This window comes from Notolabrus celidotus, chromosome 16 (genome assembly GCF_009762535.1).
Source record: "Notolabrus celidotus isolate fNotCel1 chromosome 16, fNotCel1.pri, whole genome shotgun sequence".
Lineage (NCBI taxonomy): Eukaryota > Metazoa > Chordata > Actinopteri > Labriformes > Labridae > Notolabrus > Notolabrus celidotus.
In genome coordinates, this window is record NC_048287.1 from 8,269,300 (window position 1) to 8,331,861 (window position 62,562).

The window sequence follows — 62,562 nt, forward strand, 5'->3', positions numbered from 1 at the left end:
AAAGATTGTTCTTGCTGTTACAGATCGATGAGCCTTGTCGGCCAAAGTGCAGTTCCTCTTAAGATTCAGATATTCTGAGGAACTGGCCTTGACTAAACTAAAGCTAGAGAGTAAATATTGGACTAACATCCATCAGGTTGACTCAAACAGCACTCCGTATGAATGATATTGTTCCTCTGTGTCAGCTGGACATGTCAACTCTCTCTGTTTGTTGAGGAGTTAGCCACGACTGTATGACCTGGGATTATTTTTAGAGTACTGTCAATGCTGCGCCCCGACATTGCCTGAAAGAGTTTATTGATGCTTTTTTAATCAATGCATGCAGGTCTGATTCTCTTCTGAACAGATGTGTCTGCAGATTTCATGAAAGATAAAACATGCATCCAATAATTTAAGAGTCATTCAGTAGCCTAAATGTGTTTTAAAATATAGTTTTTAAATTTAATGTCAGTTTTTTATTTCATCTTGCACAAAAATCAAGGTGTGTGTATGTGTGTGTTTCATGTGTGCTGAAAGGCTTCATTCATGCATATGTGTTTCAGGATGCTGCTGAGTGGGTGTGTGTGGGCAGCATGTGACCACGCCCACTTTGTGTTTGTGTGTGTAAGTGCTGTAGGAAAGCAGAAGTGGAAAGTCAGCTGCACACAGACTCAGTCAGTCAGTCAGTGAGGAACAGAGCTTCAGTGTGTCCTTGCTCTCAGCCGTCACACCTTCCTCTCCTCATCCTCATCACTCTGATCCTCTCGGCAGCAGCAGCAGCATAAAAAATGGTCCTTCATCACAAAGAGTTCACCACCGCTGGAAAGACAGCCGGCCTGCAGATCTGGAGGATCGAAAACCTGGAGCTGGTTCCTGTTCCAGAGAGTTTACACGGGAACTTTTACAGCGGAGATGCTTACGTGATCCTGAGCACCGTGACACAGAGAGACAGCTTCTTCTACCACCTGCACTATTGGCTCGGTAAGAGAGGACCGTCTGGATCCTCCTCTTTTCTTACAGCCCTATCCACAACAGTTGAGTCGGGAAAGTTGTAAAGATAAATCCTCCAGTCCAGTGACGTGGACATCAGAGGGATTATTGTATTTGGAAAAGAGATTACTGTCAAGCTTTCACATTAAAAACAAACTGTGGGATGATATTAAGGCCAAGCACAAAGAAAAGCAGAATGATGCAAAATAGTTGTAAATGAGCTGGACTGTCTGGTTTGGTGCGGCTGTTACAGGAGAACTAAGAGAGGACAGATTTTCTGAAAGCAAATTTCAAAACAGAACAAAAATTCTTCTGATTTTATTTATTTGTTGCCTTTGAGAAAAATGTAACTCTTTTTTAACACCATAACTTCAACTTAACTGTGCTCCAACACTCTGTCTTTTACAAGATGCTTCTGATACTGCACAGCACACTTTTCCTGAGTGAAAGTGGATCTTAAATCCTGATTCAACATATACAAGCCTACATACTCAAAGACAAAGACTCTGAACCTGCCGTCTTTTACGGCATCAGAACATCACAAGCTCAATTTCAGTCATGTTTTTTTTTTTCTGCACACAGAGTTGTCACTGCTGCTTTTATGCCTCAGATGAACCACTGGGATGTTTTGTATATGCATCACCTCAAAGCCTTCACTCTCTGGATACACGGTACACCATGGAGCTTTGAGGTTCATTACATATCTTCAGGCACTAAGTCATCACTGCTCCGTATACACTCCAGTTAGCTGGTCTGAATTGTTCACCTGTTGATCAAATCCCTTACGTCTTCCTGAGACGTTCTTTGAGATATTTGTAGCGTTTGGAGATTTCAATATTTTGACTTGTTCTCAACGTGCAAAAAAAAACATCCTCTGCCTGTTTTTCTGCAGCATGGTCTTGGTAATCTGAACTACATGAACTTCATACACATTTGAATAAACAGGAAGTGTTAAAGATAAAGTCCTGCAGTCAGAGATTTCGGTCACGTCCAACTCTGAAGAAACACACGGAGCTTCCTCAGCTGCGTGACCGACTCAGAAAGATAACGTGGCTTAAAAAAGATTATCATTGTGCATTCTTGCTCGGGTCAAACGGTGAAAGAGTATTAGGGCTAGATGATGAATGAATAAATAAATAGATAAATAAATAAATAAATAAATACATAAAAGTGGGTGATGTTTTCAAACTTTGTAAACCAGGCGTTTAGTCTTTTCAAAAAATGAATCCTCCTGAGTTAAACTTACCTTTGCATGCCACTGACACTTGAAGTTTGACTTTGGTCACTACACCTCTACTTTAGTGTCCAAACGCAGCATGAGAAGAATATTAATCCTTCCGCTATAGAGAGTATGAATGCCAATAGATATGACTGGAGCCAATCATTTCAGTCACATTCATAAATGATTGAACGCAAAAGTTCTCTGAAGTTAGCATGAAGCTACGTGTTAATCTGTAACATATGCTAGTCAACGACTTATCATACACTGATTTGAGCAACGGTTGAAGTCGTAAACAATGATACAAATCTAGACCTTTGAATCTCATTGCAGCTATATCTAATGTGTTCACAGTGAGGTGTAAATGATCACAGATCAGTGTGTAACCAGCTCCTCTCCCTCTGCTGAGGTGTACGCGCAGGTACAGTTGGCAAACAGAGGAGGAGCTGCTGCTCAGTCTGCTGCTCAGTTTACAAAAATGTGTTGAATTTTAGGGTCAGTTGAAAACAAACCCAAAAAGGCAAATTTTGTCTAACTCTTTTGGGACAGTTGTGTTTAGCCCATGTAGCATTAGCCGAGCTAGCATCTTGTGCTAGTTGAAACCTGAACAGTGTCAGTGTGATGCTCATCATGTGTTTTGATGACATGCTGACTTTTTATTCAAAGTAAATCGACACAGAGCACGGAGAGTTATGTTTATTAATGAGTGAAGAAGCATTTTATCTGGTAGTGTGACATAACTGCTTAGTAACAATCGCCTTTATTCCTGAAATTAAATTCAGACGTTTTACTTAACATTTCGTCTTTAATCGCAAAATTATTATCCGATTTTATTCTCGACATTTTGATTTTTTTCCTCAAAGTGCATAATGAAAAAAAAAAAAACGTCCTCCTATTAGTATCATTGTTTTATTTCTCTTCACTAGCCCTAAAAACTCTTCTTTATTGCACTTAAATTTCAAAATTAACTTGACATTTCCTCAATATGCTTACTTTCTACTAACATTACCACTTTATCATCAGTATTTGGACATTTCTAATGTAGAAAAACGACCTGCTCTCATTTTCTAAACTTCATATTTGTATTTAGTTTGGATGATGTTCATTCATCAGAACTTCCTGTTAATATTAAACAGCAACCTCTTGTTTAAAATATGAAGCCAGTGTGGAAGTGCTAAAAAGTGCAGTTCCTCAAGTTCCTCAACACATCCATTCAGAAAACTGATCTTTACAGCAGCAACATGTTTACAGCCTGGCTTCGGTCTGAACACCTAATTTCTCTATCATCACACACTAATTATTTTACGATTCATTGAAGGTATTAAGATTACGAGTTTTGCCTTATTTAGGGCACAGCTGACTTGACCAACAGTCGGGCACACTGTAGCTGTTAGCAAGGAGGCTAACGGCCTACCTCAACTCCACCTCTTTGCTTCTGGTTAGATCGACCGGAGTTAGACTGAGTCAACATTTCCAACATGGGGACCGCCAATGATAGGCTTCAAAACTCTGCTTCAGAAACAGCAGGCTAGCATCATTGAGACTACGTCCACGTTTTATACAGTCTATGGTTCAAATTCTATCCCAGCAGTAAAACTTAAAGTGTGAACAGAAAAAACATCTTCCCTCTAATTTTTTTAAAAATGATTTGCTGAAATGTTTTTCATATGAAATGACTGATAATATTATGCAATCGCATCGAGCACTGTCAGGAAATGATGGGAGGAAAGTGTTGAAGATAAGTCTTCTAGTTTCAGAGATATTTATCACATCAGTTCAAAAGAAACACGCAGAAAGAAAATAAAGAAACTCTCTTGCTGCATGTAGATTGTCTTCATGCAGCTGGGCCTGAGTAAAAAGCAGTATTACTAAATTATATGATTCCTGTGTGATGTTAAGCAGCTCTGTCTCAGTCCAGTCAGCTTCCTCTGTTGCTGTTGACTTTCCCAGTTTGAAGACTCATCGCTGAGTGATTCTTGGCATGCTTTCAGACTAAGAAATGATCCTGCAAGCTGTTTTCACTGTGTCCACATAGAAATATGTGTTATACGTCACTACACCTAAGATGAAAAGGTTACTGGAGTTTATTCTCTTACATTATTGGGTACAAATGTTGATAATATAAAATAAATAACTCACTCAATAAATGAAATATGGGAGCTCACATCCAAAGTTTATATTCAGATTTATAAGAAGAAATAAAGAACAACAAAATTAATGAATAAATAAAACAACCAAAAAGCTTCACATATAATGATTCTGCATGAAGCCAGACAAATTTAGGAATGTAAAACAAATACATGTTCTTTAATGTATCCTTTAATTTAAAGATAAAGACAAAATATTGATCTGAATATGAGTTTTTAAGATATCAGCAAAGGTTGCAGGTATTTTTTGTCCCAGTTCACGCAAACAACTTAATATACTCAATCACCTTCTATAGCTGTCAATAATACATTTGTTTTAAAGTTATAAATATGAAAAAAAATGAATAAATCAAGACATCACAGAGATCTCCAGTCCTGCTCCAGATGAAAATAAACACTGAGTGTGTTTAAAACAGAGACGTGACATAACTGTCGGTCAGTTCACGACTCTGCTGCAGAGAGAAGCTGCTTCTTCAAACTAGTTCTTTCAGAGCTGCAGGCAAAAGATTCAACAGGAGACACCAGAGGATAACCTCTCATTACCTTTGACGCCTGCACAGATTATTACATAAGGAAACAGTATCAAGAATAAAACAGCATGGAGTAGAAGATTTTGTTAGAACTGGTGGTAATATAGAAGACAGAGCTCTAGGGTGGAGGGTTTGAGTAAATCTTTCTGTGTTGATCAATAATATTTGAATATGGTTCATGTAATACTTTGATTATTAAAATATTGACTTAAAAACAGACAGCCGGGCGCCGGTTGAAGTGGCGGTTTAATTTCTTAAAGAGAAGCTTTTGTTTTTGTTGCAGTGATCACTTGTTTGACTTCCAGCCTCGACCCGATGCTACATAAAAAGATACAATGTGATACAATACTTTATGAGAGGACACAGTATGACATGGTGCAATTCAACAAGACATGATAAGACAGGATAAGACCAGCGACAACCTTCGGCCACAAGAATTGAAGCCAATACAGAAGTGTTAAAAACTGCCGTTTCTCAAGTGTCAGCTTGAGGCTGGCTCTGGAAGTATCGGAAACCACACACACACCAATTCAAAAAAGCTGATCTTTACATCAGAAATAACACTAGCTCAATAGCAGTTAGGTTGAGTTCAGCATTTCCAATTTGGCGACTGCTGACGATTGGCTTTGAAACAGCACTTCAGAAACACATGGGTGACGTCACAGATACTAATCCATTAATTATACAGTCTATGGATAAGACAGAACATTACATGACATGATACAATACAATACAATACAATACAATACAATACAATACAATACAATACAATACAATACAATACAATACGCCCTGTGATAGATAGGTGACCTGTCCTGGGTGCAAATCCTGCCTCTCACCCAATGACAGCTGGGACAGGCTGCTCTGATTGAGTTTGGCTTGGGGGGGGTCATGTCATCACATGACTCATGAGGAATGATGATTGGCTAATGCAGGTCATGAGGCCTGCATTGTTGACTTTCTTGCTTGCTGAACTGGAAGCTGTTCACTCCTCTTAGATGTGCATCGACAAGAGGCTCAGGTAATCGTTGATCCAGACCTCCAGCGAAGAGAGGCTGACATGCTGCTGAGGGCTACCCAGTGAGAGTGCCTGTGCTGTGGGCACCCTTCCTGAGAAGTGCCGGCCTGTCTTTTTTCTTTTCACTCTACACTTAGCCAGGACCACATCCGGTCTCAAGTAAAGAAAAAATAGGCAATTTTTTTTTTCCTGTCTCTTAATAATACGATACATTAAGAGAGGAAAGGCTGGAACTCTGTAATTTGTAAACCAAGGAAATAATCAATATTACACGGTACGATATGCTAGGAAAGGACAAGACTCGACTCAACAAGATACGACACATTACAACACGACACACAATACATTTTTTTGTCCCCTCTGGTGAATTTGTCGGGGACTATTCATGTTTTTTTAATCTAAATCTAAACTGACTCATCCTGAAATGATTGTACAGATGCTGGATGTAGAATCAGTGACAGGACTGCGAAGATGAAGATTCCTGTTCCTAAAATTCAAGTGTTTCTTCTTTTTAAAGTTATAAAAGAGTATAGGTTCCATTAACCTATTAATGTCAGGGTCATTAAATATGTCTTGCTGTCTTTGAGCTGACTGAAATCGTTATTGTTTGTGAAAATGTTTGTTAATTTGACAAGAGTGTGACAGTTGGCTGGTGTTAGCAGGAAACTCTGTGTTTACACAAACTGCCTGTTAAGTGTTTTAACATGTTGTGGTCCAGAGTGACAGGAAGGAGCTGCGGAGACATCCATTTGCATGTCTTATTCTAAATGATTCATGCTGATGGGTTCAGAGTAAACATCTAAGTGGTATTGACTTTCCACTCAGAGAAAAGCAGAGAGTGTGTTAGTTCTGCAGGAAGGAAGTACGCTCAATGATTCAGCTGTTCAAACCTAGATGCATCACATTTAACAGTTAATGTGTATTCAAATGGGTGATAAAAAAGGTGTTATTTCTGGTTAGACAGTAGTTGTGGTATCTTGAAAGCAGCTCATGAAGCGTTCTCAGCTAAATCTGTTCCTTGTGTAACAGCAACAATTATTTCCCTGTTATTTCCCCAGCGAGCCTTTTGTTATATTATTTTTCTTTAATAGGTTTCGTGTGATCACAGCTCATTTCCAGAACAGAACAAGTCTCATAATACTAATTCGTTCTATTGTTCTCACACAAATTACAGCATGATCCCACCTCATTTAAAACCAATAAGTTCTTCCTGATTGTGAATCCAACACAGACAGCAGAAAGAGAACAGTCTGCATCCCTCCTGTCATTACTCCACCGTACATCCTCAGTCCTTTTGCTCTCAGGTCAAGATGTTGGGTTCTTATGCTGCCTGGGTCTGCTTCTGCTCTCTGTCAAAGTGCTTTGGAAACCCTTATTTTTAAAGGTGATATAAATACTGTTCAATCAGGGGAGGTAAAGTTTGCAGCATTAAATGTTTATTACAACTTAATGAATAATGAAACTTGACAGAAATCTTTGGTGTAAGGACTCTATGGGGATATTTTGTGAGCACAGGATGTCTGAATTTTGCTGCAGAAAAAAAAACTCATGGAGTCCAGACACTGGTGGTGGTGGCTGATGATTTCTAGGAAATTGAAGACTTTGTGGAGACCAGGTGGAGGGGGAGGGGCGCACACCATCAACAGTGAGATGGAGCAAGCTGGAGAGAGAGAGTCAGGTTTAAAAAGACAGCAGAAAATTGATAGGCTGACAATAAGGGCGTGCCATTAACCAGCCCCGGAGCATGCAGCTGGGAGAGGGTGAGCTATTGAGCGAGGGAGATGAGAGTTAAACCACTGCTGTGATTACACTTATAGTCTACTTTTCAGTCAGGACCGCTCTCATCAAAGACAATTATTTGCATGCAATAAGTTACATTTCTTGGTAAGGCTGTGCGTTCCTGCAGCTCTCTGCCATTTCACGGGCCTATGTGGAATGCCAAAGTTGAGGCGGGGAGAGCACATCTCTCCTCTCTCAGACACAGCAGAAAAGAAGGTGTTTGGGTGAAGGTGGGTTACAAAGCAGTTTGTTGGGGAAGCAGCAAGAGAAGGCAGGCTAATCCGTTTAAACAGAACTCACATTTTGCTGCTTGCCAATTGGACGCTGAGATGTAATCAGCTGGGCTGTCAGCTGATGGAGGCTGGTGTTAAGAGCAGCTGATGTTCTGCCGGCCAAGCTTGACTTCTTCGCTGCCACAACTTACGCTACGCTCTTTGTTTATATTACAACTTCAATTCCAGAAGAGTTGTGTAAAATTTGGGATGGTTTGTTAATAACTGAAAGTCTATAATTAATAGTGCAAAGACAACATATTAAAAGTATAAAATGAAGATGTTATTGTTCAATAAAAATATATGCTCATTTTAAATTTGATCCCAGCAAAACGTTTCAAAACAGTTGAAAAGGTGTGTAATGGTAAAAAAAAAAAACAGCTGGAGGAGCATCTCTAACTAATGAGGTTAATGATCAACAGGTTAGTCACATGACTGGGTATAAAAGGGACACTCCAGAGAGGCTGAGTCTCTCAGAGGGAGAGATGGGAAGAGGTTCACCACTCTGTGAGAGACTGCATAAGCACATAGTTGAACAGTTTGAGAATAATGTTCCTCAGAGTGAAATGACAAAGTGGATTTCTTCATCTACTGTACATAAAAAGGAACAAGGACCAAAACCAAGACTGCTACAAGTGTCTTTGTGATATCTAAAGGAAAGCAGTGCATGTCTTAAACACTCCAGGGCGTTATGTTTGGAGCATTTAGACTGACACTGGAAAGAGAACATGCAGTTTTTCCTCAGTGTCCTCGCGTCTGACAGCAAGCTAGTGTTCAGCTGCGGAAAACAACTTAATAAGGTGTATTTATTTCTGTTTAACTTTCCTTTTTGGTCACACTTTAGCTCTGTTAACTTATTTAGGATGAAACCATGACTAATGTTTCTTTCCTTTTATCCTCACCCCATTACATTTCTGTTCCTCTGCCTCAACCTGCCAAAAACACAACAAGAGTCCCAGTAATAATCTCAGTCAGGAAGCAAAAATAAGAAATATATTTGTCATCCAAATATGTATGCTCTACCGGTAAGTTATGTGACGTACCACATGGTCCCTAATGTCACTTTTGATCCAGACACAAAGATAGATGGGAGTAAATGGGCAGCAAAAGCCAGCATATCTGTGGGGTTATCAAGTGGGCAATTCCCTTCATCAGTGTTTTGCTAAGTACAGGCCACGACTCGAAGGAAGGATCAACAGTGAGCTCCTGCACCCTTAAATGAGGCCCCTCCCTGCTTGCCCTCACCCTCATCATAGCCAAATTATAAAAGAAAAGTGAAAAGCAGAGAGAAGAGTCTGTTTATTAGAAAAAGGACAGGGAAGGCAGAGTCAGGGAGAAGCTTTTTATTGGCTACACGGGTCAGGCTGTACGCTCAACCTCTCCATACTTCCTCAGTTCAATTTAGGAAAGAGCAGAGGAAAGGAAAGCAAGAATAGAGAAAGTGTCTGTGGAGAGATGTTAAAAAGAGGACATGGAAGGCAGATCATGGCCGAGAAGCATGTTTAGGCTAGAGCTCACCCCACATGGTTAGGCTGTACATTCTGCCTCTCACTACTCCCCAATTTAGTGAAGGAACAGACAGAAAGGAAATAAATGGTTACATTTCACCTTTATCCTGGCCCCTAACTTGGATTATTTCTCCTTTTCCAGATCCGCTGACTCGTTTTAAGTGCTTTGTCTGACATTTCCTTCACCACTTTTTGCAGACTTTGTCTTCGAATGCCCAGTTCTTCCAGTAACGAGATAGCTAATGAGAGTTTAAATAACTTTATTATTTAACTACACAATATCAAACTGTATCTTCTGCCTGTTCTTGTTCTTTAAAGGAAAGGAATGCAGCCAGGATGAGAGCACTGCGGCGGCCATCTTTACCGTTCAGCTGGATGACTACCTGGGTGGAAAACCGGTCCAGTACAGAGAACTGCAGGGTGTCGAGTCCACAGCCTTCACCAGCTACTTCAAGGGAGGAATCACATACAAAGTATGAGTCAAACCTGGAGTCATGGGACATGAAAACTTTTCACATTTTGACACCCTATGGTCGAACTGTTTATTTACGTGTACCAGCCCTTTAATACCAAACATTTAGAAACACCTCAAAGCTGTGATGTTCATTTGATTCCACATTTCCACATGCCGGTAAAGAGATATGCAATAATGAAAACAAACCATCAACAGAAGGTTGTTATGGACGAAGCTAACTGTTGCACCACTACTTGTCCCCTGTTCCTGGGCCAAAGACTTCCACGACAACACGGAACAAAGAATACAGACAATGGGCAACTAGCACTGACAAGCTAATTATAGATGTAATGCATCAGTGTCTGAAGATGTGTTTTGAAGCCCTTAGAGGGCAGTCGCAATGTTTGAAAAGCTGACCCAACCTTACTTTTAGTAAATTTAGACACAGCTGAGGATTTGGAGCTGAGGCAGGCCTTTAGCCTCCAGCTAAGCAGGTACAGTGCACCCACAGGGGAATGACTCACTTTTGGAGCCAGCCTCTAGTGGACACTTGAACTGCAGAGTCTGTTGGTTGTTTCTAAACTTTTTTAAAAAGCACATGGCGAGGTCTGCAAATTCTGGATTCACATAGGAACATGTTTTAAATGCAGAAACATAAAAACAATATTTGACGACAGTAGCTACACATTTTTATGAATAGAGAACAACACGAGGAAAAACAACAGAATGTTATAAACCAATGAATAAAAACAGGGTATAAGTTAGATAAAAAGTATTCACAAGAAATAAAGCTTTTGGAAGAAATAATGATAAAAACTAAAACATAAAAGCATCTCTAAAAATTAAAACCAGATAAACCAAAAATTCAGGTCTCAATTTCCCATACATCCTGAAGTAGTGTTCAACTCGACCACAGGGAGCCTGAATAGTGATTCCTGGGACAGAAGAAGTCAGAGTCTGGAGTCAACAAACAGATGAATGAGAATGATTTACGGTGTTATCTCTCCTCAGACAGGGGGCGTGGCCTCAGGTTTCCATCATGTGATCACCAATGACCTTTCAGCACGGAGACTCCTCCACATCAAGGGTCGGCGGGTCGTCAGGGCAACCCAGGTCCCCCTTACCTGGTCCAGCTTCAACAGCGGGGACTGCTTCATCGTGGACCTCGGAGACGTAAGACCTTGATGTTTACAGAGGGAGGGTGATGACACTGGATCAAACATGATTATCTATAAACCTGATTCCCTGTGTGCACACTGTAGAAGATATATCAGTGGTGTGGATCCAAGTGCAACAAGTTTGAGCGCCTGAAGGCAACGCAGGTGGGCAGAGCTATCCGTGACAACGAGAGAAACGCCCGTGCAGAGCTGGTGGTTGTAGAAGAAGGAAGTGAGCCCTCTGCATTAAATGATGTGAGTTCATTTATAAACAAAGCTCTCTTTCAAACATGTTTTTAATCCATGATGTGATTCCTCACTGTTTCCATCTCTGGTCTTCTCTTCTCTGATGGTAACTACTCAGACATTAAGACATTAACCCCTGAAGGTATGTTGTTAAGTCATGCTATCATGAACCAAAGCCTGGTTTATACTTCTGCGTCGACTCTATGCCCTAGGTCTGTGTAGCCCTGTACCTACACAGAAGCCTACGCAGGTACCTTGTCAAGCACCTCCTCTGAAATGTAACTACTCCTCAAAACGACTCAGACTGCAAGCCCTGTAATTGGTCCGCTGGGTAGCATCGTATTACCTCTGCACATAATCCGTGTATTCAATCTTTTCTGAAGTCTCCTCTCCTTTCTTGTTCACAATATTTGCGGTATGATCAACTGTTGCTCAACATTCATCAGCTCCAACCCTAAATAATATGTTTGGATGATGCGCTCAGAGTCTCCATACTGTTCTGTGCACAAACAAGCAGAGAACCGTAAACTTGTGATATAACTAGCAGGAAATAGCATTGATGACTTGCATTTAGACAGAGTATTGCAGAGTGACATGGACACTCCAATGCACAAATATGTAGTGCTTACAACAGTGTTGCTACCGCATGAACCAGACTTAACCTTTTTACCATAGTGTCAACAGGAAGAGATTAAATTATAAACCTTATAAATGTGCTGGACTTCTGACGACGGATTGATTGGATATGACATGTTTGATATTTGGTATGACATGTGTGATTAGGTTCTCCGTGGTGTAGCTTTTGCTATTCACAACCATTGTAATGGGGTTATGGCCAATCAGAATCAAGTATTTAACACAGTCAGGTGACTGGAGCACTTCTAACATCTCGAGACAATGACAACTCATCCGTGCCTCTTTGCACATCCCCCCTGTCTTTTCCTAATCCAGTTTTTCATTTAAAAAAAGGTTTTTAAAACTTAACCAACTGAAGCTTGGCTAACTACATCCTGACCTCAGTTTTTACACACCTTATAGATATTAAGGTGCTGTATATCTTCCTTTACATGCTGTTATTCCTTCATCTGAGCCCAGCAGACTTTATCCAGTCTTAAAACAGGTCATCTCTCAGTCTTTACTGTTTTTGAAAATCCTTGTGATGGTCTGAAGATTTCCATCACCACATTTGTGGTATGGCTTTGGTTAGCCGCGGTATGTTATGATGTCCTGTTGATGGAAACAGATGCTGTTATGTTTTTTTTTTTTTTTTCTTCTGTGGTTTAACTTTTCAGCCTGACTCATACATGGATGCATTAAGGAGATGTCATTTATTTTTTTATGCTAACAGGTTCTTGGAGTGAAGCCGGAGCTGTCAGAGGGAGATGATGATGATGATACAAAGGCAGACGTGTCCAACAGGAAAATGGCCAAACTTTATATGGTACAGTAATCGCACACAAACACAAAATACCAGTGATTTAAATGAGCTGATGTCCAAACAAGAGGCCACATTCATCACTCATAAACTACAGACTGATGACAGTGAGCTAAACTCTCTTTGAGACAGCTGCAGACTCATCCCTGTGTTGGTATGCTCCAGGTTTCTGATGCGTCAGGATCGATGAAAGTGAGCATCGTGAAGGAGGAGAACCCTTTCCTCCAGACTGACCTGATCTCAGAGGAGTGCTTCATCCTGGATCATGGCCAAAACAACATAATCTTTGTTTGGAAAGGTAACCAGAAAGCTGCACCTGACGGTTCCAGGATCTGCTTTCATTGCTGTATTGTGCCTGTCCCTGTGCAGCAGGTTGCGTGGGTTTGTCGTGTCAACATCAGTCTTGTTTATGACCATCAGGGCACAAAGCCAACCCCGGCGAGAGAAAGGAGGCGATGAAAACAGCCGAGGGCTTCATCAAACAGATGGGCTACCCAGCAAACACACAGGTTTACTTTCACTTCAACACCTGTAAACTGCCCTCAACATGTTATGTAGGGATTTACTTCAGTCTCTCAGTGAGCGGATGGTGATAGTTTCATTTATGTTGGCCCTGCAGATCCAGGTATTGCCAGAAGGGGGAGAGACCCCCATGTTCAAGCAGTTCTTCCTGGGTTGGAGGGACCGGGACCAGAGCGAGGGTTTCGGGAGGGTGTTTGTCACAGAGAGGATCGCAAGGATCCAGCAGGTGGAGTTTGATGCTTCGAAGCTCCACGAGTCCCAACAGATGGCAGCTCAGTACAACATGGTGGACGACGGGAGCGGAGACACGCAGGTGACTAAGTAGTCTCCAAGCAGAACCATGCTAATGCTGAATTGGTTGCATCTTTACAAGGTTTACAGTATTAAGGTGACTTTCAGGTAAAGATAAATCCCTGTACACCTGCTAAATATTTCTCACATATATAATAACATTGAATAAAATTAGGTTTTTACCAGTGTGAAAACTGAGTGTCAGGCTTCTTGGATGGGTCTTAACACCACAAACATGGCCCAGAGGTCAAATTCAGGGACTCTTTTAGCTGTGTGGACACCTAGCAGACAGCTAACAGCTGCTATCAGATTGTTGTTGTTTTTTTAACAGTGGATGATTATGTTTTATTGTTACCTTGTTATAAATGAAAGAATGTCTAGGTAGCAGGTGCTTTTTCAAGAAGTGAATCGTTTTGACACAATCCCCCATGCTTCTTGTTTTGTCAGATCTGGAGGGTAGAGAGCAGCGGCAGAGTTCGTGTCGAACCAAAAAGCTATGGTCAGTTCTACGGTGGCGACTGTTACATCATCTTGTACACGTACGGGAAGAGACAGATCATCTACACCTGGTGAGACTTCGCTCAGTTACTGTGACTCTGTTTTATCTGTGTGTTTTTATACTGAGGGCAGTCATCATGTTTAAATTACTCATTCTATAAATCGTTTTATTTCAAATTTCATTTTAGAAAATAAATCATTCGGCTAGTTTGTATATGTATTACAGTTTTTAACTGATTCATCTGATGACCATGTTTACTGTGATAGGTGTTCAACCTCCTGAAAATGATCGCAAACTCTGCTTTTAGCCACATTGATCTTTTTTTAACATCACATTAATTCACTAAGTCAGCCTCGCAGCAGTATTAACTGACTTTTTTGGGCCAATTGGGGGCAGCCACGCAGGTACTTAACACAACAGTGACATATTATTACCTAAAAAAGAACTGCATCCTGCTAATATGTTAGCAAATAGTAGCATTGTAACACATTCAGTAGACAAAAAGCAGCACTTGAATCAGTTAGGAGTTGTGTGTTTTATACGCAACAGTCACTTTTGTTTTTGCTCCGTTTTGGTCCCCCCCAGTTCTAACTTTGCTGTGGATAGCAGCTAAATACTCCTCCAAGTTAGCATGTGGATAACTTTATTTGGTGTTTGGTGCTGTGCAGGCAGTGTTGTTAAACAAGAGAGCTGAGGGTTTGTTGATAATTGAGTGTAAAAAAATGTGAAGTTTTAGGTTTACAGCTAATCACTGTTACGTCTTCGTCTGACTTGCAGGCAGGGGTCCAGCTGCACTCTGGACGAGCTCACAGCCTCAGCCTTCCTCACGGTTCAGCTGGATCGATCACTGGGAGGAAACGCAGTTCAGGTAAAACCAGTATGAAATTAAAGACGAACAGAATGTGCAGAGAAAGCCTGAAGGGTCTCATAAATCTGTATCACTGAATAATGAGGTTTTCAGTGCTCTGTCACTCTAAACAGACTCCTCTATGTGGTAAGTTAAATACTTAGCAATGAGGGTGGAGGATGACGTTTGTTTGTTTGTTTGTTTGTTTGTTTGTTTGTTTGTTTCTTTCTGTGTCTTCAGGTCAGAGTGTGTCAGGGTAAAGAACCTCCTCACCTGCTGAGTCTCTTCAAATCTAAACCCCTCATTGTTTATAAGAATGGTACGTCCCGTCACGGAGGTCAGGCACCCACCCCTCAAACCCAACTGTTTCAGGTCCGACGAAACCTTGGCACCATCACCAGGATCGCTGAGGTCAGGATTGTTCCTTTGACTACAGCGTGTAAACAGTGGTAGTTTCATGATATGAAGACATTAAATGTGATGTTTATTACAGGTTGATGCTGCTGCAGCCAGTCTGAACTCGAATGACGCCTTCCTGCTGAAGATGGCAGGTGGGCAGGGCTACCTGTGGATGGGTAAAGGAGCGAGCGATGAAGAGTTAAAGGGAGCGGAGTACATGAGCAAAGAGCTGAACTGCAGCAGCAAACGTATCATGCAGGGAAACGAACCAGGTCAGCAACTAATACACACAGGTTTACTGGAAATCTATAGGGTAGTTCTGATATTTTTAAAACCTTTCACATCTTATGTGGTCTAAGTTAAAGAATATTTCAAAATTGTCTAATCAAAGTCTGTCCACTAAAGTAGGAGTTTTTGAGCCAGTACAGATAACCTATAATATCCTTCTCCTAATGACACATGCTGATAAGATTTGGAGTATACATTTTACATTGTTGTGTTTCAAAATACGTAGTGTGGGGATTCGTGTGGAGGTTTTTGAATCTGAATCACACTTTAGTGTGACTTAGTATCTGATAAGTTAGATTTTTCATGATTTCTTTTTTTACACTTGTCATCTAATTGAAGTTAGATGTGAATTAGATCAGCACTCGCCTCCATGCTTGTTGCTGCTTCCCCTCGCACAGGTAGTGTAAATATAAGTGTGGTGTGATTTTTGTTTTCCAGCTGACTTCTGGGCAGCATTAGGAGGGAAGGCTGAGTATCAGACCTCAGAAAGATTAGAGAGTCACACCCTGACTCATCCTCCTCGCCTGTTTGGATGCTCCAATAAGACGGGCAGGTTTATCGTAAGTGTCTGATCCAGGTTATTAAAACCCTCTAACATCTCTCCCTCTAAATTATTCTCATTAAAGCCTCTATTCTGTTTATTCCCAGGTAGCAGTTATAATAATTTGTAACTCATCCTCCACAGCTCATCAGTTAGCTGTTATCTCCCTGATATGCTCACAGGAGTCTCAGTCTGATTAGTGAGAAACTTATAGTCAGTGTTTTTGTGTGGTGCAGATCGAGGAGGTTCCTGGAGAGTTCACTCAGGACGACCTGGCTGAAGATGATGTGATGCTGCTGGATGTTTGGGATCAGGTAAGCTGCAGCTGTTGCACCTGCTAGATCATCTCTCAACAAGCTAAACACTCACTCTAACACACGTGATTCTCTGCTGCAGGTGTTTGTCTGGATAGGAAAAGACGCCAACGAGGTGGAGAGGACTGAATCTGTCAAATCTGGTGAGCTTTTGGGTTTGAGTCACCCATACAACTCAAATGTGCTGTATAGATTGACTTTGATGACGTGAATCTGTCAATATATTGATACATATGGAATTAAATGTGTGAAAGGCATCAGGATATAATCTGGCTTTGCTTCACCATGTCACCATCTGCATCACCAAATCCCCCAGACTCTAAAATGTATGCATGCCAGGGTCAGACTATTAAAGAACCCCTGAAGTCCAACAAAGTGATCATTGTTATCTTGTGTGCACAAGAAAAGAAGTTGTTCAGGAGGTGGTTGTGTATGAACCGGGCAGAAACGTTCATATTTAGCTTCAACACGCAAAATGTATCAGGTCTTTTACAAATACCTTTGTAGCAGTAATAAGCTAAAGGAAATAGCTAGCATGGTGAGCAGCAGTTACTCTTCAACAAACCCATATCCCCACAAAAGTGTTGGATAATACATTCAGAGGCTCTCTCAAACAAACCACGTGGACAAACATCTCTTTCACCAAGAAAACAGACTTCATTTAACATATTTTAGAAGAGCTTCTTACATATCAACACAACATAGGGCACACCCCTCAACTTTGCCCAACAGAGGGTGCTTATGTTACACCTAAAGTACCAGCCCCAGTAATAGGGTTTAAATAATTGAATAACTGTTTTTATCAACATATTACACAGCATCCCAACTAGGCTGTCACTACATCATATTTTGACCTCATGATTATTATGGCCAAAAAAAAATGTACGATTACAATTACGATATCATTGAAGTCCAAAAAAACCCCAGACTGGTGAGGAAACTATATTTTGGTTGTGGGAAGAGTACCTCGCTTTCATCTGTCATCTCCTCTGACATGATTTGTATTATAGTTATAACCACTCACTGCTAGCTAGATAGCTGGTTGCAGGGTCTTCTTCTGCTGCGTCTTCTTCGTCTCTGTTTTATGGAGGGTGGAAACCAGCCCTAAGAACAACTACCACCCCCATAATCAAATTAGATACACTGTATGACTGTATGATTATTTTATCACAATATCATGATAATAAGATATAGATAATACCATTGTGGGACTTTAGGGACTCTGTAGAGTTTGCCTCCAGGTTTCACACATTTTATCATCAGATTTTTCATATGTACCTTGAGGTCTGTGTCAGACAGAGGCGCCAAATCAGGGAGCAAAGGATGATTTGAAGGGCCCATGACTGACAGGGGCCTGAACAACAATATAACATTTTGGTGAAAAGATTGGGCCCAGTTTGATGTTTTCAATGGGGCCCAAAATCCCATGCTCCATTCGGTGTCAGGGTTAAGTATGTCTGTAGTTATTATGTCCAATAAAATCCAAGTTACTCACTGAATTCTCACTGAACGCTGTGAAACCGATGAGAAAAAACTGACCCGCAGAGCAGAATCTCCGAGTGTTGGAGTGAATCGATTGCATGTTTACTAAATAAGTTTGCTTGTGGTAATTTAATCGTCTGATTCTGGGTCTGGAAAAGTGCTCGAGAATTCATTAGACTTCATTGTTTTTGTCCTTTTTTTTGGACTGGTCAGGATTGTAACAATAGTTGAAAAAAATAGGTTATTTGTCTTATTTTTACCCTTAGGCAGAAGAATGATTTGGAGCAACTTACAGCTGTCTGGATCGGCCAATATTTCCAAAAGAAATAAAGTATTCACATGGCTGCATGATACAGAAAATATTAAGATTGTCTGTATGCAAGAAGAAAACATTAAAATAACTCAAACCCTCTGATCCTCTTATTTAAAATCCCAACACAGCACAGTAGAAACACTCTCATCCTTAAATGAAAAACCTATAATATTTATTTCTGCCACATGAGGTCACTACTTATCTATGAACCAGCATCTATAGCTTGTTACAGTGACACTTCTCTTTCCTGTGCAGCCAAACAGTACGTGGAGTCCGACCCAAGTGGACGAGACAAGCAGACCCCTCTGGTGGTGGTGAAACAGGGGCACGAGCCCCCCACCTTCACAGGCTGGTTCCTGGCCTGGGACCCGTCCCACTGGGACTCTGTGACCGGTAGCATGCAGGCCCTGCGTCTGTAGACTCAGATTGCATACGGGAGAAATGAAACCATGCTTTTGGTTCATCAGTGTGATGAAAGAATAAAGTGTCTTTGATATTTTTTACTTTGCTTTAGCGCACTTTGGCTCTCACAGGTGATTGTTTTTTATTTGTTTTGTACCAGAAATTCATCGTCTTTGACAAAGTACTCAAACTTAGTTTGTTGTTGGAATGTTGGCACAAAAGAATCACTTTGAGAAGCACAGGTTTTAAATATTACATTTTTTGTTTTTGTATGATTGTTTTTTAGATCAGGTGTTTGCATGCATTAAAAATAAAGACTGATGTCAAACTCTTAATCTCGTTGTGTATTTTCCAAAGATTTTAAGTTATTCCTACAGTTACTTCAGTCATTTCTAAACAACTGAGAGTTAAACTAAGTACAGGTATTTCATATCAGCCTGTGAGAGGTAATGAATGACAGATTCATGCACATCTTAGGCTCACTCATTCCCTTGCACCCCTTTTTTTAGCACCTAATGGGACAGAAACTTTGTGAACAATTTCTGTCTGTGGGTTTGACATCAGGATTTGATATCGTGCCGACGTCAGGAGGTGAGGTCACCTCCTTATCAAGTTACTACTTTCGAACATCAGGTTTTTGCATTATCAGGTTACAATGTTATCCCTGTGTTGTGTTTTTAGGCTGACACATTGACGATTGTTGGGTTTTTATTTGACTCTCAAGCATAGTTTCTGTGTCAACCCTTCATCAGGTGATGACTTCACCCGAACATCAGGTTTTGACATCACATGAGCGTCACGTTTTAACACCAAAACCCACGACAACTACTGATGACTTCAATCAAAAGTCAGTTTGACACGCAAAACCAACAGCAGGTGTTGACTTCACTCAAACATCAGGTTTCAACATCAAACCAATGTCAGGTGTTGACCCAAAGTCAGGTATTTTCGTTACTCAAATTTCAGGATGTTGACAGTAATCCAAAGATGTCATTATGTTCAATTCAACACAATGTCAGGTGATGTCTCCACCCAAATGTGTTTTGGTGTATAACCAACATCAGATGTTGATATCACCCCAGTGTTTTATTTGACATCAGCACTGAGTAAGGTCTGCAGATCACTCTCATGACAGAGTTTGATGCTATCTAGACATTATTTGACGTCACCCACATGTCAGGTAAAAAATCCCTCCAATATGATGTTTTAACCCGAACATCAAACCAACCTAAAGTGTTGGCCTCTTTCTGATGTTGGGTTTGACAGCAACCCAAAGAAAGGTTTTCCTGGCTCATCCTGACACCAGGTTTTGATGTCAACCCAATATCAGACTTTGATCAAATGGTGACATCCTGTGTTGGGAAACAGGAGCTCCTGCGAAGCTCGGTAACTGCTTTGTGATGATTGTTCCGTCACATATGATCTTACACAGCCCTTATAGTGAGTTGAAAAGTAATTAGTAACTTTTACACATCTGTATAAAATGTATTTTCATAACTACAATCTTCTTTTTACACTTGTATCAAATCAGATTTCTCACTGAGAGATTTTGACAAATGCTGACAGACAACCACAACTTTTCAAGGACTTCTACTCACTATTTCATATACACAAAAAAAACTGTGTAGCTCTTTGATGGAGTACAGCAATATGTTTTCAGAATGAGTCTTCAGGCATTAGGCATTCATCTTCAACAAACAGAGAGAATCCTGCTGCTGATTTCCTCAAGGTTTTTGGTTAAACTGATGTTAAAGCTGTGTTCAGATGCTCAAAGCTCCCAACACAAAAAAAGATTTATTATATCCAATTAATGATTAATTTCAGTACAGTACCAGGATGTCATTTTTCATCTGGATGCACTTTGAGGCATTTTACAGCACTGCACGTGTTTCATTGGTGATGTTGCACATTCACAGAAACACAGAGGGCAGAGAGTGTACATAATATTCTAACATGCACAGTGGATGTTCCTGTTTTATTGCGCTGAAGTTTTGTATATGGCTGAATATGTGACTAAGTCACAAGTGTCAAAGGTCATGGTGTCATTTTAAAACAAAGAAGTTTGTCTTGTTGTGTTCACACTGTGTGTAAAGCTTCTGTGCTGTGTAAATCAGCTGCAGGGTTTAATGTGGAACAAAAAGCTCAGGAGGAATAACAACATCTGTAAATACATTCACTGTAAGCTCTCTGTGTGGCCAGGCACTCCCACTGATGTCAGATGGTTGTCTTGTAATTACCTCTTCATACCACACGGGGTCAGTGTGTCACAACTGAAAATGCTTGATGGAAACCAACACAGGTTTGATGATATTTACGGTGGGGTAACTTTGAAACCTTCTGTACCAAGCTGAAAAAAAGAATATACTTATGGAGAGGCTTGTTTATGTCCTTAAGTCTTGATATATATATTTTTATTCATCTATTTGTGAGTCCAAAATGTCTCTGTGTACAGGTAAATAAAGAATGAACTAACAAAGTTTATCGTTTAATGTTTTGCCTGGGGTTACAGACGTCTGGGAAACGGCCTTATCCTGTGTTAGTGGCACATCAGACGTCTTTTTGAGATGTGCTCTCAGTGTTTAATAAAACTTTGTTTTAGTCCATTTTAGCAACAAGACTTTCATCCTTTTAAAATAAATATCAGATAAGCTTATGTGGTGTGAGTTATTTCAAAATGATTACCCGGCTTTCTTACTGATCTCCCGGTTGTGTAAGATGCCTATCTATGATTGGTCAAAACCCCTTGACAATGGTTATTAACTTTCGCTAACATGAGCAACACCAGAGGCAAACTGATCACACGTCATGTCAAATCAATCCGCAGAAAAGAGTTCCGGCACATTTTGCCTAGCTTAGCATGAAAAACCTGGTGACTGTGAGAACACCAGCAAACAATTTCAAAATGTCACTCACAAACACATGTCATAGAGTTCAATATGCACAGAAACCAAGCAGCAGCCTCTGGAGCCGAGTGCGCCATCTGAGTGTGAGCTGAGTCGGTTGAATCTCTTCAGCTGGACTTTGCTATAACAGACTCTTTGACTCAAAGGAGAGCACCAAGTCTAGCTGAGAGCGGTCTGAGCTGTGCGCAGTGTTATCATTCACGGTCCCGTGAACATTTGCAGAGCAATGTTGGTTGTAAAGTAACGCACTTCTATTCACTCTCACTATGAGACTCCACAAACAAGACTTACTGGACAAAACGAGACCTTAAAATCAGCTCGTATCTGAGTCGTGTCAGATCACGGATTATTCTCTCTTCTTAACACACTTTCATCAATCACCCTGCAAACAAAACGCACTGAAATTGCAAGTTTTTCAAGTTTTGCGTAACACAAATAGGGCTTAAATCTAAGGTTATACCAAGCTGGAGCACTCAGTCCCAGATGTTGAACAATGAAGCCAGTGTTGAAGTGCAAAAAGCTGCAGTTCCTCTCATGTCCACTAGAGGCTGTCTCTAGCAGTGAGCCTCTCCCAGAGGGGCCCTTTACTGTCTGTAAACAGTAAGGGGTGCCTGCACATTTTGGTAACTGAAGTACAGCAGAGTACAATAGTTTGTCAAGCTACGCAACAAGGTCAACCACCAAAAATTGCAATAGTTAACTAAACAAACTAACTTTGACAAGCAGTAAATGACTTCTAGCTCGGTGTGAAATCAGAGAGGGGATAGAAGACATCAGCAAGTGGACAGATACCAGTAGACATTCGTATTCAATGAAAAACTAGAGAGATATTAAGCACACAAGTCACTCCAGGCTTATGAAGACATTATCTGTGAAATGTAAATACATGTATGAAGACATATATTTGTGACTAGAAATAAAAAAAATTCTCCAAAGCCAAAGACAAGCACACAAAACTGCTAAGTCTGAGATCTGGGTCATAATAAATTAGCCAGAAAACTAAGTCCAGCTGTGATCTGCACTGATACAGATCAGGGTAGTAATGATTCTGTGTTTTTGGATTGATAGCTAGCAGAGTTATTCGTTTAAGGATGTAGTTTTAGTGTGAACATAAAATCTGCTTCTATAAACCGTAATTCAGACCTTCACCTATCACTTACCTCTCAACATTGAGTCCCTATAGTCCCTATAGAACTCATGAATTGGTGAAGTCATGGGCGTGGTTGACTTGAGAACAGGTTGGTGTGTTAGATGGGCCCATCTCAGCTCTTTTGTTTCTGGATTAGCCGAAAGTTGGTTAAAGTCCGAATTTCCAATATGGCGACCTCCATGTCTGAGCTCCATAAGCCTCAACAGAAACCAACAGGTGATGTCACTGAGACCACAACCATGAGAGTTCAGTGTCTTAAATCTGAACCTAAACAGTGTGTTTAAATAAACCCTGTTGTTAAATATGGACTGAAATGAGCAGAAGGATCATGTGATGAAAAGATAAATGAGACTTAAAAGAAGAAGACACATCTGTCTATCTCTGGAGCTTTCCTGTTTGACTGACAGAAACAGGTGACGTGCGTGAGCGCATGTATGTGCGCGTTCGTGTTTGCGCGTAACACCACAGGCGTTGTTCACCGCCAATCAGAGCATGAAACAAAGCTGCGTCAATTACATGTTAGACAGAACAAGACCGGAAGTGTATCAACGCAACTTCAAAATAAAAGTGTTAGACACGTCAGGAAGCCACAGGGTGTTCTTTTAGTTAAGAGCTGAAGGGATTAGGCTGTAAATAGAATTAAAATATAACAGCAGAGAGGAAAAGTGTATCAATAGTCCTTAAATGTTTGACCCAAACAAGAATTTTAAAAAGTAAGAATGTGTTGACTACATTTTTAGCAAATAATTTTAGAAAAACATTTTTAAACACAGACTTTTTTTTTTTAACTTTGTTTTTCCTTAATTCAGGGGACATCTTTCATCATAAAGCCTAACGTGACATTTTTTTTACAGTCTGTTCCCAGTTGTGATAGGATAGCAGAGAGAAAGTGTGTTGCAAAGTGTTAATGGGTTGTAGTCCTTATAGCAAAGTGATAAAGTTAAGTCTAGTTGAAGACAAACTTGCATTAAATCATGTAAACTAACATAGTAGTGGAGTCCCCTGTTACCTGACAGTGACTTGTTTTTAGAGATCAACTCTCCAGTTATCAACCACATGATGAACCAAAGGGCCCGTGCTATATAGCTTTTCCCTTTCTTTCAGAGGACACAAGGTTTACAGAGAGAGCTGCATACACACAAACAAGGAAGATCAAAGAAGTAGGGAACAGGAAAGCTTATCTATAACGTAGTCTTAGGTAAATAGCATAGAAAGGTAGAAGAATACGTTAAATTTCTTGAGAATAAAGTTGTTATACTGCCCAAGTTAGCTTGTACTTTTATAAAAGGGAGACCAATGTTGAACACTAATTCACACAGCGCAAAAAAATCTACTTCTTCGGACCTCAGGGACTCTATACAACTTTATACTTAAAACCTATTTTTTTCCCCCTAAATGTGACCCTGATACTCCGTTGTAGTTTGGAAACAGTCGATCTTTTCATTCACTTTAATAGGTACCTTATGTTTTGAGGAAAAGGAAAATCTTGACTGCTGCTTAAAGATGTGTTTGTTTTATTTTGGAAAAATCTCCCTGGAAGTTGTATTGTTTGCAGTGGTTACTTTGTCGCTGCTGCGGAGGAGTGTAGAGGGAGTCCTCTCAGCTGAGCGTGTCAATGTGTGTGAGGACATGAAGAGAACATGAGGACAGAATAACAGCTGCTGTGGATGTACAGTCTGTTTGTGATGGACTAACTGTGTCTGTGAAGGTAAGTTTGAACTGATAAAACTTTTATCACCGACTTTAAGTAAAAAAAAAAAAGACTGTCAAATTCACATTTTGGGTTTAGATAAACGAAAAATACTGATAACGTGATATTCGTGTTGTCATCTACTTTTACGCATGACTTCTATTAAATGTGCGGATGTGTTTGTGAGTCACATTTACTCCGTTTCAACCAGTTGAACTTCAATATTTTTTAACACTTGTTGGCATCGTTGCCTCAAGTCTAGCCTGGTCTGGTCTAGCATGGCACCGAGTGATCTACACGCCAGGCTCCATTTGAAAATATCACATTTTTCAGGGCTTATGGCTTTAACTAATCTGAAGTGAGGCGTATTTGTCTTATTCAATATGCATGGTGTTATGTACTAACTGCTGTACAATTCGGCTCAAATGTTATACACCAGGTAGCCTACACATCAGAGGAAATTCCCACTTTAGTGTTAATTCACCTGCGCGTCTTTCCATCACTACGCAGTGTGCAGGACGGGAGCGGTCGCTCAAACCCATCAGGAAAGTCGCGATTTTATTGCAATTTACTGCTTTAATATGAATCATATATGAGCCGAATTATTACGAGGGTGTTGGCAATTTGCTAGTAGTGTTTACTTTTGGACGTGTCTGTGCGCGTAAAGGCTAAAGACCGAGGATGTATAAGTGTATAGGTTTTTAGAAGGGGATTCTTCTTTCGTAATAAGAGGGATGTCAGCCCATGTTGCCGAGCAACACCTTTCAAAAGCTGTATCGAAACCATGTCAGTGTGCCCCCTCATATGATCTGCCCCTGTCTTTGAACACTGCATGGCTGATGGCTGAATCTTGTATTTAGGTTACATTTAAGAGCCTGCATCCTCTCGGTTACTGTTTCACACTCTGAATGGAAATTAGCGTATGAAATCCCTGTTGGCGCTACATGTGCAAATGTGCTACTCCCCTCCCTGCTGTTTTATTTCTCATTCATCCCTCGGAGGCAGGGTAATGTGAGGATGTGTAGTCTGCAGGGAGCGGGGAGAATATTCACTTGTTGGGTGTTTTGTAAATCAATGGGGTGCTGGGTGTTTGTGTGCTTTGACTCATTATGCATTATTCTGTGTTTACCTCCTCCCCTCCCCTCCCCTCCCCTCTCTCCTGCTGCAGCCCCTGTGGATTAAAAGCGGCCTGCTGGTCAATATTTGGTGGTGTCTCTTCCTGACTTGGATACCAATATGGGGAACGGATTATCAGACCATCACTTCCCCTGCCTGCCATCGTTCCAGGCACTCCACATCGTCATCCTGGGTCTGGATTGTGCAGGAAAGACCACCGTGCTGTACCGCCTGCGCTTCAATGAGTTTGTGAACACTGTCCCTACTAAAGGTTTTAACACAGAGAAGATTAAAGTGTCCCTGGGAGGCAACAGGCGGACAGCTTCCTTCCACTTTTGGGATGTAGGAGGTCAGGAGAAGCTGCGGCCCCTGTGGCGCTCTTACACCCGCTGTGCCGATGGCATTGTGTTTGTGGTGGACTCTGTTGACGCTGAGCGAATCGAGGAGGCCAAGACGGAGCTGCACAAGATCACACGGCTTGCAGAGAATCAGGGCGTGCCGGTACTAGTGGTGGTGAACAAGCAGGACTTGAGAAACTCGCTAACACTGGCGGAGATGGAGAGCATGCTGGCTTTAGGTGAGCTCAGCACGGCAACGCCCTGGCACCTTCAGCCAGCGTGTGCGATCATTGGCGAGGGCCTGCAGGAGGGTCTGGAGAAGCTGCACGCCATGATCATGAAGAGGAGGAAGATGCTGCGGCAGCAGAAGAAGAAGAGATGATGTGGGGACTAAAATCGTGAGCTGGATCTAAAGCTGCAGTATCAGTTGGTCGACCTTTGACCTCTGATTGCCTGAGTTTGATCCCTTTGGTGGGGCTGTGTGTTCAGGTCAGCCGGGGACAGTGGGATTGATTTTGCCCCGTGGACTCTGGATGTCAACAGCAACAGGTCAAACCACGTAAACAAAGTCCAGAGCTGTGCTGCTGTGAAGTTTACTGAACTCTCTAAGTGAGCTCTGACTCTGTTTCTGTAAAAATATGTGCTGCTTAGCTGTTCAGAAACAATCAGTCTTTATATTTGTACTCTACCAAAGCTTGTCTAAAGAGAGCAGACAGTATTAGAGCAAAGTGATCAGAGTATTTTGTATCAGTGTTGCACAATAGGAGAGAGGCCCAGAAGTTTACACACAGTGTAGTGACTCATTTAGGACAGGAAGCACAATGTGGCCCTGAACACGTAAACACAGCTCAGAGTGGACGTTAATGATAGAGACAATGATTCAGATGATTAGCAGTGGACCTTCCTTCCTGTGGACAGATAAAGAGGAATGATGAGATAAGCTGAGTGAAGTCACACTAATCAGTCTTATCTCTGTTTTAGTGTCAGTCTTCTAAATGAGACAGAAGCAGAGTGATGGAGATGTCATGCCCACATCTTCTTGTTGGGACCTTTGTGTTACAGTTATTAATGCATTACCCTGTGTTGAGAGATAAATATAAATGCTAACATTGACAATCATGCTAATGTTAGCTGTTTACTGCCAAGACAATCAATATTGAATCAAAATAGTTTTGTAGTTAAGAGAATAATCTTAAACATGGTCTTCAAAAAGTCGCGATCACATGGTTTGTAACTATCGAATCTAACATTGACTTCAAATTATCCCAGACATTTTCTGCTGTTAGCTCCCAAATACAAATCTTATAAACACCTATATTATCTTTAATACTTTGCAAGCTAAAACTGATCTCCAGGCACTAATAGCAAACTAATTTTATGCTAACATGTAGTAGTTCGCCACCCAGCTAACATTGGCATAATTTGCCCCTCTTGTTGTCACAGTGTAGAGTACCATGCCGGGTGCATAGCCAAAAAATCAATGTGCAGCTAACTAGAAGTCACCCGTTAGCTAATATTTCCATCACTTGTCACAATGACTGAGACTAATTTGGCTAGCATTCTTGCTAAAAAAGTGCTTCTTTTAAACTGTTAGCAGTTGTTAGCCTGGTGAGCTAACTTGTGCCGTATAAGATTGCTGATAATACAAATCTGAAATAGTTAACTAACATTAACTAGCCGCTCTTTGTTAACACTAGTTTGGCTCAGGTTTAGTCTGTTTACCAAGTGCTTCTGTATTGCTAATGATATTATGCAATACAATTTAAACTTGTATCATTAACTTAGTAAGCTAACATCAATTTGATAGCTCGAATATTGTGCTTACATTCCTTAGCTAGCAGTGGTTAGCTCACTCGCTAACACTGGTATACTAGCCCCTCTTTGAGCTGAACAGATAGCTTCAGTTTTCTGATTTTCTTTTGCGTACATCAGCCATAGATTGTGTCTGACATTTTTGTAATCAGTTGTTATTTTTAGAGTTTAAATTATCGCTGTGTTAGTTTTACTCATGATCATGAAGTGTCTGATTGAAATGCATTAATAACTGTGATAAAAAGGTGAGCAGGAGTATTACCCGTCCATCCTCAGAGACGACCCCACCTGAATCTGAGGATACGTTCATATATTCAGCAGAGGCGTTTTCTGAATGCACTTTAATGAAAACTGACTTTCTAACGGACACTGACAGAATCCTGAATGATCCCTGTTCTGAAAGAGGAGAAATATTGCTTCAAAAGAAGCGTCTTACATATGAAATATGTTGATACTGTTGTCACTCTGCAGCTCTGTTTGCAGGGTGCTCATATTTATGTGTTTGATCACTTTGTTCATTTTGAATAAAGAAACTAACGGACAGTAACAGAGTGTGTGTTTCTGTTTCTTATCTTATCTGTGAAGCTGTTGATCAGGTTTGTTCTTCACTCTCTTCATGTAAAAAACATTTCAGAGATAAAAAAAAAACTGAGTCAGTCCTGCTGTCTAAGAGAAGAGGCCTGGTTAAAATGACTCAGACCTGTTCAGGTACTGGAGCTGATACAACAGTTGTATCCCTCTCACTGCGTCCCAGATTAACCTCTCAGTGTACTAAACTTCAGCCTGTTGCATCATTATGAATATTCAAATCAGAGAAAAAAAGAAGAGAAACTCTTTATGCATTTATATCAGCTGCTAATCCACAGGGACCAAGAAAGATGTTGCTTCAAATCCAAACGCTCCGCAGAGTGCTCTTGATATTCAGATTTTCTGAGACTTTATTAAAGGAGACAGAGATCTGTTTCAAGGCTGGAAGAAAGCTCAGTAAAGTTTTGGAAGCACATCAGACTTACTACGTTTATCAGTCATTAGCTTTAGATTTGATGGCTGAAAACACCTTTAGAAAGAATTTTATGTTCACAGTGTTGGGCAGAGGTCATCTCACCTTGTTAATTCACAGTTTATCAAATTGTTTCAGTCAAATGTTGTCTAATGTTGTCCCATACAGTAAATCCAAAGTCAACCCTCTAATATTCTGCACACAAGTTACTAGTGTGCGTTTAACAACTCTAAAACACGCCAGAGGATAATAATAATAATAATAATAATAATAATAATAATAATAATAATAATAATAGTAATAATAATAATAATAATAGTTGATGTAAATAAATGATGCTAATGTAAAAACTACTTATCTGAAACTAAAATATTTAAAAGAGTACATTTACATTTAATTGTAGAACAATACCTTTCAAAATGAAAAGTCATGTCGGCGAGTGGTGTGGTGAGAAAGAGTTTGTTAAGGTTGAATACTGATTATTACTCAGTTGTGTGAAATACTTGAGTCTCATTGGTCAAAGGCTCATAATAACAGTGTTTAACTTTTGGAAAATAAAGGGCTTTTTGAGATGAGATCAGCCCTGTGTTCAAAAGATTCCTCTCTACATCCTAGTCCCAAAAGTTTGGGTTTTCAGCTGCCCGAAACGTCTCTTCCGTGTAGAAACGTGACACTGTTTTCCATTGAATACGTTTTACTAGCAAGAACCACGGCACACAAGGATATGGGTTTGAACATTTAATAAATTATTTGTGCGTAGTGTGGCCCAGCAGAAGGAGTCTCAGGATGGGGGTTCTGTCTCAGCGTTATCCTGCCAGAGCTGATCTTGACCCAGGCTGTACCTGGAATTAGACAAAGGCATAGAAGAAGCAAGCACAAGTTGAGTAGCAGGGGATAACGAAAAAGTTTAATTGAAGTACAGCAAGGTGACAGAGGGTGGGTAGAAGAATCACAGACAAACGGTTGGAGTAGTCTGGCTACATTAAAGTCGGCTTGTCGGGTGATTGAGGGTGAGGTTTAGGGTGAGGTTTAGGCGTGGTCCTGCTGACGAATTTTAGATAACACCTTAACTTAATTTGTTGTACACTGCCTTAGGTGTCGCAGGGACACCCTGATCCCACACGTCAAATCAAATCAGTCTGTGTAAAGTAGTTGTCACATTTCACTTCAGCCTGTTGACACAGTGGCAAAAAAAGTTAGCTTTATAGCAAAGTTTATGCTTATCGCTCTGCTTATGAGAAACTTTTGAGTGTAGTTCTGTGGCGGTGACTGTTAGTTTCAGTCCTGGTTCATGTAGGGGGGGGGTGGGGGGTCAGCAGTAGTCCTGGCTCACTCTGGGTGTGCTCTGACAATAAACAATACAATACAAGCACAAGCACATGAAGGGAGGGGGTCAGAGTGAGAAAGGGCGTGGAGAGAGGAGCACGTGAAGTGTTATGGATGGTTTCAGTTCTTAACACTCCTGTTTGGGGCTTCTGGCGAGTCTGCAGGCTGAATCATGTGGCACACACACACACACACACACACACACACACAAACTTGGAAACACACACACACACACACACACACACACACACACACACACACACACACACACACACACACACACACACACATTAATTAGTTCTTGGTCAACCAGGCAGAGATAATGGGAGTGAAATTTGCAGACTTTATAATTGTTTTTGAGACAAGGAAGACTCAAAAAATTTAAAATGAAGAGTCATTAGTGCCAGATTTAATAAGCGTGTAACTGCTGAGTCTGTGCCTGAACTTTACAAAGCATTAAACGAGAAAAAACACTTTTTTTCTGAATGTTGAAACATGTTTTCAGTCATCGCCCTGCTTTCTGGATACATAATAGTGATTCTGGATGGAACAGTAGAGATCCTCATTCCGGACGGTGACTGTGAACACATTTTGGTTGATGCCCTTCCTGAATCTTCAGAAACATGGCCGCCTGCCTGCTGGCCCTGAACATTTTCCATTACTCCACGCTCTCACGGGGTGGGTGGCGTGCCAGGTTAAGCCGCTCCCTCTTCCCATGGCCCTTGGCTGCAGGATGACCAAACGCTGCAGCACGGTGACAGAGGGGGGATTTCAGGGGTCACATGTTCCCAAACATCCATATCAGACCACCTGACTTCCTGGAGCTGAACCGAGACCTGGACCTCTTTGATCCTGGACTCTCATTAACAGGAGATTACAGTGAGGGAGAAGAGGGACCACCTGTGGTGTAAGACAGTTTGTTACAGTAACTGCAGACCAAAGTGTGTGAACATGAATCTGAGACACTGATCATCAAAAGCTTTGACTATTTTTCTGTTGAAGTGTTAATAACTATCCACACAAAAAATGTATCTTTATTCTTAGCAAATTGCAACTTAATCCTTTAAAAATGATGTTATATTCTACAATTCTAAGTTAATCATAAATACAATTATAAAATATCCTTCAAAATCAATCAATTTTAGATTTATCCTCAAATAAACTTAATCATAGAAATGACTCCACATGAACTCTAAACATTTTCAACTGAACCCGCCCCCTTCAAATTGTATCCTTACAATTTGCAACTTACATTTTTTTTTACCACTTTGATTATTATAAAGAAATTAATCTTTTACACTCCCAACACACACAAAGTCATCTTTTTCTTTGAAAATTCAAACTTCATCCCAAAAATATTCATACTTTTATCTTCAACCTTGAACCTATTCCCACCAAAACTTGACAAATACAACTTTATCCTCTATCTTTATCCATGAAAATGTAAACAATGTACAACTTTATTCCACCTAAATGAAAACTTTATCCTTACATTACATTTACTACCCAAAATTCAAATTCAGTCCTCAAAATAATTGCAGCTATATCCCTCCAAAATAATAATTTTTCCCCTTTAAGTTTCAAACTTTACTTTTGGAAAATTCCAACTTATGACTTCACTCTTGTAATAATCTCACTTTTTTTTCTAGAAGAATTATGTTTGTGTTTTCCTTAGATCTTAAATATTTTATCTTAATATGTTCCTTGTACTGTTATACACCATAGATCAAGCATGATGCGACTCCAGTGATGGGAATCATTGAAACGGACTAATATATACCACACAGCAGTTTAAATCCCTAACTTTCAGTGCTGGTGTTGGCCTTATGTAATCCATTCAGGCGGGACAATTACTGTCCAAAGGCTGCCAATTCTCTATTTGATTTCCAACATGCAAACTTTTACAGACTGTAAACTAAAGCAGAGAGTTATGACTCCCAAACTTCCCCATGTTCTCCTTTAGACACAACATTAGTTTTGAAGGTGTAAATATAGAAACGACAGGACGTTGCAGTTTTCCTCTCTGCTGACATGTTTACAGAAGTGTTTGTGTATTTCAGTCGTCTGTTCTTTGATCCCTCGCTCTCTTACAGCACAGGAAATACACTTTGAAAGCTCCACCATCCATCTGAGGTCTGTGTATTCAGCAGGAGGTGGGTAAGCGTTGGTCGTGGGTGTCTTTCAGGCACATTGACGACTGTGTGATCTGGTCCGGGGTTAGTGTGCCTGTGGAGGGTGTGAACGATGTAAAAAGTGCAGTCGTCACAGAGTGCAGGACAGGATACGGTGATAAGGGAAGAGGAACCACTCCCTGCCTGATTCAGTTTCCTGAGAAGAGCCTGGCTGTCTGCCACCAAAACCCCACCCCAAAACCCTGACCCACTGAGGGACAGTTTCTCTCACAGAAGGTTTTACAGCTTCTGCCACTGGGAGATGTTCATTCGCCAAAGCCCACAATTTGGAAGATATGATTGATATATAAGACTTCATGTCCTCCAGACGACAAACCTCTTTTTATTTTGGTGGTCCTGACCTTTCTTGTTGGGTCAAAAGATGAATTTAAGACCAGCTAATTAAAAAAAGAAGCATTTGTCAAACATTGTTGTCTGGGATGCGTATAAGCTACATAAACGTCATTTCGATAAACTGGCTGTAATGACTGCTACCTAATTTGGGGGCATAATGTTCCTGCGCACAGAGGGTCCACTTAAACATTAATCCGAACTCACAAACAGGAGCTGTTGGTCCATTGCTAAGTCAGGATCCAACATATTTGGATCATCTGCGGATATCCGACAGAACCTAAAGCAAGGACAGAAGTTGGACTTCAAATTCAATCCAAAGTAGACTGTTTCCTCAACCAGTCCTTCTTTCTTGATAAAAGTGAAGGTTGTTTTTGTCGTATAAACGTCTTCTTAGCTTTACTGTGCTGCATATTTAATCCGTACAGTCATCCCTGTTATGCAGTATGTTTATGATTTCAGCCTGACTCACTCTGAGCACGTTCACAGCTTCATATGCTGACCAGCTGTGTCACGAAGTGCCTCCAAAACATCCTGAGAGCTCAGAGGGAGAAAACAGCCTGTACTCAGACCCGTTACATAATCCAACCTTTGAGCCGCTGCTCTCTTTTATCTCTGTTTAAACAGGAGCAGCCATCAGTTCTGTTTAAAGTGAATCAAAGGTGCTGTGAAGATTTCTGCTAACCTACCACTGCCCTGCTCGTTTGTTGTTTCAGTCTGTGAGCTGGTTCTGGTGTCCTGAAGTTCAGACAAACAGGGTTCCTCTCACAGGAGTGTGTTTAGATTTTTGATTGCCATCAGGAGTTTATAGGAGCAGAGTTGTGACAGTGCATGCACTACTCCACCTTTCTGAGCTGAGCAGAGAAGGCTGAATATCATCTGCACGTCTTTAATCACACTCCACATTTGTAAGATTTCAGGATTTTCTCTCTGCAGCTCCACTTCAAAGAGATTCTATCTCTAATTAAATATTATTAAAGTCCTTCTGAAGTGAAATCATGATGATGAAAAGAGCTGCTGCCTGGAAATCAGCTGCAGAAAGAACGTAAAGGACAAATGTGTTTCAAAGTTGTCAAGGTCTCATGACATGGTTTCCTGGATTTGCTGTCCTTGTTCACGCTGATAATGACAAAATTGAGTTTGTGTGAGTCGGCACATGAATGTGTGTGTGTGTGTGTGTGTGTGTGTGTGTGGAATGACACAAACAGAACTGGATGTTTAATCTTGTTCTGTGAGTGCAGTGCCTGCTCTTCCTCTTTTTTTCTCATTCAGTATTACGTTCTTAATTTTGAAAAGTCATGATAAATTGAATCTTGAAATTTTGAGGTCTGTAAATTATGAGATTAATTTAAAGCTCCTCTACTAAACCTTTTTGTTAGTGTAGACTTTGGCGCCCCCTGTGGACGAAGCCAGACCTCTAATGTCTTTACTGATGTTTGCTGTACATGTGTTAATAGTGTCTTTTTGAAAAGTACCTTGTTGAATGCTATAAACAGTTTATTAAATCATCTTTTGTCTCTGTTTTTAGTCAAGTGAGAGGATTTTAAACAATTGAGGGCTATCAAACAAATTGTATTCTATCACAATTGATCACAATCTAATCCCATGTTAAAAGTAACATTATTTTGCAGCCCATATTTACAATATAAAGCAATTCTTAGCAGTGTCTAAATTTAGAAGTCAGATGAATGTTGTGACATGTGCTTTCTCTTGACTTTTAGAAATATCTTTCAACTAATTGCTGCTCTGCTACACTAGTGTGCCCTAAAAGGATGACTAAAGCCTGGTTTATACTTCTAAGTCAAATCAAGCGTAGACTACGTGCATAGGTCTGAGTAGCCCCTATACCTACGGAGAGGCCTACAAACGTAGCCGACACGCACCGCCTCTAAATTGAAACTATACGCTTTGTATCAACTCGGACCACAAGCCCTTTGATTGGTCCACTTTGCTGCATTGTATTTCCTGCATTTACAGCACTTCCGGGATCGCCGCACATCGGCTGTGTATTTCATCTCCTCCAACGTCTCGTCTTAATCAAACATGTAACAGCTCTAAATTAACATAATACGTTTGGAATCGCTGTGAAAAACTAAACAGAGAACGTAGCAGGGACAGAAACAGGCGACCCTACTGTCAGAGAGACCATACTGCCCTCAAGCATTTCGGCTAAGTATTGTTGGGGCTCCCATCCTCGTCAACTTAGAAGTATAAACCAGCCTTTAGAGGGAGGACACAGCTTCAATAAGTTTATTCTTTCAAATACAGACTCTGTTTCCACTTTTAAAGGGCAACACCATTACTCACTAAGAAAAATAAAGGTGTGCAAATACAAAATGTGTTGCATATTTCAATACGTGTGTAACCAACAAAAGCACCCAATAGCTCCAAAAACTATTAGTGATGATGAAAACGGAGAGACGAGAGGTAAATTCATTGTATCTGTGTCTACACATCAGTTGGGGAGCTGTGAAATGACAGCACCTGGTCCGTTTAGCAACTTTTATATGACTCAGGACCCGAAACACAACAGAAAGACATGACGCTTCCCAAACTGAGCGTGATGTCACAAGAAGATGTCCCTGTGGAAGTATGGTTTATTCGTTTTTTGTGTGACTTGAGGGCTTTTAATAAATATGATCACAACTAAGACATCACAACAGACTGAAAAGTCAAGGAACTGCAGTGGATCAGCAGGTCTGTGAGGTTAAAGTACTGTTTACTGTTACTGGTTACTGTTACTGGTTAAACTGGTGGCTTTTACAAGAACAAGTCGGAGCTATGTCTGATTTAAAACAGCATCTTAATTGACAAAAGAGATGTTTTTAAAGCCATATCTTTGAGGCAAACTTACCTGAAAAACTTTGTGCAGAATGTTTAAGTGAAGATCTTGGTGCTGAAGAAGAAAACAAGAACAGAAAATTGAAAACACAAGAGAGAAATCTGGCAGAAGATTTTATTTTTCAGCTCAGAAAAAGTTCTCTCAGAAATGTTAAACTTATTGGAGAGCAAAGAGACGTTGAGAAATTCAATGCACCCTCCTCTAGACCAGGCTGCAAAGTGTCTTCATATGCTGGATTAAATTATTCACACACTTGCAAGGTTTAAAACACTCTGCACATTCTGTTTTTATTCTTTCTGTGCAGGCTGTTCACCCCGGCCCTCGCCCTTGTTTTTGCTAAGCCCTGCTCTCACTGAGGCGGAGACTAATTAGAAACAGACCAATAAAATCCCAGCTGTCATTTCTACTCTCTGAATCCGCTCTCCTTCCAAACTGTTACATAATCTGGCCCGATGCTCCAAACAGACGCTGGAACTCGTCTCTGTCTTTGTTCCCCACACAGATCCTCCTCCTGTGTGTCCACCAATCCTCACAAAGCTTTATGAATCACTTCTCCGCCTGAATATTTCAGCAGAAAACGACAGGTTGGAGAAGAAACACTCAGCTGCAAGTGCTGTTTAATGTTCTACTTCCCTCCTAAAGCGACACTTCATCACATGATGCTGCCTGAAACTAAAGTCTGCTCGGCAACAGTGCAGCGCTGCACGATAACCGGGGCAGATGTGCTTTTCATTTCACTCTGAGGCTGACACACTTCTGGACTCACCGCTGTCACACAGAGAGAAATTATTTATACACTGTATTTATAGGATGGATGGATGTTGTAGGGTGGGGGAGGTTCAGGGTTCACAGGGAGTCCCCCCTTGATGCTTCATTAACACCTCTGACGGACCTGCTGAGAGGGCTGGGAGATAAAATCCTTCTGAGTCGGCTCCTGTTTGAACAGACTGATGTGTCTCCCGGCCCCTTTTAAAGAGGTGACAAATAAAACACACCTGGGAGAGCCCACACACACACACACTCTGATGTTTGTTTGATGTGATTGGCTCTGACCTCTGATAGTTTGCTAAAAGGCTGAAACTGCAGGTGAGAGATAACCTCTGATTAGGGCAAATCCTCTTGTCAGGGGTAATAAGAGTTACATTTTTAAATATAACTGCCCTATTATCAATCCCTATACAGATTCAACATAGAAATAAAGTATTTGTGCTCAGGAGACTGTATTGAAGTTTTGTAAGTGTCCTGGTTTGTAGTCTGAGTAGTATAAACCAATCAGGTGTCAGCAGGCTTTGATGTCTGCAGAAAAAACAGTCTGTATGGAGAGCAACAGCAGGCATGGTGTTATTTCAGAAAACTTAAGACATTTTAATTACAAGTACATCACAAGAAAATAAAATCATTTCAAGGCTGGTTTAGCTTCGTTGGTTGAGCGGGTACCCTGTACAGACCCTTGAGTTTCCAACACCCAAGTGTAGGATGACTCTTCAACATTTCTTTAAAGCTCCTCTGAGAAGTTTTTAGCTAGTTTTGAGACAAAATGAAACTATCGCAGATTACCCTTTTGGACCTGCAAAAACAATAGAGATCGATAATTTTAGCATAATTACTTTAAATGCCTGAAATCACAGCTGCAGGTGTGAGACAACGTGAAAGCTGAAAAACCACCTGGTGTGTAGAAAACAATGAAAGGGAGAACAAAGTTTTCAGGTTTGTGGTGTGAGAGCATAGCAGGACTCACAAGATTGTTATTAAAAACACCTGACCCTCGCATGACTTCACAAAGTAACTTCCGCACTGTTAGATAAGCAATGACCAGTATGACTGTGTAATAACATACAGTGTATTATATGACCCAGCCGAAACACTTTCCTCAAACACAGTGTCATCCAGATAAAATATTATTCCTCTCAGGTTTCTTCCTCTGCAGCTGATGTGTGATCTGTTCTGTCAGTGCCAGGAACACTCTGATACATACAGTCCTATCTGCACCACAGCTGCCTCCTGTTGGACCAGCTTCAACCATTTACACCACCAACACACACACACGCATGCAGGATCACACTGTAATCTGCACTGTGCACACACTTTGAGTTCACACTCTGACCATCATGCATTAGTATTCTCAACTGTAGCTGGGTTTGTTTTGGCCTCGTCTTCTGCTCGGCTGTAAAGGAACTGCAGCAGGTGCAGCTTTTAATAGCAGTTTTGTTTTAAGGTGTACACCTTGAAATAAAGCAGCCTTTAAGAGCATGATAGATTTTCAACTAGAACAAAGAAATGATTATTGCAGGTCCATCATCTGCTGTAGAAAATGTGTTAATTTATGTAATAATGAATATTTATGAGTAAAACTACATCATAAATATGACTGACTGGTCTGTTAAGGACCAAATCTGGCAGTAGAAACTGAAACCAGGTACAACACAGGAAAGACTGCCAAGAAAATGTAACACAGCCTCCTGAATCAAAGTGTAATAGGTAAAATTATGTGCAATTTAATCTTAATTGCACCTTCCCACAACTAAGTTTGAAAAAATCAATAAATGTGCCAAAAATCTGTGCTGCGTACAGCCTGGTTCTATCTCAACTCTGAATTCCTATACTATTTATATTATAATACCTGGGCCCCCCTCCTGAGGACCATGTGGATGCTGTCCCCTTAAAGTGAAGGGCGGCAGTATGAAGACCACAAAAGTTCACCTGTCATGGTGGTTGGTATAGAGCAGGGGCTCCCAAAGTGTGGGTCGGGTCATGAGATGTCTTCCAGATTTTTTTCTTTTCTTTAAGTAATTTAAATGTGCTTATTTTACCCATTATTGTAAAAAAAATAGACAAAAATATTAGTTCAATTTGAAATAAAACCCTGCAAATAAGTACATTTAATTAGTTTTCTGCCTTTCCTTGTTGCCAGATGACTCCTAAGGTTAGGGTTAGGGTTAGGGTTAGGGTTAGCTAACTCATGTGGGTCACAAGTCTTTGCTACCTATATTTTGGGGGTGGTAGGCTGAAAAGTTGGGGAACCCCTAGTATAAAGAACAGGTCAAAGTAATACACGTTGGTGGTTGCACTTTTGTCTCTTTGAAGCCTGCAGACGTATGCGTTATGCCTGCAAACAGTTTCAACAAAGAGGCTGAGCTGACCAGGATCACTTGTGGGTAATACACTTACTATTGACAAGGACCTCATACAACCATATGTTAAAAAATAACAACTATCCATTTAAAACATCATACCAGAGAAAAGGCTGTCTCACATCGACTTGATCTCCTCCAATCAGAGGTGTATTTTGTTTTCTTCACTTTAAACCACACACTTTAAAAAATCTCTCCAATCCCTTAAAGCTTCACAGTGTAGCTTTAATGTTCTTCTCTGTAAAGTAAATGTTTACAAGCTGGATTATGTTAAACACCTAAGCCTTCTGAACCCCCTGTGAAGAAGGAAGCTCCTCTCCCCTGCTGTCAGATGTTCTTCCTGTCCTGCAGGAGCTCCTCACTGATGTTCACGACCTCGGGGTGAGGAGAACAATGAAGGAAGGGAGGGGGAGGTGTTTCCTCTGGAAAGAGGGAGGGGGACATCAGGAGGACAGCTTAAAGTACAGAACAACTTCTTTAAAAGGAGGAATGAATCAACCTTGACACACTATCTCACACAATGTGGGGTCAAAGGTCAAGGTTTGTTATTCTTCTACCAGTTTTTTTCTTATGACCCTGACTTTGGTATGGCTGAGACTTTACAGCAGGATGATGTGTGACTCTAATCAGACTGATGTTGTATCTCAGTAATGTGCTGTTTACAACAACAGTGTAAAATGTATCACACATCACTCCAGTTAATTTGAAGTTATTGGTTTCTAGTCCAGCGTCTGTCTACTTAAAGAGATGAATGTTTTACAGAGAGCCTCATGAAACACCTGCTCAGCCGCTGCAGCAGATCTGAAGCTTCTTACATATGCTATGTTGTCCCATTGTTGCCTGATAGAGGATTTCAGCTGCTCAATAGCTCAGGGACTCCTTAGTCACATTTTTTCATTTTATGATGCTCCAAATGTTTTCAATGGGTGACAAGTCAGGACTGCAGGCAGGTCAGTTTAGCACCTGGACTCTTCTACTACAGAGCCACGCTGTTGTAACACGTGCAGAATGTGGTTTGGCATTGTCTTGCTGAAATATGTAAGGTCATCCTGAAGAAGTCATTTTCTGGATGGCAGCATATGTTGCTCCTAAACCTGTTTATATTGTTCAGCATTAATGGAGCCTTCACAGATGTGTAAGCAACCCATACCATGGACTCTTATGATCCACATACCATCAGGGATGCTGGTTTGAACTGTGTGCTGATAACATGCTGGGTGGTCCCTCTCCTCTTTAGAGCAGAGGACACAATGTCCATGATTTCTAAAAAGAATATCAGATTTTGATTCATCCGACCACAGGACACTTTTCCACTTTACCTCAGTCCATCTTAAATGGGCTCAGGTCCAGAGAAATCGCTGATGTTTCTGGATCATGTTTATATATGTTTCCTCTTTGCATGGTACAGTTTGAACCATGTATAGATGCAGTGGTGAGCTGTGTTCACTGACAATGGTTTTTGGAAGGGACTTTGGGCCCAAAATGCAGTGATTTTCACTACAGAGTCATAACTGTTTTAGGCCTGAAGATCAGATCCATCCAGTCTTGGTTTTGGTCCTTGTCCCTTTTGTACAGAGGTGTCTCCAGACTCTGAATCTTTTAATTATATTATGTACTGTAGATGATGAAATCAACTCATTCTTTGTCATGTTACTCTGAGGAACATTATTCTGAAACTGTTGAACTATTTGCAGTCTCTCACAGAGTGGTGAACCTCTTCCTATCTTTCCTTCTGAGAGACTCAGCTTCTCTGGAGTCCTTTTTATACCCAGTCATGTGACTAACCTGTTGATCATTAACCTCATTAGTTTAGAGATGTTCCTCCAGGGGTGTTTTTCTAGCATAACACAGCTTCACCGCTGTTTTGTTGTCCCTATCCCAACTTTTGAAATGCGTGTTGCTGGCAACAATTTTAAAATGAGCCGATTTTTTCATAAAAAAAATGAAATGTTTCAGTTTCAACTTTTGTAATGTTGTATTTGTACTATTTTCAATCAAATAGGCTTTAAATGATTTGCAAACCATCAAGTTCTGATTTCATCAATATTTTACACAGCATCCCAAACTTTTTAAAGAAATTAGTGGTCTGAATATTGTCTGTTGGACATCAAACATTCATACCAGTTTAATTTTCGTCTTTGATGTTGTCTGATCTCTCCTGTGTTTACTGAATATCTCTGATAAACTGCTCGGCTCTTTCTCTTCTGTACTCTGAGAATTCCTCCTGTGGATCTGATAATTAAAGTCCAGATCTCCCACCACCACAGCAGAGTTATATAACGTTCTCATTAAACACGGAATATTGTAGACTGCTGTAAATGAGCCTCCCTCTGGGTTAACTGAACATGATGGGGTTTTAGCACAAGTTGTTAAATAATAAAGGAGTTGTAGGGAATTAAGTAAATGTTGTGAACAAACGCGGCGTCTAACATCCAATCATTACAGATGTCATGAAACAATGGAAAATGTATTTTCTGAAGGGCCAAGGATATTCCTAATTGGGCGCTCACACTAAGGCTAATGAATTACATGTAAAGTCAATTTAAAGACGCAAACAGACGCAAGTTATGGTCTGGCAGCGTGAATGAGTTCAGAGTTGAAAAATCTGAACTCCAGCAAATCTTTTGCGCCACAATAGCCAATTAGAGTGCTGATCCTCCGGTGACGTCCGTCAAAATCAGAATCAGAAATCATCTTATTCATCCCGAGGTCGGAATAAATATGACAAATTGATTAAATCTCTTTTTCATTTTTTAAATATTATTTAACCAGGAAATAAAAAGCTCATTGAGGTTAAACATCTCTTTTCCAAGAGAGGCCTGGCCAAGACGGGCCTTCCCAAAACTTTGTGACACTTCCTACTTATGGGTTCAGGAATAAAAAGGAGCTCACTGTGAGGAAAGAGAGTGAGGAGGTCAGATTATTTGGTAAATTGTGAAAAACTTTGTCTGTCACTTGATTCCAGCTATCAGTTGTTGTAGGAAGTTAGCACTGCCCGCTGTAGCGTATCCGGCTTCACCATTCAATGTAGTCAAGCTCAACCCTGTTTAACAACAACAGACTGCTGTGGTGTTTAAATGGAACCCACCACCCATGATAATCTTGCGCTCTCGCGTACACAAAACTTTGAGGTGCAAATTAATCGAATAATTGACACAAATTGAGCAAGCATACAAAAAACGTTCTTGTGTTTTATTCACACAAATAGTGGGATCATTTGTTTTTGGTGTGAACGCAACATGACAATGCCAGAGCACCATGCATTAACAGCACAGGGCAGATCAGGCAGGACAGAAAGTGAGGCACTGAAAAAAACTTCACTTCTGTCTCTACAAAAACAAGATGGCACAGTTATAACTTCCAAAAGAGGCCACGTCCACTTCTTCTGCACCATATTCCATGATAAATTGGAGTAAATGTAAATATGGAAACATTTGAGGAATAAAAGTTCAGGAATACATTTTTTAAAGTCAGCCTTTTGAATAAAGAAAGGTTTATCATTATATGCCTTTCTAATAGAACCATCAGAACCTATCTCTAGGCTTCATAAAAACTTGTAGAGTGATTGGTGACAGCTAGGCTCAATGATTGATGTACTTATTCCCTCTGTGTTGCTGTCAAAGCACTACTTTAAGTGTCTGAATACACTGTTATGAACAAGAGCTCTTATAAAAACATGATTACGTTTATTCATCGGTAAATAATCCCTTGACAGAAATCTAATCCTTTAACCCGATGTTGAAGAAGTCATGTTATGACAGTAAACTGACAAAGTCTCAACCACTGAAAATAAGTTACCCTGCTCTTTGTGTGTACGTAACCTAAACCTGTGTTATTTAATCCTCTCAGAGTCATGAGAAAGTCACCACAGAGGCCGAGTTCAGCAGAAAGAAAAGAACACACGCTTCAGAAGAAAGGGTGGTTCAGTCTTATCAGTGTCCACAGCGGTTTATTATCTGTTTCCTGCTGCAGAGAATTCTCATGAACGGCCTGGACTGATGTCAGACCTCTGCAGCTGTGCAGACGGAGGAGAAAATCAGCTCAATGAGAGACTAGACGATGGCCGACATGTTTAAATATCATCAACACTTAATCTGTAGATAGAATGATTCTGAGACATGTCACCATGGAGAGACTTCCCACATCAAAAACTTAACTGTATAGATGATCTGTGTTTACAGCCTTAACTTTAAGGATAAGACACTCTTATGTTATTTTCTGGCACCTGTCAGAGGTGATTGTCAGCCCTGTTCACACCTGGTATAAACATGCCTATTGGGTGATCCGATCACTTGTTGACAGCTTTGACTATAGCGTTAAATACGAGCCACACCGACACCGGTCGTGGCTGTAGTTTACAGCAATTTTGGCATAACAGGTTAGTTGGAAAAAAGCTACACATGTGTCAGGAAGTGTTATCTGCATCGCACAATAAAGTTACCTCATGTAAATTGAGACGGCAGTACACAAGTTATAAAATACAACACATAGACCGTATAGAACATGGATTTAGTCTTCGTGATGTCACCCATTAGTTTTTGAAGCCTGTCGTCTGCAGTTGCCTTATTGGAAATGCTGACTCAACCTAACTTTTGGTTGACCTAACATGAGGAAAAGAGGTGAAGTTGAAGCAGGCCTTTAGCCTCTTAGCTAACAGCTACAGTGTGCCCACCTGTCAGTCAAATCAGCCATGCCCCTATTCACGCAAAAGTCAGAACTCTAACATCTTCTAAACTAATGAGTTATATAAAACAAAATAAACATTCCTAGCGTTCCATGTAACGTGATTAAGATACCACCGCAGAAATTTCAGAGTGTATCTTTTTATTTTGCATGTTTAGGGGCAGAGTCCAGAAGGCAATTTGTGTGTTTTGTCTTCTGCACAGTGAATAAACGCTGGAAACCAATCAATCCGTTACAATAGCAACACTTTTAACAAAGTTGGGACAGGGACAACAAAACACTGAAAAACATGTGTAAAGCTGAAAAAACTGATCGCAGAGGAGAAACTAAGTAGAGTTTATCTTGTGAATCCAGACTGGGTTTATCAAGGTGTGGAGCTGCTGCTAATGCCATTTAATTGTAAAATTTCCTTTAAAAAAAGAAAATATAAAGCAGAGCATTTTAAAACAGACTCAAAGCTCTCTACTGAGGGAGCAGTCTATGTCTGTTTAACATGAGTCTGGTTCTGCTCGAGGTTCGGCCTGTTAATGGTAGTTTTTCCTAAATCGTTAACTTGCCAAATGCTCATGGTGAATTGAGATGAAATTGAATCAGTCAAAATGGAGGCTGAACGTTTAGCAGCTGGTTGCTCATGTTGAAAATGAGATTAAGAGGATGATATTTTGGCTTGAGGGGATCTGGGTCAGAGAGATTGGATCACCTTTAGATGTTAAAAATAACTTCACAGCTCACCACAAACTGGATAACGACATAATGACTGCGTCTAACCTCTGCGATAAAACCTGCCTGATGTTGTGATCTAATGAACAGTTTGTCCTGACTGTCTGATCCTTCTGAGGTAAATCCACTTTCCTCTGTGCAGCCCAAGATTACAGCCTGATTTACATAAACACAGGTGTTTAGGTTTACTCGGTTTTACAACATGAAGCGAGAAAATCCTCTTACAAGTTATTCAAAGAATGCACACAAAAGCTCCAGAATAATCTGCCTAAACACTGCCACAACACATGTTCACAGATGCAAAAACACAGCTATTTTTACCCCCCGACCCCCGAAGCTCTGTCCTGACTCTGAGTGCACTGCTGAATGTGTGTGAGAGTGTGTGTGTGAGTGTAATACCAGCTGAATCAGACTTAGTATGACAGTTGAACCCTCCAGCCCGGGACAGAAATCTCTTCAGGCCTTCTTCTTTCTATTTCTCCTCCCTGAAGGCTCTGTGTGCACCTGGAGGTCTCATGCATGTAAGGTGATTGGACAGGTTTAATTACAGGTGTGGATGCTTCGAAGTCTGATCTCTCTTTACTTCCAAACTTATATACATTTCATTGTAACATGGTGTTCTAATACCATTGCAGTCCCTGTCCAGATGAACGTTGTTGCACCTTGTGACACCTCATCTTCAGCCACACTTACTTGAGTATCACATGACCTTTAAGGTACTGTGGGCATGTGCGTGCCAGTATCAGTGGACAAAAAACTTTCAACTTTCGACAATGCCTCTCGCCAAAGACAAAGAGAAACAGTGCATGAAATTCTGCAGTGTGACAGGTTTTCTCCCTTGGGAGTAGAAATACAAGACATAGGTTTTCACTTTTTTGCATCAGCTTTGTGTGTTATTCAGTGGCGGTTCTAGACCAATTTTACTGGGGGGACCAGGCTGGGGCCAAGGGTGTTGGCAGAGGGACACATTCAACCCTGACAAAAGAGACTGAGAAGGGTGAGGACCGGCTGAGAACAAACTGTCAAAACATCAGTGCATCCCTATATACTAGACATATATACTACTGTGTACTATATCAAAATGCAGATTGACAGCAGCTGTTTGGCTGTTTACACTCAACATGAGTCCCTTAGCGCTCTAAGGGACTGGAACCAAGTGCCACACGCATTTGTTCCTCCTGTAACATCGGCGCGATACCAAAGCTTTTTTTATTGTATAATATTATTTTTGGTATGGAGAGTGGGCCACAGGGGGGTCCAGGTTCAGTTTTACAGGGGCACTGGCCCCTGTTGGCCCCTCCCCAGAACCGCCACTGGTGTTATTCTGCTCACTGAAACATCTTTTATTTCCTTCACCCGCCTTACATGGACATGCAGACAAACAGACGATCAGACAGACAGACCTAGTGTATTGATATCAAACAGGTAAACTGTGTTGATAGAGAAGCATCCATCAGAGAGGGTTTAAATATCACCAAAAAAATAAACAGACAAACAAACAGCCGAAATTTTCCATCCCAACTTTACACAGGCATTTTTCCTGCCATCTCCCTGCTAAAATCTCTGCAGAAAGTGGATGTAAGCATTCAGCTATAAATGTTCAGGAACATTTACCGCAAGTAAGCATTGATGTGATATCATGAACTTGGAGCAAACTCATTAGAGGGACATGTAACAGACTTGACTCCTTGCATCCAACAGAGATGCAGGGAGTCCACTTTTTTATTTCCCATATGTATAAATTGCTGCTTTCAATGACCCAATTAATAATCTTCGCTCTTCACTCATCACATAATGTTTAAGTATAGGGTCTAAAAGGATCTGTACATTTCTAGAGATTTTCAAGAACTCTGTGCTCAAAATTTCTAAAGTTCCCTCATAGAGTGAAGCATTCTCCGTCAGACAAGAGTGGTCGGTATGCAAAGGCAGGAGATAGGGTAGGACATGACACTGAAATGATGAATGTTTTTACATTTATATCAATGCTATTCTCCTTCCTTGACCACAGATGTTTTATTTACGTATCCCTGATCTGCACTCACATTGGTAACATGATATAAACATCATCACCCCTGCCCATTCGCTTGCAGACAATATCTTTTGCTGCTTCCTCACATCGCCACATCATTACACACATGATCGAAAGTTTTCAGGAGGTCTGTGCACGTGTGAATACAGCTAAAGAAAGTCAGATGCTTATTTGATATTTGGTTTAAAGCAAATTATTTGTGCAACTTAAAAGTCTTACGTTCATTATAAATGTCACAGAGACATCGTGGTAGGTCAAAGTTGTCCCACTGCTGCCCTGGGATACATTTTAAAGTACAAAAGCGTGATCAGGATGCAGCTTCATTATGGTGCTGTTTAAAAAGGGATGAAGAGACAGTCCCTGGTACTTCCCTTTTTATGGAGCAGGTGTCTAGGCAGCGGGTCAAAGTCTGCTCCAATCTGAGATGAGCTGAAATAGAAACTAGACGTGTGTGTCTGTGTATGTGAGGGGGAGCTTCTTGTATTTCCTTGTGGTATTTATAGAGGAGCTGTTTTAAGTTTTACCGACAAGCTTTTCTATATTTTGGGTCTCCTCATTAGGAAGCTTACCCATAACAGCCATTTAGAGCTGAGGAGCATGAAGGAAGTCTCTCTGATTGGCTGTTAAGTTAACATAATCAGTGCACAAGAGCAAGAAACTACCAGGGGGTGATAAAGCCAGAGATTCTTTGCAACTTTTTATCAAAATTACTCTGGAGTAAAACAAGCAGAAAGCTCATATGTCAAAAAAGTAGTCGGTATAGCAGTGCCAAAAACTGCAGTTCCTCAAGTGTCCACTCCAATAACACATTTGTTCAGAAAATGTGTCGTTTCTTTATCTGCATATCAAAGCCTTTCTGTGTCCATTTTCTAATGAGGAATGCAGACTACTGCCACCCACTAGTATGGAGGGTTACGGTTGCATTGGCTGGCTTCTTTGTGATGTGTTGAACTCGACATCCTCTAATTGTCAGACCACTGAATCCTGTCTTTGGATCTGTCTCGATCGTCTTGAAGTTACATTTTTATCTGCTGGCTAATCTGAGGCATGAGCTCCACTCTTGCTATCCTGCAGGAATACCACAGTTTATTTGAACTACAATCCTCCAGCCTGACCTCATTTCTTTTCCCTCTTAGCAGTCCCTTATAATATATTCTTTGAATGTCAAAGGCCTTGTCTCAAAATGAAGTACACTGTTAAAGATGGACTGTCTTAAGAACTCTGACTGCACTTAATGAAGAAATATTAATGTATTAAGTCTAAAATCAGTAGAAAGTTTTGTGTTTACCCTGAACCCCCACAGCTGGTCCTGAGGGATCAGACCGGATGGACGTTGGAACATAATGGTCTGGCTGTTCACCAAAAATAAAGGAGTTTGAATGAAAGGAAAGAGGCTGTCGCAAAGACAGGAAACCGGTCAGTCTGGAGGAACACACTGTGATAATACCCTCAGTTTTCTACAGAAACTAACGCACAACTTCATACAAAATGACTTTGTATAGGTATACTCTATACTTTACTTAGTCCTAAAGCAGCTTTTCTTAAATCTTATGCTGTTGAAGCTATTAATTAAAGATCAATTACTTGGTCAAACTAAACAGAGGGATGATCTCACCTCTAACTAGAAGTTGTTTTGTTTTTGTATTAGCACCTCTAAACCAAGCAATAACCTCTGGTCTAAAAATATGAGTCATATGTGGAAGTGTTAAAAACTGCAGTTCATCGAGGATCTGCTTGAGGCTGGCTCTAGAATTACCGGAAACCACATACACACCAATTCAAAAAAGACGATATTTACAGCAGAAATAAACATGTTTACAGCCTGGTACAAAAGACCAGTGTAGTCTGGATAGCTCATGTCTAGATCAGCACACACTGTACGGGGGGTGATTATTTTTCTAATGCGGCAGTTTGGAAGATATTGAGATTACGAGTCCTCCAGTGAGAGGCACAGCTGACTTGATTGGCAGGCAGGAACACTGTAGCTGTTGGCTAGGAGGCTCAAAGCCTGCCTCTTTACATCACACTGGCTCGACAGAAGCAATATGGCTGCCGTCAACAATTGGCCTCAAAACAGCTTCAGAAGCAGATGGGTGATGTCACGGATATTACGGCCATATTTTATACAGTCTATGCTCTAAACCTGAAAAGCGTTAACCCGAAACAATTCATATGGTTAGTTTCTCCCCCACACGAATCTCCGCCAATGTTGTTGACAAAGTTGATACCACAAGTCCCGCCCTGTCTTTATTTTGATTGGTTGAAATGAGATTGAAAAGCACTGTTGTGTTCCAGAAGTTAATGTCTCCAACAGAGCAGAGACAGCAGTGACAAAAACACTGAGAGTGTTTTGCACCAAAGATGCTGAGCGCTGAGACCTTTGGCTGCATTAGTTTAGTGTAGAAAACAGGAACTGCCAGAGCATAAATCACTGTCAGTGGACATAGGCCCTAACTATTTGGAAATTGGAACCAACTTATCAACCAACCATCATGATTTGCTTTTTTCAGGTTTTTTGTTATAGTTTTTTTTTCTCAGCACTTATTTCCTCAATAACTTCCCTTACTCTCATACTGCTCCTCCCACGTCATGTCTTGAATACTTTATTGCCTTATACACACAGTTTATTACCAAGAAACAGACCTCTCTTTTCTGTGCTCTTGTAAATATCGGGGAGTGAGGCAGGAATAATGTTGCTGAACCTACTTGGTGACATTCTTCTGTCTTCACACTGGTTCAGATGCCATGTTTGTTTACATTGTTGTTTCCAGAAGTCAGTCTCTCAAACCCACATGCTGGGTTGAAAACATGCTATGAATGGTCGTTGGCCAATTTGTATCCTGGATCAGGTAGCAGCAAGATTAATGACTTCATAATCCCCTAATCTGACACAGTGACCACCCTAACAACAAAAATATTCTGCAGTCTGAACATTAATAATGCATTAGCAGCTGCCTTCTTGCTCAGACTGGATGACACTGAGACACAACACAACTCGACACAATCTCCAGGGGAGTTTCTTATACAACCAAGCACAGTCACAGCCAACTACCACAGCCTGGGGCAGAATGGAGAGTGTGCATCTGTGTGAGCGACTATGTGTGGGGAAAAAAAGCGATTCAGATTGTCAGCAGGAACATGCTCGTGTGCATGCCGCTGCAGCACACGTTAAGGGGAGGTGAGGAGAAACTCTGCAGAATCTAAAATCTTCTGCTGTCAAAACAAATTGTTGCTTTGGGTTTCTGTGGGCTGACACGCACCGTCTCTAAGGGACCCTCCTAGTCTGAGACGATGGCGAGGGGGCAGGACTGGATCCGCCCGTGTTGAAGGTCAGGTAGAAAACCGCCCCGGAGTATAAATCAGGTCAAAGCCTCAGGTCTCAGCCTGCAGGAGAGCGTGTGGTTAGAGGAAGCAGCAGGCAGCAGGAGATGTGGCATCTCTCTGAGTGTGAAAACAAGCTCAAACACAAACTTTCAGCAGCTGAAATGATCTACGAGGCAAATGTAGGCCTTCCAACTTGTGTTATAACATTTCCTGCCTATTATGAAAGAGCAACTGGGGCAGGCATGAGGCAGAGAAATAAGAGGAGGGGATTAGTTTGTATTCTTGAGAACAAAGCCAAAATGTATAAAACCAAATAACAAGATTCAAGTAAACATTTTGTGAAAGAATATCAAAATGACAAGGTATAAGTGCAAATGTTGAAAATAAAGTTCCCACATTATACTAATTTCAAGTTTTATAAGTAGCTTTCCATGACCTACCCGGGACTTCCGCCAGATCCGTGTCTGGTCCGTCTCTGATACTCTGTGGTACGGCTCCGTGCTCTCTCATCCATCAACACCCACTGGTTAAGTTTTCAGAACTGAGGTTTTCCCGCAGTAATTACTGCATTAATGAATATCCTCCTCCTCTCCTCATCCATGTTGTCTTCATGGTCCTCTGAAAACCTCTGACCTGATGACTCCAGGCCTGGCTCCGCTCATCATGACGGTTTGTTGTTGTAGTTAAGTAAAATACGGTCTGGTGATAACACACAGTGTTTTATTCTGAAAATTAACCAAATGTTTCATTTTGTTTTGGTGCCTGACTTCCTGTCCCGCTCCATCTGCTCTGTTGAGATTGATGCGTTGTGCTCCAGCACCTGGCAAAAATAGAAGTCTTGTGTATCTGATCCGAGGGACTCCACCGTGCTGGATATTGAGACGGAGCTGGGACACAACTGAGCAGATCCAGTGGAAGTTAACACATTGACTAGAATAGAAAACTATCAGATCTGGTGCCAGACATGGATCCGGTGGAATTTTGCTGTTACAGTTCAAAATCTCGTCATGTTGCACCCTGGTGCCTGTAGAAAACCGTGCATATATGCACAGTTAGCACATCACTTTTGTCTGTGAATTCACATGATGTTTGTCTTTTTCAGTTCATCTGTAGTCAGACTTTAAACCCTGCAAATGGCTGAAGTGTCAGACAGTTACATGTTTAATAGTAGACGCCACACTGACTTTAGGTTTGGCATCTTTTCACTGTCATGGGTTGCTTTTGCTTTGTGTTTTCTTTGTGGTGTCCTAGCTTTGATTTCTCGTTTCGCTTTGTGTGTTTCATTGATTCATGTTCCGTGTTTTATCTGTTGCCTTTTTGTGTTCTTGTGTGTTCAGCGTTTTGTCTTGTTGCTACCTGTGTTTTCCTGTGGTCTTGAGTTGTTTTTCAGTGTTTCATTTTGTAGAATATTACTGTGTAGAGTTTAGTGTTACTGCCTGTGTTTCCTCGCCTTTGTGATAGTCTTCACCTGTGCCTTGTTGTCCTCACCTGTGTGTCCTTACTCATCAGTGTGTCTATTTAGTCTCTGTGTTTCCTCCCTTCTGTGCCTGTTCATTGTGCTTCTGACATGTGATGTGGATTCCTGTCACAGTATCCCTGTGTTTCCGTTTTTCCCTTTCTACATCCGTGACAAAATGAACAGGCCACAAGAGGACCACGCTGATTTTTTCCAACATTTAGATTTTTCAAAAAAATTATTAGTTACTTTCAGGAAATTGTTGTAAGTTCCTTTTTTTTTCTGGCCACCAAGAGTCCCCTTGGCTGGGGACTAATTTGGCCAATTTTCCTGGCTCCCGTGGTGGCCACAGGCGGAGACATTGGACACAAAACTCCCCACGTCATCTCCGGTCCGGGCAGTCCAGCACCTAGGCCACCCATCTGCCCCCTGTTCCGGGTGAGTGTCGTCTGCCACCTGTTCATGTTTCCCTTCCCTGCCCAGAGGACCTGCCGGAGCCCCTTCCTCGCTTGGAGGTCCAGCCAACCCTTGTGCCTGTGCCCCAGAGGGCTGCCCCTGTGCCCGCTCCAATGGCAGCCCCTGTGCCCAAGCTGATGGCGGTGAACCCACCTGGGTCCTCCCCCTCCTTTCTTCATCCATGACACTTTATTCACAACATCCAGCTTGCATTTCATCACTATTTTGGAACCACTTTATATTTTCTAAGATCCATACCACGCAGTGAGAAACTGCTGTGTCTCTCTGTTGGGCTGTGCAGGACCTTACTGGGGTGCTTTATGTGGACATTTTTGAAAGCTAGGCTACTTAGCATGATCTGCATGTTTTTAAGTACGACTACTCCTGTTAACCTCTGTTCTAATCAGTACTGCACATATTCAACTGTCAACAAAGACACTGTTTGTACTGTTATTTTTTCACACAGTGGGTTCATGTATGGGTTGGGGCCACTCAGAGGTTGCCTGTGAACTGGATTTGGCCAGGGGGGCGCCTACTGAATTGCCCGGCTTTATGCAATCCTTTACAAAATAAACTTCCTATGACCTTTAACCAATGTTCTCGGTGACCTATTTAGCTTATTACTTTCAGATCACAAAGTTTTGTAGGACTGTTTTTTGTCAAGCACTCAGTCCTTCTGGGATAAAAGTGGCAAGCGACAGCTGTCATCAACACGTGCCCTTACAAACTGATAACTGTTCAACCTTTCTCTGAACTTAACTCTGATGCCAGAATATATACTGCTGTATGCACTGTCACTGTTGTATTTGAGGTTCTGCTGCTGCTGCTGCTGCTGCTGCTAAATTGGATGTATAAAAAGACTCAGGTATATATATCCAATGTGTAATAATACATTAGAGCATATAGGAACGAGTCTGCCTGTGTCAACAGGTCACATGCAGCAAAGCACAATCAGCAGCCCCGAATCTCTTGTGTTATTAATAGCAATGACAACACAGATTTGGCCACCACTGCAAAGCACAGCAAAGGCCGGGGGGTGTGAGGTGCTGTTGACACGTGGCTCTCTATGGTCTCCTCATTGAAAATTTGTACATGCATGATTTCAGGTTTCTACTTGAACACTTCCTTTCATGGTATTTGTTTTATTTTTAAAATTATTTTTGGCACGTGAAGCTCAAACACTGTTATAGATATTGCAGCGAACTTTGTTATCATGTCCAACTCTTTTTGCTGACTCAGAAAGTAGTAAGGCAGTTCATTGTTAAAATCAGTTAACTTTTTCAGTCAAAAGCAACATGTAAGTTTCTGCCAGATAACAGCTTTAGTCAGGAGTCAACCATTTGGTCAGCTAAGTGACCTTTAAAATTGTTTTGAGCAGAACAACGTTATTAAGGCACTTAACCTCCCAGCCAATATGTTAACCTTTTCTGGGCTTCCTTTTATGCTCTGTGCTTTTTTAAATCAAAGCCTGATCTGTGTTTTGTTTTTCTGTGCAGAGACCACAAGATTTTCACATGATCTTTGTATGTAAATATAAGGACCCATTTTCGAAGTAAGGTTGTTTTTTTTCAAATTTCCTCTTTGGGAACTGCCCTGTATGAGAAAGTGAAGAGTGATTAAGTTCTAAATAATGTAGGGTTCGTACAGCACCTGTTTTGCCTGGCAATTTGGGCATGTGATCCATATGCAGAGGCTTTAGTCCTTGTCTCAGCGGTCTTTAGTTTGGCTCCTAAATATCTGCTCCACACATCTCTCTATCTTCAGCTGTCCAACCCAATGGAGGTAGAAAGTCCCAAAAAATAATTTTAGGAATTAAGAATTGCATTTATGTGTATTAATTCTAATTTCCACAAGATGACACATGAAAGTGTACATTTCGTGCACACGACCTATACGAAATGTTTCTTCACAGATGTCCCACGGATTAGGCACATGGACAAATTGTGCCGGATCCGTGTCCGACCCGCCCCAATCCATCACAGCACTGGTAATGATTGTTTTTTATTCTAGTCAATGTGTTATCTTCTACTGGATCCTCTTCGTTGTGTTACAGCTCCATCTCTGATCCGGCAGGTTGGAGCCCTCCAGATCAGATACCCAAGACTTCTATTATTGCCGGATACCGGAGCATGATGCATCAATCCAGTGCAGATGGAGCGGGACAGGAAGCCAGGCACCAAAACAAAATGAATACATCCGGTTAATTTTCAGAATTAAACATCTGTGTTATCACCAGATCGTATTTCACTTAACTACAACAACAAACCATCATGCGGAGCAGAGCCAGGCCTGGAGTCAACAGGTCAGAGGTTTTCAGAGGACCATAAAGACAACATGGATGAGGAGAGGAGGAGGACTTCAGCTGTCCAGCAGTCCTGCTCCATGCTTGGTTCTGAAAACGGAACGAAAAAGAGGAGAGAGCACGAAGCCCGGCATCTGCAGCGGGTCAGAGATGGACCAGGCACTGATCTGGTGGAAGTCTGATGTCACATCTGAATGCATGCCACAAAAAGTGGCATGCATTGTACACCCTGGAGTGGTATCCTCTGAGCTGGGGCTACATGGGCATAGGTATGGCACAATTTTTCTCTAGTACGAAAACATCCAAACTGTGGTTGATGCACTGAAGAAGTTAGAATACAGATAACTCTTATCTGGAATTGTCAGACTGTAGTTTGAAGCAGATCTTAAGTGAGATGATATTGCTCACTTGGAGGCAGTGACAGGCGTGGTGGGGGTCGGCCGTGGGGGGTTGAACTCTCAGGAGACAGTGTGCAGGGGGATTGGTTTGTTTCCCACTGTGTGCTCCTCCAACTGCTATCATGGGATTGATCAATGTTCAGCTGCTGCTCACCAGGTGAAGAGTAAACAAAGCACCACACTGCTGCCTAATATTCCCTCCCCAGAGGAGACGCTACAGATGTGTGTACATGCTGGAATATGAGCAAGATACAAACAGTTAAAGCCTCCGTTTAACCCTTGTGTGGTGTTTGGGTCTGTGGGATTCAACCAGGGCCTACATGTGCAGGACATCAAGGCTTCTTGTGTACTTTTTATCCCAGATTCTATCCAGAAAATCATCCTGGATTGCACTAATTAGGAGGCTATGTTCTATTGGGCTGCTGTGTTTTGTAGATTAGTAAGGATACTATAGTATACAGTATGTGTTTAAATGGTAAATAGACTTGTACTTATAGAGCGCTTTTCTAGTCTTTCTGACCACTCAAAGCACTTTGACACATCACATTCATCCATTCACACCCATTCACTCACTGATAGCAGAGGCTGCTATATAGTGAGGGACCAACAGTATTAGCTAATCTCATTCATACATATTCAAACACAGCTGTACAACAGCAGGAGCAATTTGACAGACTGCCAGAGCTGGGATCGAACTGCCAACCTTCGATTGATAGACGACCAACTCTTCCTACTGAGCCAGAGCTGCCGCGCTTAGCAGGCTCCACGATATGTAGACTGGCAGAAGTGTGTTCAATTTCAAAGTTCTAAGAAATAAATATCAATGGTGATGGAGGACTTTGATTCAGCCTTTTTTTCCCTCCCACGTCTTGATTGAAATGGATATTTATTTTTTATTGATTATTTTCCCCAAAAAAACTAAATTGATTTGTATTCATAAATTTGCTCTACAGGGTTAAAGGACAAACATTAGCCATAGATTATGTCTATATTGCTTGCAACTGGGTTAAAGTCAATCCCTGGTGAGTATTTTCACATAAATAGTTTTGGTTGTATTGATTTAAAAACCCGATAATGCCGTGGATCAACCAGACCCGTTAACATTGACTGAGTAACAACAATATGAACACCCCACAAGGATTAATGGGCTGCTTATCAGCCAAACATTTGAGCATTTATTTGTTTTATTTTTTACTTTTTGTTCATCCAGCTGCTCGTGCTAAAAGAAGGCGGGATCATTAGGAAGCTGTTGAATTCTTGCTCAGCTGAACCCATGAGGAAACAGAGTACAAAGTAGACTCTGTGACTTTAGCAATTATTTTATTCAGCTCAAGTGCATTTATTCACAAATTTGAGGGTTCAAAAAATTCAAGACCATTTGGAATTACTCCACAAGGTTAATTAAGCCTGCAGCAATGCAACAGGCTGTAATGGCCAAATAATATGATTGTCCATGACTGTAAAAGGCAAAGATGATTAGAAAATCAAAAACCCTATGAAACACAGGAGTTTCTGGTCTAACATTGCCTTGACTTGGTCATTTGTTTTTTGTGTTGTGTTTCACATAAATGTTTGATTAAAAACAACAAAAAAACATTTCAAAACCCAAGTCTCACAATAAAGGCAAGAGTAGAGCAGAAATTCAGTAACTTCAATTTGTTCATGCTCCCCTCATCTTTTTGTCATGGCTCGAGAGCTGGGTTATGACAGGTTATATTTACACAGCTTGAATATCAAGATGTAAGCTTTTTAGCAGGTGGGATGTCATATGTACCATTTTTAATCAGCTGAAATACCAGAACAATGCTCCGTGCTTTTGCCTGATTTGTTCTTAGGTCTGTGTCATCATGAAGGCTGCCGCTGTTTTGACCAAGATTCATTCATTAAAATATTTGAAACAGATTGCTGCTCTTTGGTCCGATTGAAATCACATCACTGATTCAGGTTTGCTGTGAAATTACAGTGTCTCTTCTTTGAGGTTTGAAGATATGCTCACCCTACATGTGTGTCCGTATCTTTCCTCAATCACAAACATTTCCTGTCATGTTGATTCATGTGAGTAAAATCAAATTGACAGTCCCTCTTTTGTCCCTCTTTTCCTTACTCGACTTATCAAGTTCAGGTTTTCCTCCTCACTGAACTTCGTTCCACACTACCTTAGTTCTGCGATCACTTTGAAGATCTCAGGCTGCGGGTGGGAAGCTGGGGAGTGAGCACAGATCTGGATCAGGATAGAAGGAAGCAACATGAGGAGAGAGAGGACAGTGAGGGAAGTTCTGAAATGATATTTCTGCTGCAAACTCGGTTCATAAAAAGCCTCAGATAAAATCCTTCTTTCAAGCTCTGACATCAGGATCGATCACGAAACCACCTTTTGCATTTAAAATCTGGCCTTTGTGCCACATTACTCCTTCATGTTTATATGGAGGAACTGACTGCTGACTGTTCGGTCCTTAGTTCCCGATTTCAACTTGAGCGACTCTGAGCTTTTAGATTTTTTGACTTCCTGGAGTGCATAAGAAAAGATCGCTCAGAGCTCTGTTCAACAAATATCATTATAAAGTTTGGTGGTCCTCTCCCAAATTTCCTGGATGTCAACACAGCAACAACTCCTGCAGGAACAGACCTGTCTAAGGCCAACCATATCATTCAGCCGCACATATCAGGAACCTGTAAAGAGTTTTTTTGTCTTTATGTACTGCTGCTCTAAACCAATTGTCCGTGGTAGGATTTATAAAGTTTGTTGAACTGAACTGTAATTGAGTTCAATTTCCCGTTTAGGCCACTAGGGGCAGATTAGAGGAGTACAGTCTGTGCCGATAGATAAATGAGCTATTCAGACCTAAAACTTTTTTTGAACCAGGCTGTAAACATGTTTATCATGCTGTAAGATCTGCACCCATTTTTGAATGGGTGTGTATGTGGCTTTCGGTACTTCTGCAGCCGGCTCCTCACCCTGTCTCTAAGGCTGAGTGTCCATGCTATTGGGACAGGCTTTCTGAAATCAAGAATCCTCTCCCAAGTAAGGTACCCTGACAGAGGGCCACAACTTCTGACATTAAGACAGCACTATCACTGGAAATCCAGCAGTATAAACTTTAGATCATGCAGAGAAAAGAGACATTGTGTATGGAAAGAGAGTCAGATTTTTTCATTTTTTTTTAATACCACAAACTAAGTTTACTTAATATTTTTGGGCAACTCCATAAATCTCAGATATCCCAAAACCTGGGTAAACAACTTAATTTCATGATATCAAACTTCTATGCCAAGTCAAACCATTTCTGTGGCTTGTGGTTGTCCCGCTTCATCTTATCATGGTCTGATAATGAGCTTCAGCTGATTTTTTTTATCGCTTTAAACACATTCTGGTTTTAAACTGAACACTCTAAAACTGAAGGCAGCTGTGTTTGTGTCCCTACACTGAAGCATTTTCTGTTCGAAGCGGTGAACTGCTGACATTATTACAGTTGGCTGCAGTTGACCTGCTGTGTCTGATGCCAGGTCAGAGGTCGGTCTCTGGGTCTGAGGTCTCTGTGGAATATGTTTGGCATGGCTGTTATGTGAAAAATATTCAGTAAATAAACAAGAATGTAGTTCATATGCTGCAACAGGGAGTATGAAGCCACAGGGAGTGAGCCCAAAAACCCTGTATGAAAATACTCACCAGAGCACTGAGGGGAATTCATCCACCGGGGAAAGTCTTCCCCAAAAAAACTCCTGTTTGAGTTATGTTAACTTCGAAATGTATTCTTTTTTTGTAAAGAATAGGTAGCCAGAGTTTCAGGAGAAGCAGCAGTTTTTGGTTTTGCTATATTTAAGACATTTGCAATGAAATATGAAATAAAAAAAGGAATAAAGTCACATTAAGATGCTTTGAGTGTACCCAATACACAGTAAATATGTGCTTATTGAAAGAATCAGAGTAATCCTGTCTGGTTTTGTCCAGTTATCCCTATCATTATGGGAAATATTCCTCAAATATCCCTCCACCTGCAGGTGAAGGTGTTTATTATTGCTGTTTATTCTGATTGGTTGGTACAAAACATCTCTAACACCATCCATTAGCTTTCATAATTTGCTCCTCTTTTATAAATAAGACAACATAATGGGTCTCTTTTTATACATCACCAGAATAAAGCTGGAGATTATTATTATTATTTTGGCATTACTTTGGTATCTTTAGTCATTTGAGGCTAACATATTGTGACACCTCTTCATTTAGAGTAATGGCTGACAGTCACAGCTCAGATTTCTCGATTGGTTGATTTTTTTTTTCTCAGCAGAACTGCAGCGAGACATGTGTGGGCTGAAGGCAACAACAGGTTCAAGGACAGCCTGTGAGTCTTCTTAAATATGTCATCTTCTTTTACCAACTAAATCTGAGTCTGTGTTTCAGCAGACTGATACAGTCAACAAGATAAACTGTAAGTCAGCAGATTACAACACTATAAACGAGTGTTTGTGTGTGCACAGTGGCGCTTTATTCACTAACCTAAATAAATCACACCATGGTGCAGTTTGATGAGATAAAGCTATAAAACTTCCACTGAACACATTCTGTCCTCTGTGAGAAGCCACAGACAAAACATGACATCCACACACTCCTCATTCCTCTGCAACACTTCCACAGGCAGCTATGTTTCCAAGGCCACCCTGACTGCCAAACACATGGTCGACACACTGCAGCTCCGAGAGCCGCAAGTGTACAACAAATCTGATGATTTACAATCAGCCTTAACTTCCAGGATCTGTGGGAGGTGGATGTTTCTCTTCAGGAATGTGTTTGTCACTTTCTGATTTTATGTAAGCCCTACCGAATTTGGGTGAATTTTATGTTGTCACCAGCATATTTAAAAGATGAATGGTGATTAAACTTAAGTGTAATTTCCTAAAGATTTTAGAGTCCAAGTGGCTCAATGTAACATAATTTCCTAGTCCTTAACATGGTCATCCAAATTCTGACTAGCTGAGGAGTGTACAGGTTATAAAACAAGAATAATTTATTCAACATGACTGAACACAATCACAGGGTCTGTGGGACACACAATGTCAAACCGGTTTGACGACTGTGGCTAGAGTTAGCAGAGCTAGCACTACCAGTCTTCAGTCCTCCTTACAAGTTAGCATCCACATGCCTGTGCTGGTTATGTATTACTCTGGTTGAGTGGTTGTGTGTCAGTTTAACCAAAATCACCCTACCTACAACTTTATCTCCATTTACAATATCAACAAACCATGCTATGATACGAGTTGACATCTGCCATGCTTATTTACATCCAGGTAGTAGAGCATTACAGCATTACTGCCCCAGCTAGTGGAGAGTGACTGCCCTACAGCTTACATTCAACATATAACCAACATTTCAGGCCTACAATGAGAGAAATGTTTATATTAGTTTCACCAACTATTGATTATTGTGCAGACTCGCTAAGGTGACAACTTTGTTGCCTTTATCTAGATAGGACTGCCTGAGAAAGACAGGAAATGTGGCGAGAGGTGGGGTGATATGCTCCAGATTATGCAGAGACCTTGAATTAATCCCATGACCAATGAGACAAGGACTGCAGCCTCCATTTATGAGGCGCCCACTCCACCAGCTGAGCAAAACCAATGCCCTGAGGGTGACGACGTTTAACACACACATCTCTACTTGAGACCGGATTCATGGAGGAAAGCTTTCATTAGTTGTCTCACTCAAATAGTTGTTTCAATCATTGTTTCTCTCTCTTAATGATTATTTTTTATTCGACCTGTCATCAATCTTTCCCACAGTATTACAGAAAAGGAAACAAAGTCACGGAGGAAGGGGTAGATAAGCAGCTCCTGTATTCTGCTGGGAAATTGTTTTTTGTCAGTGGAGTCCGGTAAATTTGTTGAAAGTGATGTGAACACTTTCTGGTTAATTAAAAGTTTTCTTTCTTTTAAATGAAGACAAGAAACCATGGTACCTGGCAGAAAACAAGAATGGTTGGTCTATGAAGACTGACTCTTTGTGTTTCCAACTTTATATTTGTGCAGTATACAATAAAATGCACGACTCCTAACTGAGGGAGGGTAGACTAGAAACTCCCACACTCTGCAAGGTAAGATCAGTGTTTTGTCTGTATATGTTGCATGTTTCTGTTTTTTAAAAGATGATCTTAATAGTTTCTGTTTTCTATTAGTCAAACCTGTGAATACCTGGAAGCTAGAGAATGTATTCATATATTCATTTCTAAAGTTTTTAGGACCTCAGCTGAAATTCTGAGCAACTAAGTTGATCAGATGATACAAGGTGGAGTAAAAACTCTGCAGGCTGTTGATTGGTCAGCAGGAGTTACACAACATAAGCCACATATTTTTTTTAATTTCTGGTCAGTTATTGGTTGAGTGGTCCTGAAATGAAAAAAAAATGAAATATTAGCAGCCAAAGTTAACTGAGTTTATTACACTCATTAAATTCCTGCCTCTGTTTGTGAGGCGGTCAAGACTTTGACACGGGCTACTTCCAGCTGATTTCTGCAGCACTGCCCAGGAAATACATGCATCTCACAAAATAGGAGAGAAATTATGAGTGCGAGTGTCAAACGAGTCGAGTCAAGCAGAGGCTTGACTTGACTACAGGGATCTGTAGGCAGAAAGCATTTCACTCTCCGTGGTCCAACGAGCAGAAACAGTAATCAGGGATGATCCTTGTGTCTGCTACCTCTGGGCTCAGACTGTCTGCTCATCAGGTTACATAACTGTTTGTTTTACAGGCATCTGAGTCTGCACACACACACACGCATGCGCACGTGCACGTGCACACACACACACACACACACACACACACACACACAAGCAAACACATGGGGCTTCCTTCTCCCTAAAAAGGCCATGACGTCCTGAAGCCGCTGTCAGTGTCAAACAACTGTAACTCTTTCATCATCTCATTGAAAGATATTGAGAAAACTTTGCATGGTGTGTTCACTGCTTTTCTTTTAACTTATTCCAATAAAATAATAAAGTCCTTACTGTTGGCTTGTAATTTTTTGAAACAATATTTGTATCAGGACTTGTAAGAACAATGTGACTTTCTGGTGTATTGGTGAAGTGTGTAGTATTAGAAAGTACAGTGTATAGTATGTAAAGATACAGTGTGTAAAATGTAAAGGTACAATGTGTAATATTTAAAAGTACAGTGTGTAAAATGTAAAGGTGCAGTGTGCAGTCTGTAAAGGAATAGTGTGTAGAATTTAAAGGTGCAGTGTGTAGTATTTAAATGTGCAATGTGTAGTATTTAAAGGTACAGTGTGTAGAGGTGCAGTATGTAGTATTTAAAGGTGCAGTTTGTAGTATTTAAAGGTGCAGTGTGAAGTATTTAAAGGCACAGTGTATAGTATTTACAGATGCAGATTTTAGTTCTTAACTGCATGCCTTAATTTCCTCCACTTAAACAAGCAGTGAACAGACACCGGTGAAAGCCTGGGATGGCAACTGGTCATGCCTTGTATCTCAGTCAGTTTTTGACCATTACAGATGTAAAGCCATCACACGTTTCAATAGAGTTTGGTTAGCATCAGCTAACACCTGAGTAGTATTTAATCTGTTGTTGTTGTTTTTTTTTACCTCTTCTGTTCGTATATTTTCAGATAACTGTTGCAAGAAAAAAAAAAAGTTGAACTTAAAAAAAATTCCAAGAGATAATACAGAGCTGTTGCAGTGTATGAGGTCTATTACACCCTAAAGGTGATCACTTGAAGTGTTTCTTGCCTCATATTTAATTTATTAACAATGGTAAAAAGACTGCCAAATGTAAAATGACTCATTTATTAAAAACTAAAACTAAAATGATGCATCACCTGATCTGCAGTTCCACACAAATATTTTTGGGTGTACAGACTTAAAGTCCAGCATTTGACAGCAGACATATACAGTGTGAGACTAGATGATGAACATACTCACACTAAAGAAGGTTTTCAAAACTCAAAAAATCCTGAGGCTTTCTCAGGAGCTGGTGGAGACTAAAAAAGACCTTCAATTCTGATGTTTTAATGTTGTAAGGTGACCTTGAGTGTCAAGAAAGGCGCCTATAAATAAAATGCATTATTATTATTATTATTATTATTATTATTATTATTATTATTATTATTATTATTATGTTGCTCGTTCTACCACCTAGTTGCTAAATATAATAAATAAAATACAAGATCCTAAACTCATGTTCTCTTGACTTTTTACTTGTTGAATTTGTTGATATTAAGTCTGTATGAGGTTACAACCACTGACCCCTCGTCTCTGCCGTAAATCTCTGGTCCCGGTTGTTGTCCGAGCTCCAGCAGATGAAACACGCTGTGACGTGAGTGTGAGGATCTTTGCAGCTCATATTTTCAGAGCTGGCTCTAACACTCTGATCCTGGTCAAGCCTCCAGGGGATGACAGATAATCAGAGCGCTGGCACAGAGTCAGACATGTGACCCAAGCAACCTACGACCACAGCCTCTCTACTGCACTGGTTCATTTCCTGTTTGGCAGTGCTACGTCTGGCTTGGCAGCCAATCACAGCCTGAGTGGACTCTCCACCTCTTCACAACTTAAGATAACAAGGAGAAACTGTTACCTCTGACCCTAGGAAGGACACCCACTGCAGGCCTCAGTCCGGAAACATGAACAACAGGCCGGGTAGGACTGGTTTTGTGCTCTTATTCAGGAAGTCCAACTCCTAATTCATCGCAAACTCTTGTCTTAATGAGTAAAACTTTTATATCCAG

At 40.8% G+C, this 62,562-nt stretch overlaps 2 protein-coding genes and 1 long non-coding RNA gene across 3 annotated transcripts; 2 read left to right on the forward strand and 1 right to left on the reverse strand.

Moving 5' to 3' along the window:
• Positions 1–622: 622 nt before the first annotated feature.
• On the forward strand, positions 623–18,967 carry scin (scinderin). Its single transcript, XM_034705613.1, has 16 exons — positions 623–960; positions 9,761–9,915; positions 10,908–11,069; positions 11,159–11,308; positions 12,648–12,740; positions 12,900–13,032; positions 13,155–13,243; positions 13,354–13,569; positions 13,995–14,116; positions 14,824–14,914; positions 15,134–15,304; positions 15,387–15,564; positions 16,019–16,140; positions 16,358–16,435; positions 16,518–16,578; positions 18,486–18,967. Exons 1-16 carry the CDS (start codon positions 768–770, stop codon positions 18,647–18,649), a joined length of 2,178 nt encoding a protein of 725 aa, XP_034561504.1. The 5' UTR covers positions 623–767; the 3' UTR covers positions 18,650–18,967.
• On the reverse strand, positions 9,686–23,102 carry LOC117828463. Its single transcript, XR_004634400.1, has 2 exons — positions 22,696–23,102; positions 9,686–9,890 (listed from the first exon to the last, which is right to left on the reverse strand). It is a non-coding gene; the product is annotated as an uncharacterized LOC117828463 (long non-coding RNA).
• Positions 23,103–24,274: 1,172 nt separating this feature from the next.
• arl4ab (ADP-ribosylation factor-like 4ab) lies at positions 24,275–28,188 on the forward strand. The gene is made up of 2 exons (XM_034705518.1): positions 24,275–24,393; positions 25,544–28,188. Exon 2 carries the CDS (start codon positions 25,612–25,614, stop codon positions 26,209–26,211), a length of 600 nt encoding a protein of 199 aa, XP_034561409.1. The 5' UTR covers positions 24,275–24,393; positions 25,544–25,611; the 3' UTR covers positions 26,212–28,188.
• Positions 28,189–62,562: the final 34,374 nt, after the last annotated feature.

Bases quoted from the DNA above. Each gene is read 5' to 3' on its own strand.
- scin (XM_034705613.1), top strand. From the start codon at position 768: ATGGTCCTTCATCACAAAGAGTTCACCACCGCTGGAAAGACAGCCGGC. The intron at 13,033-13,154 runs GTAACCAGAAAG...TATGACCATCAG, and splicing joins CATAATCTTTGTTTGGAAAG to GGCACAAAGCCAACCCCGGC. The intron at 15,305-15,386 runs GTCAGGATTGTT...TGTTTATTACAG, and splicing joins CCATCACCAGGATCGCTGAG to GTTGATGCTGCTGCAGCCAG.
- arl4ab (XM_034705518.1), top strand. From the start codon at position 25,612: ATGGGGAACGGATTATCAGACCATCACTTCCCCTGCCTGCCATCGTTC.